Genomic DNA, 72,089 nt, shown 5'->3' with positions numbered 1-72,089 from the left:
CCCCCCTGCTTTTTCTGCAGAGGGTTGCCCCCCTGCTTTTTCTGCAGAGGGTTGCCTTCCTGCCTTGTTTGTTTTTTCCGGCAGGTGGGGCGACCCCCTGCCGTATTTTATTTTTTCAGGCAGCGGGGCGACCCCCCTGCCTCGTTTTTTTGGCAGGGGGTCACCCCCTACTTCGTTTGTTTTTTTCGGCAGAGGGTCGCCCCCCTGCCTCATTTTTTTATTCGAACAGGTGGGAGGGGGGCGACTCTGCCTCATTTTTTTTTTCGACAGGGGGGCAACAGGCTGGGTGGTGCCCGATGATCGTCGGGTTAATTAACCATGGCATCACCCCGTGTCTGCCGCTCCGGAGGACGATCACTGCCTCCGGAGACCTCGTGTTGTTGTCGTACATCGCTGGCCTACTGACTGACCGACCAAACTCGAGGGCGGTCAGGCCAAACGAAGAGGTGGTCGACGTCCGGGAGGCAAAATCCCGTCCGACTTCGATATTTATTCTGAATTTTTTTCTTTCGGTAGAGGGTGACTTCATTTTAACATAGTGTCTCTTGCAGATTTTTCAACGGATCCCGCTTGTGCCCCGCCACCCATGGTAAGTAAGTGACAAAAACAATACAAATTGGGTAAATACCCGTGGTGAGTAAGTGATGCAAGCGCATCACATGTTATTTAATTTATTGGATTCAACATTTTACTATTCACACACTCAAATGAATGTATTATGTTATGAATAGTTTGCACATGAAAATATTAAGTTATCAATGCATGCATCATAATTCTTGTGATTGTGTGACATCATATATTGCATGATAAATTTGATATTTTCTTCATCATAGCATTCCGATAATTCTCTTTTAACTGGTTAGGATACTATGCGTAACATCATATGACAAAATGATTGCAAACTGTGAATAGATGTACCGTAGGATACTTGACAATGAGTTATCGCATGAATATATGGATGATGCTGAAAGTTTTATTGAATTTGCAACGGCAAGTGTCAGTACAGTGGATCCTACAAGTCGGATTAGGTGTCCCTGCACGATTTGTAAGAACATTCGATTTGTAGAACCTCATGCCGTTAGACATCACCTATACAGGAAGAGTTTTGTGAGCGATTATCAGAATTGAACGTTTCATGGTGAAGAATTTAGAAACAATTTTGATGCACGGGTGAATGTGGTGCACAATAATCCATATATGGATTTGATATTTGATGCCGTAGAAACAGAATTGGGTTCTGCTATGGGTCCTAGTGATGTAACAACTGCAGTAGATGAAGAATCACCAAACGATGAAGCTAGTAAATTTTATGATTTACTTAGAGATGTTGATGAGCCACTTTGAAACGGTTGCGAGAGTCACACTATCTTGTCTGCAGTTCTTCAACTAATGAATTTGAAGTCCGAGTATAATTTGAGTCAATCATGTTTTGACCGTTTGTGCATGATTATGAAGAGTATGTTGCCTAAAGATGATAAATTACCATAAAATTTCTATCATGCGAAGGTTATGGTCAATGCTCTAGGTATGGGGTATAAAAAGATAGATGCTTGTCCAAATCATTGCATGTTATATTTCAAGGACCAGGAAAACAATATATCATGCCCGTCATGTAGACATCCTCGGTTTAAGCCAAAGACTAGAGACAATGGTAGCACGAGATCAAAACAAGTTTCATACAAGTCGCTTCGCTACTTTCCTATCACTTCTAGATTGCAACGATTGTATATGTCTTCAAGGGCAGCTAAACACATGAGATGGCATGCAAATAAAGTTTGACATGATGAAGACAAGACCACGCATCCTGTTGATGTGGAAGCTTGGAAGCACTTTGATTGTACTCATCAGAACTTCACAATGAAAGTGAGAAATGTTAGAATCGGTCTATATACAGATAGATTTAATCCATTTGGGGGTAGATCAACTCCATACTCATGCTGGCCAGTATTTGTAACTCCATACAACCTTCCACCAAGCTTGTGTATGAAGCATCCAAATCTTTTCTTGTCTCTATTGATCCCTGGTCCGACCTCACCTGGCCAAAATCTTGATGTATATTTAAGGTCATTGATTAATGAACTAAAAGTATTATGGGATGACGGTGTTACCACGTATGATGCCTAAAAAAAACAAAATTTTAATATGAAGGCCGATGTTCTATGGACAATCAGTGACTTCCCTCGATATGGTATGTTATCTGATTAGAGCACACATGGGAGGTTGGCATGTCCGTACTCCATGAAGGATACAAAAAATTTTAGATTGACGTATGAAAGGAAGCCTTGCTGACTTGAGTGTCATCGTCAATTTCTACCGAGTGACCATCCGTTCCAACGACAAAAGAATGTGTTTCGAGCAGGCACAACTGAAATGGAAGGTCCACCCACAAGATTATCTGGCATAAAGATTTTAAGAAGATTGCGATACTTTCCAGATGTATTAACAGATGCCCGTAGTCCGACGCCCTTCCTTGGATTTGGGAAAGATCACACTTGGAGAAAGAAATCTATTTTTGGGGAACTACCATATTGGCCGACCCTATTAATACAACATAATTTGGATGTGATGCATGTGTAGAAAAATGTGTTTGATAATGTGTTCAATACAGTAATGAATGTTAAAGGGAAAACAAAGGATAATCCGAAGACCCGTATGGATTTAAAAGTAATATGTAAAAGACCAGAATTGAAACTCAAAGAGTATAATGACAAAGTACTGAAACCAAAGGCAAAGTATGTGCTTGGACCTAATCAAATAAAGCAGGTATGTCAATGGTTGAGACAATTGAGATTTCTAGATGGATATGTCTCTAATATTGCTCGGGCTGTGAAGATTGATGATGAACAGTTATATGGGTTGAAGAGTCATGATTGTCATATCTTTATGCAACGATTGATACCCCTAACATTCCATGATATGCTAGACAAACCTATATGGGGGGTATAGTTTGAGTCAAGTGGATTTTTTCGAACATTGTGCGCACCAGAAGTCGTAGTATCTGATGTAAAGAATCTTGAGGACTCTGTCATCACTATTGTTTGTCTGCTAGAAAAGATTTTTCTGCCAACAATTTTCGATGTTATGGAATATTTGATCATACATTTGCTATATGAACTAAGGGTTGCTGGTTCTGTGCAATATCGGTGGATGTACCCATTTGAAAGGTATATGTTTACTTATATTTATCTCTTCAATGATAGATATTTCAAATTTGAAATATATATTTTTGACAGATGCATGTTTGACCTCAAAAAGAAGGTTTGTAATAAAGCAAAAATAGAAGGCTCAATTTGTGAGGCGTACACTTTAGAAGAGATTTCAAATTTCTCATCTATGTACTTTGAACCTCACATTTCAATACGTTACACATGTCCGCCTCGTAACGATGATGGAGAACAAGTAACTCTCAATATTTCAACCACTTGGGCATGCATTTGGTAGTTGCCGATCAAGACTCTTGGCAGATCGAGAGCAAGACGCAACATACATCTATATTCTTTTTAATTTCTCAGCGATCGACCTATACATCGAGTAAGTATATGTAGATGCAACATAATTTTAAATCCTTTTATGTTCTATATTTGCATATATGGTTCGGTAATATAAGTATTTGTGGTTTGCAAACGATTTGATCTGGAGTTGCGAAGAGAAATTTCACAACCCACTGATGCAGAAGTACAAAAAAAACGTGAAACTAAGTTTGTGGAGTGGTTGAAAGAGTTGGTAAAGATGCTCATATAAATTATGTACTTGTACACAACACTAAGTTACTTAATTGGTCGTGATCACAATTATTGTTTACGTTTGTGTGTAGGTCCGCCATGGTGATGTTAAAGATAAAGAAATATGTGATTTACAAAATGGTCTGACCAAAGTTATGCAATGTTACAACGAGTATATCGTAAATGGTTATCAATTCCATACAAAAGATTACAGTATAAACAAATCAATGATGAATAGTGGCGTGTGTGTCAAGGGTAGCAGTTACGGTGAAAATGAACATGATTACTATGGTGTTATAGATGAAATAATAAAGTTGACTTACTTAGGCATAAATAATAGGGTAACTTTATTCAAGTGTCATTGGTTTGATCCAACTACAACAAGAGTCGACAAAGCCTCAGGATTGTGAAGGTGAATCATAAATCATGGTTTGGAACATATGAACCATTCATATTAGCCTCGCAAGCTCAACAAGTTTATTATACTTCATATCCGAGTAAAAAAAAGTCAGATAGAAATGAATGGTGGGCAGTTTGCAAGGTGAAGTCCAAACTATACCCTGAGTATGATCAGTTACAGGAAGACAAGTTAACTGAAGAGAGTGATTACTATCAATCAGATGATATCTATGACTTCTTTTATGGTTACGATGTTGCGGATGATATGCATGCCATATCTTCATTGGTCGATGAAACATTCATAGAAGAATGTGATCCAAATGATATACCAAGTGGATGGGCAAACAATGAAGAAGAAGATGAAGAAGAAGAATATGAAAGTCAAACAAGTGATGAAAAAGAATTCTCAAGCTAGTAAGCAAAATCTTGTAATACAAACCTCTATTTGAATATATTGCAATAATTGATGTGATTGATTTGAATTATTTGAATGTATTGCAATACTTGATGTGAATGATTTGAATGTATTGCAATGATGTGAATGATTTGAATGATTTGAATGTATTGCAATACTTGATTTGAATTATTTGAATATATTAAAATGTATTGAATTGATGTGAGTGATTTGAAACAATTTGAATGTTTTGCATGACATTTTTTATTTGTTAGAATATGGTTCATGGAGCTTACAGTGGTCGTTCATTCAGTAGTAGCCAGACTCAGCCTTCGTCTTCACGGGCTCCTTTGATAGGTATATCATTTAACTAATTAGAAGCTTGATTAGTTGAAATGCGTATTCTGAGAAATTTTAACATATTTTTTTATAGATGATGTTTCGCCTGTACATGAACCACTTACACCAGTTGATCATATAAGTCAGAAGCCAACACAGAATGCAAAGTCTTCTCAGTCTGGCACAAGAAGACTCATTCGAATAGTGTATATCGATAATCGATCGTAAGTATTTCATTTTTACTTATTCTATATCTTATAAATATTGTATATTGATATTTACTGTGTACCAATTTATATGCAGCATGAGGTTTGAGCCACAAGAAGTAGTACGCAATATTAAGAATTCACTACTTCAACATCTACCAGGATCGTTCGCTTAATGAAAAGAGTATCCAAAAGAGGTGATAGAGAGATTGTGTTCCTCATTCACGGTATATAGTTGTTCATCATAGTTAATGTGTTTCATATTTATTTTTTTGTTATAGTCATGTCTACTAACTTTCTGAAAATATATATAGGCTTCAAATTGCTTTGCGACTACGACAGAGGAACATGATGCAAGGAATGTGTGGCAGAAGGTGGCTACCAATCGATTTGCAGACAAGCTGCACAATATGAAGACTGTAACAAAAAAAGCATCTGGCAGAATAGATGATCCACTACAGTGGAAGGTCATGGCCTTATTACTATCAGGAGAGATTATTGGCAGAGAATGTGCAACAAGTGGGCGGGGGATGCATTTTGAAACCGCTCAGCAAAAGCTGCACAAAATCGAGCGAAAATACCCAAAGCTCATCTACACACAGGTGGATTTAGGACTTTTGGGAGCCACCTGAAGAAAATGGTAACTCATCAATATATATAATGTCAATTTTATAAGTATTGTTACAAACTTGTTAACTAAATCTTTTATCATTTTACTTCACAGGAAGCAGAAAAAGGAGGCATTGTGCCATACAAGGATGTATTTGTTGAAACACATAAACGTAAGACCACGAGAGAGTTCGTATTAGAGAAGGCGAGAACAACAATGGTATGCATTTATTGTATTAATAATATTGTAATATAAAAGTTATCATAAACATTATAATTCTTAATTATTAATGCATACTGTAAACATTATTTTGTAGGAGGCATATGAGCAACAGATGGTAGAGCGATATGGCGATGACTCTACTCAGCATCCATCTTTGATTATGTAGCATGGGTGACTGCAACAAGTGAATCAAAAAAGGGTCGTGTGTTCGGGTTTGGGAGTAATATGAACACCTCACCAGTCGTTACTTCCTCCAGTCACGGCTCACAGACTTCTCCCATCAACATCAGCTCCAAGCATCTTATTTTTTCCGGTGATGATGTACGCCAGATCGTTAAGGACACAATGCGTGACTACTTCCATGAAACAATTGCCGACATTCTCTGGGACGAGTTCAACAGTTTTTTGCAGAATAGGGGAGCTTCAATTGCAGGTGCCTCTCAGGTATGAAAGTTTTATGTGATATATTGTATGTCGTTAGATTTCATATAACTTTGATTGCCTTAACTTAGGTGCATTGAATATAATTTATTTCAGTATATTTTGTTTATCAATACTGACCTTTTACATAATATTTCAGTATAATATTTATACTGCCTTAGAACACATATGAGCATGATATAATCACATGTACAGTTTTTTGCCTGCCTTAGAACACATATGAGCATGATAGAATCACATATAAAGTTTTTTGACTGCCTTAGAGCACATCTGAGCATGATATAATCACATTTACAGTTTTTTGCCGGCCTTAGAACACATATGAGCATGATAGAATCACATATACAGTTTTTTGACTGCCTTAGAGCACCTATGAGCATGGTCGAATCACATATAAAGTTTTTCTGATTGCCTTAAAACACGTATGAGCATGATATAATCACATGTATAGTTTTTTGTCTGCCTTAGAACACATATGAGCATGATAGAATCACATATAAAGTTTCTTGACTGCCTTACAACACATATGAGCATGATATAATCACATATACAGTTTTTTGTCTGCCTTAGAACACATATGAGCATGATAGAATCACATATAAAGTTTTTTTACTGCCTTAGAACACATATATAAGCATGACAAAATCACATATACAAATTTTTTACTGCCTTAGAGCACATATGAGCATGGTAGAATCACATATAAAGTTTTTTTACTGCCTTTAGAACACATATGAGCATGATTAAATCACATATAAAGTTTTTTTACTGCCTTAGAACATATATGAGCATGATAGAATCACATATACATTTTTTTGACTGCCTTAGAGTACATATGAGCATGATTAAGTCACATATAAGTTTTTTTTATTGCCTTAAGAACATATATGAGCATGATAGAATCACATATACAATTTTTTTACTGTCTTAGAACACATATGAGCATGATAAAATCACATATACATTTTTTTTACTGCCTTAGAATACATATAAGCATAATAGAATCACATATAGAGTGTAATTTATTTCAGTATATTTTGTTTATCAATACTGACCTTTCTTTTCTTGTGTAGGTTGTTGGTGATAATCAGCGTAGTGGAGCTGAAGGGACAGATCAAGACAATGAACAAGAGGACACACAAAATCTTGGCGATGATTAGATTCATGTGCTGAATTTGTTCTACCTTCTTTTTGTTTCAAAAATGTAAATGTTGAATTGTAAATAATTAGAACTTTCGAATTTTACAGTGGATTGATTAATTGTTTTAATTTTCTTTTATATGTATTTTGATGTGTATTTTGTTTTTTATTCATAGGAAATATAAATTGTACAGGAAATATAAATTATATCACGAGAATATTTTTCTCGATATTTAATTTTCAAATATTTTTTTTAAATTTTTTCCTTTTTAGCGACGGATATATCTGTCGCTAATTACTATTAGCGCTGAATGTAGCGACAAATTAGCGACGACTATACATCCGTCGAAAAACCAAAGTCGTCGTTTTGTAACGACGGCCTAGCGACAGATGTTGACATTCATTATTCTGTCGCAACTTAGCGATGAAACTAGCGACAAATACAGTCTGTCGCTACTTAGCGATGGAATGGGTGACAGATATATTTCGTCGCTAATTAGCGTCAAAAAATTCGCGATGAAAGTTATCCATCTCTAATCCGACACTAATTCATCGCTAAGCTATTTAGCGATAGATTAGCGACGGATTTAGTTCATCGCTAATCCATAGGTTTCTTGTGGTGATTCTGTACCATATAGTAAAACGGGCCTAATAGTCATCCTATAAAACTTTTCTTTCAACCGCAATGACATTCTACGATCGCACAACACTCCAGTTGCACTTTTTCATTTCATCCACCCAACCTTTATCCTATGATTTACATCTCCATCAATTTCTCCATACTTTTGAATGATAGATCCTAAATATTTGAAACAATCACCCACCGATATTTCTTGCTCACCAAGCTTCACTACACTCCCATCACTACTTCGTTGCTTACTAAACCGACATTCCATATATTCTGTCTTACTCTTACTCAACTTAAAACCTCTTGCTTCTAATGTTTGTCTTCATAATTCTAATTTAGCATTAACCCCAGCTCTAGACTCATCAATCAAAACAATATCATCAGCAAACAACATACACCACGACACATTTTCTTGAATTGATCTCGTAAGCTCATCCATCACTATAGCAAATAGGAAAGAGCTTAAAGTAGATCCTTGATGTAACCCAATCGTTATAGAAAAATTGGTTGTCACCCCTCCACAAGTGCGAACATTGGTTACTACTCCTCCATACATATCCTTAATTATACTAATGTACTTGAGAGAAACACCTTTCTTCATCATTGTCCACCAGAGAACGTCCCTCGGTACTCTATCGTATGCCTTCTCCAAATCAATAAAATTCATATGCAAAACTTTGTTCCTCTCTATATTTTTCTCTCAATAAGTTGTCTAAGAAGATGTATAACTTCTATAGTTTATCTTCCAGGCATAAAACCAAATTGATTCTCCGATATCATGACAACCTTCCTCAACCTAGACTCAATCACCCTCTCCCAAAGTTTCATAGTATGACTCATGAGTTTTATACCACGATAGTTTGCGCAATCTTGTATATCACCCTTATTCTTATATAGAGGCACCAAAGTACTCTTCCTCTACTCATTAGGCATCTTATTTGTCCACCAAATCTTGTTAAAAATTTTTGTCAACCATTCTAAACCTTTCTCTTCCAAGCATTTCCAAGCCTCGTTAGGTATACCATCTGGGCCAACTGTCCTTCTTGATTTCATTTTCTTCAAAGCCTCTACAGTTTCTTTCTTTTGAATCCTGCGCATGAAGTCATGATTCATCTCATGAAAAGGAATAGACAAGTCTCCAAGATCCTAAGCATGACTTTCATTAAATAGCTTATCAAAATAATCTTTCTATCTCTCCTTAATCTCCCCATCTTTGATTAAAACCCTTTGTGTTTCATCTTTGATACATCTAACCATACTCAGATCCCTCGATTTCCTATCTCTCATCTTTGCAAGCTTATAAATATCCTTCTTGCCCTCTTTGGTATTCAACTTGTCATAAACCTCCTTATATACCTTATTTCTCGCGTTTCGAAATACTTTTTTAGCTTCCTTCTTTGCTATCATATACTTCTCCAAATTCTTATTATCACGACTCTTACTTAAATTTCTATAACACTCTCTTTTAACCTTAATAGTTAATTGGACATCCTCGTTCTACCATGATGGGGATATCAAATTAGGTATTAAGGTTCAACTCACCCTGTGAGTAAATATATAATAACTTATGGATCTTTTTTTATCTAAGTTTTATGTTAAGAAAACAAACCTGTGTTCAGCTGACCCAAAAGTCTCCAACCTAAATCCAAGATCCAATGCCGCTACAAAGTCTCATATGATGAATCCTAATGAGACAGATTCTCATGGTAGGAGGTCTCCTCGTATGGAGACTCTTGACTAGAAGACGTTACCCTCAAGTGGGATGCTCAGTCATACTCCTCTCAATCAAGGAAATCAATTTTGTATGGACTCCTATGAGCTTATGAATTGTAGAGGTTGGAAGAGACCTAATCAAATAAGCAAACTCTCTCCTGTATGTGGTTATCCACCTCCCTCTTTGCGTAAAGTAGATGGAGTGAGAGTTTTCTGATGAACGTAGCTCACGATTGACCAAACCAGGTAAAACGTGTTCTTCTGTGTATGTGCTTTTTCAAAATCATGTGGTTTGAATCTTTAGCAAAGTCAAGCTCCTGCGAAGTTGTGATTGTGGTGTGATCTACCAATCAGTTGATATGGCATCAAATTCAGTAAGCTCGTTTTCCCTGAGTCCCAACCTTGTAATTCAATAAAACACGTTTTCCTCTCCAGTGACCTTCGGAAAGCAAATCTGCCGGCAACCAAAAGAACCAATGGGTAACGTATGTCCAGAAATCAAAAGAGAACGCACAGGAGAGACGTGTCGCTTGGCTGGAAATGAAGAACGAAGCTCAACGCAGCTGTTACAGGCGCTACAGTGCAGCTGTAACAGTTAGAACACTGTGATCAAATGGGCCACTTGGCATAGGGCTGACGGAGAAACTGAAAGATGTCCCATGGAGAGCCTGGGTGTTCTGGAATGTCGGAATGGCAAGGATTCTGCTGCTGAGACTTCGTCGGAGGTCTCCGGAAGACAACGGAAAATGTCTCAAAACAGTCCTGAAAATCAGAATTCTACAACTATACCTGAGGCTTGAGTTCGATTGACACGTGAAGTATCCCAATCGACGATCAGAGACCACAGATGGAAAGGTCTCATCGTCTAGATCGCCAAAAGGTACTTAGATCGACTGGACTCTGCCGGAGATGGCCGGAATCCTATCCGAAACAGTAAAACGCTACTTATGGCTGGAAATACAGATTTGCTAACTAAAGCTTGGCACAATGAATTGTTGGAGCACCGAAAGTGTTAGCGCAAATACTTGACAAGATAGAATTTGAGAAGGAAATATAATAAAACAAATGAGGACTTATTTTGCAAAATAATTAACTTAACGGGTTTTTTGAGGAGAGGAAGGAGGCTACCCTGAAGGAAACTTTACTTCAATTTTAATTTCATTTTCATACATCAAACATTAGCATCTTCTCTAGATGGGGTGGAGTTCAAAAGACCAAATGCTTAGAAATTTAGAATTTCTACTTACAAAGCATTTTTACAATCTTCAAGATTTTGGAGAAGCTCAAAGGACGTCCTTATCACTTTTGGGTTGGATTTATATCTTAAATTTTGTGATCAAACCCGAATTACAATTTACTATTTTAACATTCCTTTTAATTTGAAATTCTCAATGAAGTCATGAACTTTTCAAATTTGTCTAATGATAGTGACTTGGTAAATATATCCGCTACTTGATCTTTGTTGGGGATGAACTCTTGCAAGATCTCTCCATTTTCAACCAATTCTCTATTGTAGTGATGACGAATTTCAATATGTTGTGATCGTTCATGAAATACCGGATTTTTGGTCATGACAATGATACATTTGTTATCACAGTAGATAATAGTTGAGCCTTTTTGCTTTTGTTGAGGATATGAAAGAATTCTTCTTAGCCAAATTGCTTCACATGCTGCAGTAGTAGCTGCAATGTACTCTGCTTCAGTAGATGATAAGTATTTTGCTTTTTGGAAGACCATGAAATCACTTTTATTTTCAAGCAAAACACATAACCTGAAATATTTTTTTCATCATCAATGGAACCTGCCCAATCACTGTCAGTAAAACCAAGTAAATTAAAATTATTTTCTATAATATATTTAATTCACAACTTTTTTGTGCCTCGAAGATACTTCAAAACCCTTTTTGTTGCTGCAAGATGAAGTTTACTTGGCTCATTCATAAATCTGGAGTTGATACTTACTGCATTTACAATATCAGGCTTGGTGTTTATGAGATAAATCAAAGATCCCACTAAGTTGTGATACATTGATGCATCAACCTTTTTTGCCCCATCATTTTTATGGAGATTTTCATTTACTGCCATTTGAGTATTGACTTGCAATTTGACATGTTAAACCTTTTTAATAAGTCTTCAACATAATTTTCTTGAGAAATAAAAATTTCCCCATTTACTCGTTTGACCTGAATTCTCAAAAAATATTTCATAATACTGAGATCAGACATTTCATATTCCTTCATCATAGCTTCTTTGAATTCTTCAACCATCATTGGATTTGTTCCAACATATATCAAGTCATCAACATACAGACAGACAACCAAAAAATTTCTTTCACCTTCTTTCTTTACGTATAAAGATGTCTCGCTTGGACTCTTTTAAAACCCATTTTGTATAAAATAGTTATCAATTTTCATACTTCAAGCTTGGGAAGCTTGCTTTAAACAATACAAAGCCTTCTTTAACTTTACACTTTTCCTTTTTCTAACTTCCTTTTAAAACCAAGAGGATGTTTTATATAAACTTCCTCTTTAAGATCTTTATTTAAAAATGATGATTTGACATCAAGTTGGTAGACAAGAATTTTAAATTTTGCTGACCACAGGAGCAAAGGTTTCATTAAAGTCTACTTCATATTTTTTAGAATAACCTTTTGCAACTAACCGAGCTTTGTGCTTTTGAATTGAGCCATCTTCATTGAATTTTGTTTTGTAAATCCACTTTTGACCAATAGTATCTTTATTTGGTGGTCTTTCTACCAATTTTCATGTATGGTTTTTCTTTATTGCAGAGATTTCTTCATTCATGGCAGTTTTTCAAATCTCATTTTGTAGAGCTTCTTTAAATTTTTGTGGTTCACAAGAAAATAGTGTCAAATTACATTCTTTATAAATTTTAGAGAGCTTTCTCATTTTTTTAATTAGGAGGATCATCTGATTCAGTGTATGAGTTCTCCATGCTTGTCATGACTTCATTTTGCTTTTTACCATCATGATCTTTTGAAGATTGTTCTGCTAATTCTGAGTCTCAACTCCATTCACATGTTTCATAAAAAATTATGTCTCTTGAAACCACAAAGTAATGAGATTTTGAATTGAAAAGACAAAAAGCTTTAGAAGTATTACTATAACCAATAAAAATATATTTTCCCCTTTTTCATCAAACTTTTTCCTGTCTTGACATATAATTTTTGCATATGCAATACAATCAAAGACTTCGAAATAATTTCCTTTGGTTTGTGTCATAAGGGGTCTTGTTAATAAGGGACTTTGTAGGCGACCTGACTAAGATGTGCACTACAGTATTGATAGCTTCAACCCAAAAAGTACTTGGAAGGTTTTTTCTTTTTAACATGCTTCTTGCCATCTCAACAATTGTTCTATTACACCGTTCAACAACTCTATTTTGTTGTGGCATTTTTGCAGTTGTCAACTTCCTTTTAATGGTATGCTCCTTAAAGTAGTCCCAAAATTCATTTGATGTGAAGGCTTTTAATTTGAATCCACTTTTATTTTCTGCTTTTGTCTTCACAACAATGACTCATTTGCCTTCAACTGCTTGAGAATTTTCATCTCCTAGTGTTACTTTTGACCGAAAGCTTTCATACAACTTAGTAAAACAATTCTCATTGTTGGTCATATGATTGTTGCACCCACTGTCTAGATACCAAATATCAGGTGACTCTTGATGAGCATTCAAGCATGAAAAGAATAAATGATTATTTTGTTCATTATTTTTTGAAAATTTTGCTTCATTTTTTTGACCAACAATCTTTTTTAGAATGATTTGAAATTTTGTATTTGGTGTATTTGAATCTGCAATCTTTTGATTTGTGCTCAAAATTTTTGCACACATAGCTATATGACTCAGATTTATCACTTTGTTTGTTATATCTTGAATTGAAATTATTTTTTTCTTGTCATCGACCTCTTGTTGGTCTTTGATTCTTGTCATCTCTTCCATATTGCATTTTTTGAAAGTCTTTTTCTTCTTCAACATTTAGCTCAAATTGGAATGCCTGTTCCAAATTATTTGACTTGAACCTGGATATCTGATTTTCATGTGCTTCTAAAGAACCCATTAATTCATGCAATGAAAATACATATATATCTTTTTATTCTTCAATTGCAGCAACTACATAATCATATTTAGATGGTAAGCTTCGTAAAAGTTTTTCAATAAATTTTTTATCTTCAATCTTGTCTTCATAACTTCTAATTTGATTTATTATTTCAGCAACTCGAGAAAAGAATTTTTGCATGTTTTCACTATCCTTCATCAATAATGTATCAACTCTCTCCAAAGAGTTTGAAGTTTGATTGATATGATTTTCTCATAACCTTGAAATTCTTTTTTTAAGAGGTCTCATGCTTCTTTTGATTTGAAAGCATTCATGATAGGAGGAAAGAATGATTTACTTACTCCTTGTTGGATGAAGAGAAGTGTTTTGGCGTCCTTTTTTTGCATTCTTTGAACTCCTTTTGTTTTGCAGGATTCCATGAAGACAATGTTGCATCATCATCTGGTTCTTCACATCCTTCAACAACGAACTCCCAAAGATCTTGAGATATGAACAAGGTTTTCATTTGAAGACACCAAAATTCATAGCTTTCACCATCAAATATTGGTACTTGCTTTTGCGAAAAGTTGAAGCTGGAGTTGGTGGAGCCTGTTGCCATAGCTCTGACACCACACTTGTTAGAGTAGCGGAAGTGTTGAGGGCAAATACTTGAGAAGATAAAATTTGAGAAGGAAATATGATAAAACAAGTGACGACTTTATTTTGAAAAATAATGAACTTAATAGTTTTTTTGAGGAGAGGAAGAAGGAGGTTACGGTGAAGAAAACTTCACTTCATTTTTAATTTCATTTTCATACATGAGACATTAGCATCTAGCCCTTTATATAGGCTCTACAATGCATTTTTACAATCTTCAAGATTTTGGGGAAGCTCAAAGGATGTTTTATCCATGTTTAAATGGACAACTAAACTTATCACCTTCCTTATCACCTTTGGGTTGGATTTGGATCTTAAATTTTGTGATCCACCCGAATTACAAATTATTATTTTAACATGAATGACATCGCTAATAGGAAGTAGTTTGAAGCTTAAATGGAAGAAAGGGGGAACGACTATGGAAGACCTGAGCTACAGGAGGAAGGAATGATTTAGAAGATCCACTGGTGAAACTAGGTAGAATTGAAGGATATTTTTTTTCTCGTCTTTTTGCTATTAGCTTGATGCCTTTTTGGGGACCATGTTATTATCCGTTTTTGTTAGTTGTTAGGTACTCGACACATTTATATATTTAGGTTTCTCCTAACGTGCACCTACTTGATGCAGCCGGTGTGTGCGAGAGAGAGAGAGAGAGGCGCGCCTCTGCTCACAAGTGCATCTAGCCATCGGTGAGATAGGGCCAGGCAGACGGTAAAAGACGAACCTACCTGGGAGTATGCCACCTATTTTGAACATATCTGATACCATCACCTGGATCAACTATCAAGAATCAACTTCCCAACATCATATGGGCCAAACACCATTACCACATCCCATGCCACCTGAAGAAGCTTTTTCCAATCGATACCATGTAAAGTTTACAACACTTTCACCCAAATTCCACCACAAGCCCACAAGGATGGACGTACTGCCATAAGTCAGCAACACTATACAACAGGTTGCCTTCTTGGAAGTTCCAATAGTTCATTAAGGGCATGACTTGAACTGTACAACAGGTTGCCAGCCTTCTTGGAACTGTACAACAGGTTACCATATAAGACCATGACTTGAACTGTTATTTCTTCTACTCTCCCGCGTTGGTCAATACCGGACTCCTTTCTCCATCACGGATCCTTGCAGCTGAAAAGAGGTTTTCATGAAAATAGGACTACTTTTCCTCTCAAGAAAAGAGACAAAAAAATAAAGACAACAAATTGCTGCAGCTCACGTACACTTACAGAATATCTTAGGGTATGATCGAATCATCATCCCCCGCCGGAAATGGGACGAAATGAATGTGCTGACGGTGATTAACAAACATTGGATGCGGTCGACGCTCCTTAAAAAGGTATTAAACCCTCCCCTTGTTACAAAAAGAACAGGACGCCAAAAACACGTTAAAAAAATGGAGGGTAGGGGTCCTCTCTCTCTCTCTCTCTCTGCAGCCAGGGGGTCACCCAAGCCAAAGTCACCGACATCGGGGATGAGGCCGTCATCAAGGCAATGCAAGGCTGGCAAGGCAATGCGAGGCCGCCATTTAGGCAATGCAAGGCCACCAGGGGTGAGGCCGCTAGCGAGGTTCCTCTTTTCTTTCATCATCTTTTCTTCTTTCTTCTTTTGAATCAAATATATTTTTAAGGCATATTTAGGTATTCATATGTCTAGGTTTTTTTAGATTAGGGTTTTTTGTTTGATTTTATTGATTAGAGTTCTCTTCTAAGTCCATTGAATAGGTTTCTTCTTCTACATTCTTCCCCCATCAAACAATGGACATTTGTTGGACTCGAAACAAAAAGAACGAAAGGAACAAAACCAATGTTGTGTTCCGTTCTGTTTGTTCATTTCATACAATCCTGGACAAGCCATCAAACAACCCTTTAGGTTCCTGTTACAGTTTCATCCAAAGGAAGCATTTTTCCCACTTTGGAGGGAAAGTGCTTCCCATGAGGTTGGTATGAACACATTTTGACAGGAAAGCTGCTCTCCGCATTTATTGTGGTCCCAATACATTTCTCATGGACATGTTTGTTTCTCCTTTCTAAGAAAGATGCTCTATTTGGTATGAAAGATGGCCCGTTTCATAAGAAAGACATGAAACAACTGCCCGCCACAGGATTTCCGAGGACTGCCGGTATATACCATCTAGATGACATAAATACCTTTCCAGAAAAAAAGAGCTCAACTCCGTCCAGTCATCTACTAGGATCGACCACATCACTAGCCTATCAGCCAAGCATAATCACAAATCCTGAGGCTTTCTTAACCAAGGAGAATCCTGTTAGATAAGTTGTAACCAATGAGAAAATGTCCATATTCTCATGGACTTGTTTGTTTCGCCTTTCTAAGAAAGATGCTCTATTTCGTAGGTAAGAGAGCCCCTTTAACAAGAAAGACATGGTACAAACGCCCACAGCAGGATTTCCGAGGACCGACTATATATAGCATCTATATGACATAAATACCTTTCCAGAAAAAAAAGCTCAACTCCATCCAGTTGTCATCTGCAGGAACTGAAACAAGGATCGACCACGTCATTAGCCTATTATCCAAACATAACAGCTAAATGAGGTAAATCCAGAGCAACAAACATAATCACAAATCCTGAGATTTTGTTAGCCAGTGACAAAATCCTGTTTGATAAGTTGTAGCCAATGAGAAACATGTCCACATTTCTCGTGGACATGTTCGTTTCCCTTTCTAAGAAAGATGCGCTATTTCGTATGAAAGAGCTCCTTTCATAAGAAAGACATGGAACAAATGCCCACAGCAGGATTTCTGACTGATTGAGAAAATCCTGTTTGATAAGTTGTAGGCTTTTTTGTTTTTATTGAGAACATGTGGAAAATCTTGACACAAACAATTAAAACAATCAAGTAAATAATAATATATGAAAAATTGTAAAATATTAAACACTGAAAAACCATAAAAGATTAATTCAAAAATCTCACAAAATATTAGGATTTTCAAAATCTCTATAATTTGAGACATTAGAGCTGATCAAAGCAAGACAAACATCAAACAGAGTCGTCCAAATGTAGGTCCGTTTATGAATACAAAGTTATTGTACAGTCTATCAAATTATGAACTCAAGGTTATCCCCAACTAATGTGCTTCTAAAACCTGAGGCTGCGATACACCTATAACGAATTCAACTTTCGTGATTTTATCATAATTACAAAAAACAAATCATACATGACCCAGAACATCTTGTTAGTTCATGGGGCAATCATCAATTGTAACATTATATTAGATGATAACGCTACCAAGTTAACAAAAGATTGCATCAAATGCTTGAAATTTATAACAATTAGCGAAGAAAAGCATCATAGCATGAGTTCTGAACATGAACGTGCATATTAACAAAAGGTAGCACTCTCAAGAATAGGGGTCAATTAATTTCACCATCTTCTCCAAGTTCCCCATCCTCAAGCTCCTCATAGGCACCATTCCTACGTGATCCATCTCGATCTCGCTTATGCCTCTTGTGCCTGCTCTCACTATCCGAGTCTGTTTCATACACATGCTGCTAAAATGCAACAATCAGCATGACAAATGAAGCATACGAGTTCATAATAATAGCAATCAGGAAGTGTATGCACCTTTCTTGATGACTTCTTCCGATCACCAGAATGCCTCCTGGATTTTCTGGATTCCCCATTTTCCTCCTTATCAGAAGTCACATCATCAGTTGCACTTTGGTGTCGCTTTCGGTGTCTTCTGTCCTTCTCCTTCTTCCTATCCTCTTTTTGACTGTAGTTGGTCATATCACCACTTTCACCTTCAATCTCATCTCTTCTAGGTCGTTCTTTTACCTTCTCCTTTTCACGTTCTCTCTCTTTTTCTTTTCTATCCTTCTCCTTCCTCTTCTCTTTCTCCTTCTCTTTCTCTTCCTTCTCTTTCTTCTTTGCCTGCATATACAATTTATAGAAGGCATATAACAAAAAGATGAGATATTCTATGCACATACACGCAAATTCTTTACATGGGAATTCTACAATTAATGGTGCAGCCAGTGTCCACTAGGCAAACGCTTTCTTCATTTGACTTAGGCAAATAACTAACAAAACATCTTAGCATAATATTTCAAAACTAGGCAGCCAACTCAGTCGTAGTGATACGGGGTAATCAATGATACAACTCAAGACCCAATCAACACAGACTTCTAGAATCAGAAAATAATTAACTTTAGGTCATATCAACTAAGAACAAGTCAGTTGCAAGTTTTGATCTAAAATTTTCCCCAAATCATGCTTCATTTTCGGTCAATCAAAAATCCACCAGATCGACACAAGACCATTGGCCTCAGTCACATTAAGCAGTCTTATATTGTGTTTGGTTTCCACCAAGAGGAAGAATAGTTGAACAGTAAAGAATGATACCTTTTCTTCTTCTCGTTTCCGCTCTTTCTCTTTAGCCTTTTCTAACAAATGAGCTACATATTCCTCAAAAATCTCCCTTCTGAAACTATCATCATTAATGGCCCTGCGCATAAGAAAATCCCAAAATTGATACAAAAAAGAGAAACATAACAAGTTCTGAAATTTTTATATTTACAATTATAATACCTGAACTGTTGGCTATCTTCCAAGAGTGACTTACACTCCTCCCATTTAGATGATGCTGTTATTTCCTTTTGAAGAGAAAACAACCAAGCTATGTATTAAACCACAAGCACCAAATATCCAGCGTATTGCCTAAAGATATCCATAGGTTGACCACTACACACCCTATAGGTTAGTTACACATTTGCAGCCACTTTTAAATTCACTTTTTAGTTGTTTTACCTTAACAGAATACAACAGATCAGTGAAGTCATCAGCTAATTTTTGCCGCTTCCGGGCTTCTTTCTCGTCTTTCTCCTTCAGTCTTTCCATCAACTCATCAAATACAATCTGCAAATATTACAGAAAGTATTTTAATCCAAAACCTTGACATGGTTAGGAACAGAAATGGATTCAACAATCATCGCACTAAACAAAAGTACAGAACCTGATTGAACAAATATCAGAAAAATTTAAATTCATGGATCATTTGTCAAAAAATTAGTAGGGTCCTCATCATACTGCACAAATAATGACCTTGTTTACAGACAGGTCTTGTGTCTGTGTTCAGTCAAGCACTTGCCCACACTCTGAATAAGCAAAGCGGGTTGCTCAACTTGCACAGAGGGAGGACTCGTGAAAGTTGAGAGAGCACTGCTGAGCAATCAGAAGAAACCTGTGTCCCAAGACTATACAGGGAAAACAAAAACAAAAAAGAGGACACGTCCATAATCAAAAGGTTTTATTGTGCACACGGGATGCTCAACTTACACAGGGAGGACTCGTGAAAGTTGGGAGAGCACTGACTATACAGGGAAAAGAAAAACAAAAAAGGACAAGTCCATAATCAAAAGGTTTTATTGTGCAGATATAGTGACAAAGAGCTAAAAGCAACGAGTATTTTGATAAAAAAACATCCAGATAATTCTGTGCTCATGTGATTAATGAATTGAAGCACTCCTCTCTCACATAGCTCAACAGATGTGGGAACAATTAAAACGAAAAAGAGGTAAGGCAGGCCAAAGGATGAAGCCCACCTAACTGGTCAATTTCTTGAAGTATCTAAATAGATGAGACAACAGTTAATGGAAATTTTAAAAAAAAATTTGCAAAACAGATGGTATGATGATAATGATGTTTAGAAAAATGTACAAAATGAGGATGACGTACTGCAGTTATATCCAAAAGTGATAAACTGAGACCAACAGGGAACTGTGACTATCAACTTTTTATTTTTATGGTAATTTTCAATCAGCAGCCAAGTCTGTACAATAATTTAAAAATGAACCTATATTTCAGAAAAATTAGAAAATGCACTTAAGTATTTGTAATGGTTAAGAAACAAGGTTAGATCCCATCAAATTTCGCAAATTCTAAATTATGCCCTTCAAAATTCTATCAAAACCATTTTTCTCTCAATCAATATTTGACGCTAAAGAAGAACAGAGAAAAAGGATGAGACACTCAAAGAGAAATCTTCGTTAATTCTAAAATGGGAGGTTACAACACTATATGAGAGACGTGCCCACTAGTACATTAAAAAAGGTTTGACTCAACAACTAACTAAAGTAAGAGCACAAGAATACCCCTATAAATAATGATATATACAAATACAAAGGGGTAGAACAACAAAAAGAGGAAAACACATATTACATCCTATGGTGCCCGGACACTCCATTTTGCCCTCCATACCCATGTCGACATGTGTAGCCCCATGTCGACTCGCATTGACACCTGGACACACCATTGTACCCTATGTACATACAAGTTTGTATTTAATTTAAAATGTATAATTATATTTTCAGTTTATAACTTTATATTTTCAGTATATAATATATATGTTAGACATAGCATATATATTTAGATTATATTCAGTTATCTTGAATTTATTTTGTATTTATGTGATATTTAATATATATATATATATAGCAGTGTCCCCGTACCCACATTTTTTTGAATTTCTGTGTTGTACCCTCTATACCCTCACCCGTACCCAGGTGACATAGACTACATCTCAACACTCCCCCTCCAACTTGAGATGATGACAAGGGAATCATTCCAAGTTTAGAGAGAAATGTTCTAAAGTGTAATGGAGAACGACTTTTTGAGAACACATTGGCAATTTTCTCTTTAGACCCCACATGCAAAAGAGAGATGGTTCCATTTTCATAATTACGCCTTGTAAAGTGACAATCAATCTCTTATAACCTCAAGATTCTTGGCAATGTGAGTTGCACTCATATTATCACAATATAAAGGGGCCTCTCTCATGTTAGAATGCGTTGTATTCTTTATTCACTTTCATGAGATGTGTACAAAGGTAATTTTGCAATTATTTATATTGTAACCCCTTATTATCATGAGGTACAATATTGTAATCTTTCTTTCTTGTGTTTTAATCAAGATTTTGAGTCCAAAAAACGGGAGCGAGAAGCGATACGGGAAGCAGAAGCAAGGCACTCCTAAAAATTTAGGAAGTGAGAAACGTGAAATGAATTTCAATCATACTGGGAATTGTATCAAAAGCAACTGAGAATCCGAAAGCGAAAAAGGAATCGAAGGGAAAATCCCCCTAAAAATAGGCAACAACTGTCTCATCTCTGATTCACCAACCACATCAGGGATTGAAAACCCTCCCCCGCGAGGAGAATCAGAGATGGTGAGGGCCCTCGTACTACGACTAGGTCTAAGCTATAAATGTTGATTGAGTTGTCGTTCCTTAACCTAAAGGTTAATGAGCTACTATTGTTGTTGGTATGGAGAAATAAAAGACCAATCTGATAGAGGTGGAGGTTATAGGGTGTATAGTTCTCTTCGACCTCCTTCTGGGAAAAGTGAGAGATGGCTACGACAATAGCTGCTAGCACACTGACCAAGTGGCATCCGTCCGGTCACCGGTGCTCCTCGAGATTTGGTTCACACTTAAAGAAGGTGGGAGTGCGGACGTTTATCGACTCCGAGCAGTACGGGCCTTCGTCTTACAAAAGATAGCTCCGCGAGACTTCTCTACGGTTGTTCGGTCGGCAGCATCTGCACTGGAACCTCTTCTTCTCGTACCACCCAATCAAGTTTTCTTCCCAAACTACTTCATTAACTGGACTTCGACTAACAATTCTTTTCGGATTTGCATAAGAAAAAATGTAAATATAATTCTATTTTTCCTAATTAACCAAAATATTAAATTTATGTTATCATTGACAAATTAAAGCATGATAAATAACAAACACTATAATCTATCAATCTCAAAACTTAATCATATAAGCAACCATTTAACAACATAAATCCTATTACAAACATTTACTACAACAAAACTCAAAAGGCTCAAAACTCAAAAGTTTATTGTCTCGGCATCGAGGCAGGTCATATCATTAGAATGAGTAATAGGTGGTGAAAATGGCCAGCCAAAACAGGTACGCTTCTTGAATTTATAGTGTGTTGTAATGAACACTTGTCTGAATGGTCTTGAAGCATTGTTCCCTTGTGGCATATAGCAAGTGGTGGCTTTCATGGGCTCATATTGATTTAATTTGACCAATATTACAAAGCTTGTTGTCTGGAAAATCTCAGCAAGGGGAAATCTGGTGATAAATTTAAAATATTTGTTTTCTGAAATTTTTGGCATGTATTATCAATTAAAATATAAATACATAAATATGAATAAAAATAAGAAGATAACATATAAAATTATTTTTGTCACATTGAAATGCAATATTCTAAAATTAGATATTTGAAACTGAAGTATTTTTATGCGGATTATATCTGATTTTGTAAAAATCATGATAAAATCAGGATATTTTCAAAATATCACCAATACCTGTTGCGTAGATTTTTCCCATAAGTGGGTTTCTGCTTCACGTTGGCTTACTCTGTAAACAAATGGTTTTGGTTACCATCCTAATGTTCACATTGATGTTACTTGAATTATTTGTTTGAAGGTGACACAGGATCAGGAGGCAACTGAGACCTAGGAGACTTTGCATTTTATCTATTATCTTTTTTTTCTAACTGCATTATAATTAAACACTATCCTTTTTTTGCCTGTTTTCTTTTCTGTTTACAACAGAAAATGAATCCAAGAGAGAAACAGAGAGCAAAACAAAGCAGGAAAAATGGGCAAAATAATTAAAAACAGACAATTTTTTAAATTAACAATTTGGTTTGCAATTTAAAGTGCCTACAACAAATGCATTGTTTGTATGTTTTATTTCTTTTTGTTTACAAACAATTAAGTAATTAACCCTAAGCACATTTTCCTATTATTTGTTCCTTTCCTGCAGAAAATTAAACCAGCAGAAAACAAAATGCAAAAGCAGTAAAACATAAAAGAAAAGAAAAAAAAGCAAAGCAAGACATCAAGGGAGAAAAAGCAGAACTGAAAAACAAAAAGAAGTGCAGCAGAAGAAGAAGAAAAAGTGCAGGGTAGGGGAGAAAAGAAGAAGTTGTGCAGGGCAGGGAAGAAAAGAAGAATAAGAAGATGTGCAGGGCAGGGAAGAAAATAAGTATTGCGCAAGAGAGAATAAGAGAGATGGAGAAAAAAAACCTTGTGAGAAAATCAATACACAAATGTTGCCAGAATGATGCTGGAAAATGGCAGGAAAGTTGTTGGAGTTTCGCATAAACCCTAGGGTGGCTCTCTAGTCTCTCCCAATTCCTCTCAGATCGAAAGAGCCAGCCCCAAATCCACGCTCCTTGGCTTTTTACAGGATTAAAATTTTATAACAAAAGACCCTTTTGTCCTTTAAAAAGTGTTTTTAACTTTAGCTCTGTTCCTTTGTTTTTGTCAAAGTGAAAATTTAACAAGGACAAAAATAGAAAAACTAAACCCATAGGGAAGCAATCGTGTTTTCCAATATAAGGGAACGTGACTTCCAAAATAGGGAAATTTACGAGGATCCTACCAGATATCGGAGTATAGTAGGCATGCTTCAATATCTCACTTTTACGAGTCCTATTATAGTTTATGTAGTAAATCAGGTCACCAAATGTATGCATGAACCACAGATGTTCAGGTATTTGAAGGGAACGATTGGAGATGGGTTGGTATATATACAAAGGTCTCAAAATGAAGATGTGCATTTTCTTATGGCATTTTTTTAATGCAGATTGGGCAGAGGATCCTAATGAGAAAATCAGATTTAGGTTATTGTGTAAATGTTGGCAGAAGTATAGTATCCTAGAGCAACATAAAACAAAAGGTTGTAGTTAGATCTAGCATAGAAGTTGAATATAGATCTATGCAGCTATATCAGAAGTGACATGAATTTATCATTGGTTGAGTGAAATCAAAGAAAGAATTTTGAGACCAGTTTTATACTGTGATAACCAAAGTGCAATCAAGTTTTCATTGAATCCAATATAGAATGGAAGGGGTGAAGCACATTGAAATAGACAAAAACTAGAGGATCTTGAACCAGAGGCGTGGTTTGTTCATTGTTGGGACCGAAGACCAAGTTGCTGATATTTTAACTAAAGGTCTCGCCAAGCAATGATACTAGTTCTTAAAATCCAAGTTGTCCATGGTCATAAACCATATACAACTTGAGGGAGGTTGTTTGAATAGCTAAATTCTTTATTCACTTTTCTGAGAAGTGAACAGAGGTACTTTTGTAATTATTTATATTGTTTGTAACCCCTTATTATCATGAGGGGTAATATTGTAATCTTTCTTGTGTTTTCATATAAATAGTGAGAATCTGAGGGGACGACTCATAATGGGTATCATCCTATTTTCAGCCCCAAATATTCCCCTTCATCTTTCTTTATCTCGTTCGATTAATCTTTGGGAACAACTACAACGATACCACAAATCTAAGACCATCTAATCCATATAAGTTCTGTTGTGACTTGAGTCATAGCTTTGTATTCTGCCTTGGCTGTCGACAGAGCCACTCCTTGTTGTTTCTAGCTCTTCCATGAAATCAGTAAGCATCCAAGAAACACACAGAACCCAGATGTATATAGCCTATCGTGAGTGAGGTCCTACTTCACATGAGGTGGATGAAGAGAAAAACATCCCATACTGCATAGTATCTCTGATATACCTTATTATTTTGAGCACTGTAGCAGGAGGTATTGATCTTGGTGAGCTAATAAATTGGCTAACTGCATCAACAAGCCTCTATTTTGTCACTAATTCAGATGCATATTTATGTTGGACTAGATAAATTCCTCTTCTTGACTATGCTACCTCAAGACCCAAGAAGTGCATTAGAGTCTCTAAATCCTTATCACATGTAATAATCATTTCATCCACATACAAAAAGGAGAATACATTTTCCTTGACTTGATGACGACATAAACACGGTCAGATCATGATAACTCTGCTCATGACCCAGTGACTTGACTGTTGAACTGAAGTTCTCAAACCATGCACTTGAAGCTCGTATGAAGCTGTATAATGCTCTCTTCAATTTGCATACTCTTCCTTAAGGATCGGAATAACCTTGCGAAAGCACCATGCAAACTTCTTCATCTAAATCTCTATTCAAGAGAAATTTTCACGTTCAACTGCTACAAACTCCAAGACTTAAGAGCCGCCACAGTAAGTAAAATTCTAATGAGTATGTGCCATGTTAAGATATGTTATATATATATATATATATATATATATATATATATATATATATATATATATATAAAGATTGTAAACCAAAATACCCATCAAGGATATTTTGGTACTTTCACTGTAATAGGTGTCGGACCAATAGGGGCTCACAACTCTTTCATTTTGTCTTCTATTTCTATTTGTTTTTTGTTTTTTGTCTTTTTCATTTAATTGCTTTTTGGGTGATTGGGAGCAGCTCCAATATGACTGTTGGAGCTGCTCCCAATGGTTAGAATTCTAACCGTTGGGAGCATCCCAACAGTCACATTGGGCTGCCCCAACAGCCCTCTCTTGCTCAAAAAATTGGACTTGAAGGCCTTGTATTTTTAACACACTCTCTTGAGTGAATATATGCAATATTAATTTGTTAGACCCTTGTGTGGGTGATTCAATCAAGCATTCCACTTGATTGAAAGAGTGCTCTTGCATGTGTATCGGATTCAATCCACTTCATTACATGGTATTAAAGCTTTGGTGTTCCAAAGGAAGTTTGTTAGAAAGAAGGTCATGATCAAAAGGAGGATCTTGAACTTGGGAAAATTCCGATTGTTGTAACGATAAGCGGACCATCTCCAAAAAGTCCTTGTATCACTTTCTTCTTCTTTCTTCCACTCTTTCTCATCTCCTCTTGTGTTTTATTTCCGCTTGTTGTAAATGAAGAATGAAAGGGAAGTAATTGTATTCATTCCCATACGCCTAAATGACACCAATTATGTGACGTGGGCATCCATAGTAAAACATAAGATATGGAAAAAAGGGCTTTGGGGGATGGTTGAGGGTACCGACAAGCAGCCTAAGCTCATCCTTACAAAGTTGAAAAATGAAAAAGAAATTGCGCTTCAAGGAGAGAAAAATGGCTAAAGCCGTTTCCGAATATGAGAAAGATGGAAAGAATGGAAGATGGGTTATTCCAAAATCATTGGATGACTCATCAACAGTGTGGACATTCACAAATGTTCCAATTTGGCCAAGTTTAAGTTCGCTAGTGATGCTTGAAAATATCTTAAAGACATGTATAGTCTTAAGGATATTGCGCATATAATGTAATGTCCAAAATAAAGTGAGGACTATGACTTAAGGGAAGATGAGTATAAGAGAATACTACAATGCTCTCTCTCTCCTTTGGGATGAATTGACTCTTCTTGAGCCAAAGTGGCATTGCCCACAAGATGTTGAGCTCCGCGAAAATCAAATCAAAGCGGAGCATTTTTATCAATTCATAAATGAGCTTAGGCCCGAATTTGAAAGAACTAAGTCCGCTTTACTTCATAGAGGAGGTGTTCCTTCCATAGTTGAGACTCTTAAAGAATTGACTATGGAAGAGAATAGATTGAAAAGGCCATCCACTTCTAAGGATGAAGAATCCGTGCTTGCTATGTCAAAGCTCGAAAACCATACGAAGAGTTATAAACCACCTCATTTTGTAAGAAATGAGAATGGAAGAAACCCCAATAACTATAAAAAATGGGTGATCATGAGTCAAAGAAAGGTAAAAAAATTATTTGCTACCATTGTTATAAACCGAGACACATTAAACCTTTTTGTTCCAAAAGAAAGAAGGAGGATTATAAGGAAGATAAAAAAGTGGCTTCGGTGGAAAAAGTGAAGTAGACGACTCCAAATGTATTGGTTCGGTCTTCTTAGCTTAATTGATGGAGGCTTTGCAACCTATGTTCAAAGCCCAGTTTTCCTCGTATTTGGGGGCGGTCGTATCGACAAGTGACAACCATGGTAAGACCTTTTGGATCTTAGATTTCGGTGCTTCATTTCATATGACCCCTAATGAGTCTATATTGTCCGAATGTAATTTTAATTCAAATGATTCTTGTGTTTCCACTACCGATGACACCACTTTAAAAATCAAAAGTTTTGGTATTTATAAAAAAACACCTATATTTCACATACCAAATATTAGAGTACCAAAATTAAATTTAAACCTCCTATCGGTTTCTCAAATTGAGGACTATGGTTGCAAAATAGTTTTCTCATCTAATGGTTGTCTAATACAGGATCTCCAGTCCGGGAAGCCGATTGGGTAAGGCCATAGAAGAGGAGACCTCTATGTTATAGACAATCTTAAATTGCCAAAGCAATATTTTTGTAGAAAAGAAAGATGTAGGAATTTGACACAAAGGACTAGAACATCCTAGTGTGACCAAATTACAATTATTTTCATTTCTTTCAAATTGTAAAAAAGAAAATTTTGTACGTGAAGATTGCATTCTTGGCAAAATGAAGTCTTTACCTTTTGGAACAAGACATCTTATAACTAAAAATCTATTTGAACTTGTGCATTCGGATGTATGGGGACCTACACCCGTCCTATCTAAAGGAGGTGTTTCTTATTATGTTGTGTTTGTGGACGATTATAGCAGACACTCCTGGATATTCTTTTTAAAACACAAATCTGAAGTATTTGATTGTTTTAAAAAAATTTATAGTTATATACAAAATCAATTTAAAACCAATATCCAAATTTTTAGAACTGATTCTGGGGGAGAATTTATGTCAAAAGAATTTAAAAATTATCTTGGCTCAAATGGAATTGTACATTAAAAATCATGTCCCTATACCCCTCAACAAAATGATCTTGCTGAAAGAAAGCATAGACACATTATTGAAACCACTAGAACTCTTCTAGTGTTTGGAAATGTTCAAAAAAAAATTGGGTTGAAGTTGCCCTTACGGCAGTCTACTTTATTAATAGAATGCCTTCAAAAAATATTGAAAACATTTCTCCTATTGAAAAACTTTGTAAAATGTCTCTCGATTACAAAAGATAGAGAGTTTTCGAGAGCAAATGTTTTGTTCTTACCAATAAAAATGATAAACTCTCTCCTAAAGTCATTCCTTGTGTGTTTTTGGGCTATGTCGAAAATAAAAAAGGATATGGGTGTTATGACATTAAAAGAAACAAGTTACATGTTTCTAGAAATGTTACGTTTCTTGAAAATGAAAGAGGGTTTACCAAAAAGAATATCCAAGAAAGTTATGATTATTCGTTCCTCTATGACCTTGTCAATGACAAAAGTAAATATATTCATGAGAGTCAAAACATTCATGAGGCAAATGAGAATATGAGTAAGAGTCTTAACAATGTAGACCTACCTCACGATAATTTACAAACATATACTTGTCGTACTGAAGATCACCCACAAAGTGCTTTAGAAAGATATTCTTAATGCCAAGAAGAAGAAGATTCTAACCTTAGAAAATCCATAAGAATTTCGAAAGCTCCTAATAGATTCGTATCATATGATTCCTTTGAACTTAAGTTTAGATCTTGCCTAATGGTCATTCACTCGTATTTTGAACCTCAATCATATCATGAGGCTAAACACCGACATGAATGGATTAAGGCTATGAATAACGAGTTGGAAGCATTAGAAAAGGCAAAAACTTGGGAGATCCAAACATTACTTAAATGAAGAAAAACTATAAGATGTTGATGGGTTTACAAAGTAAAAACCAAGTACGACGGAACATTAGAAAAATATAAGGCTAGGTTAGTAGCCAAGGGATACAGTCAAGAATATGAGATTGACTATGATAAGACATTTGCCTCAGTTGCTCGCATGACTACTGTTAGAACTCTCATTGTTATAGCATCAATTAGGAAATGACTCATATTTCAAATGGACGTTAAGAATGCCTTTTTAAATGACAACCTAGATGAAGAAGTATACATGGATCCTCCTCCTGGTTTGCCTTTAGCACATGAAAAAACTCTCCGATTATGTAAAGCTTTGTATGGCCTAATGTAAGCTCCAAAAGCTTGGTATGATAGGTTTAGTGATGTGATTACTCAACTTCATTTTAAATCTTGTTTTACTGATATTGTATTGTTTATTAAGTCTTCTAATGCAAGAATGGTGATTCTGCTACTGTATGTAGATGATATGATAATCACCGGAGATGATAAGCAGGGAGTTAACCATATCAAAGATGTGCTTAAAGCCAACTTTGATATGACAGATCTTGGTTTTTTATGATATTTTCTTTGAATAGAAGTTGCTTACTCAAACCGTGGTTACTTTTTGTCACAGACTAAATATGCGGCAAAGATCATTGAAACATCAGGACTCTCGGACGAGAAATTGATTGGCACTCCGACAGTCATAAATGCCAAAATGAAGATAGATGATGGAGATCCCTTGCAAGATCCAACACCCTACAGACAGATGATTGGGGCGTTGTCTTATCTCTCTATTACTCGCCCTAATATATCTCATGCTATTCATTCTGCTAGTCAATTTCAACATGCTCCCACTACAGTACATATGAGTGTTGTAATGAGAATTGTTAGATATATTAAAAAATCTATTAACCTTGGCTTGTTTTTATCATCATCTTCCTCATTAGAAGTCATTGCATATTCTGACTCTAATTGGGGAGGGGGTGTCAATGATAGACGTTCAACCACCGATTTATGTGTTTTTGTAGGTGATTCTCTGATCTCATGACGATGCAAAAAGCAGCAGAAGGTGTCATTGTCTTCGACTGAAGCTGAGTATCGGGCCATGGCAACCACTACGTCCGAATTAGTTTGGTTGAGACAACTTCTTGAAGACTTGGGGGTTCATACTGCAGAACCTTCGAAATTATGTTGTGACAACAAGAGCGTTGTTTACATTGCAAGCAATCATACATTTCATGAGAGAACGAAGCACATTGAGATGGATTGACACTACGTTCGTGAAGAGTTCTTGCGAAAGACCATCACATTACCTTATGTTCCATCAGAATACCAACTCGCGGACTTCTTCACCAAAGCGCTACCATCACCCAAATTTCACTTCCTACTTGGCAAACTCTCGGTGGTTGTACCATGAGTTTGAGGGGAGGTGTTAAGATACGTTATAATATGCATATACATGTATGTATATTTATGTTTAAAGATTGTAAACCGAAATACCCATCAAGGGTATTCTGGTACTTTCACTGTAATAGGCATCAACCCAATAGGAGTTGACAACTCTTTTATTTTGTCTTTTATTTCTATTTCTTTTTTTTTCATTTTATTGCCTTTTGAGTCATTGGGAGCAGCTCCAATATGACTGTTGGAGCTGCTCCCAACGGTTAGAATTTTAACCGCTGGGAGCACCCCATAAGTCACATTGGGCTGCCCCAACAGCCCTCTCTTGCTTTATTAATTGGCCTTGAAGGCGTTGTATTTTTAACACACTCTCTTGAGTGAATATATGCAATATTAATTTGTTAGACCCTTGTGTGGGTGATTCAAGCAAGCATTCCACTTAATTGAAAGAGTGCTCTTGCATGTGTATCGGATTCAATCCACTTCATTACATGCCGCAGGTGCAAGTGTTTCAGCATAGTATATCCCATATTGTTGACTATACCCTTGACTATGGGTGGCAAAACCTGACACGACCCGCGAATCCGACCCGCGAACCCGACCCGTGAACCCGACCCGCCAACCCACCTCTTAGGCGGGTTCGGGTTGGGCTTAAGCCAACCAGTTTAATAAATGGGTCGACCCACCTAACCCGTTTATTAAACGGGTCGGGTTGGGGCCAACACGCCAACCTGGCTGACCCGTTTAATAAACGGGTTAGGCAGGCGGGTCAACCCGTCGACCCGACCCGCAAACCTGAGAACCCATTTACCCAACCCAACCCATTTATTAAATGAGTTGGCGGGTCGTGTCGGGTTACCCGTTTATTAAACAGACCGGGGTCGTGTTTGCCACAGCCGACCCGTTTAATAAACGGGTCGGGTTCGGGTTGAGGTATGCTGACCCGCCAACCCGACACGATTGCCACCCCTACCCTTGACTACCAATTTGATTGTGTATCATTCGATCGTACCAATTGCCTTAGTCTTGAATTTGTAGACCCATATGCACCCTACTACATTCTTCTCAAGTGGTAGTTTCACAAGCTTCCAAGTTTGCGTTCTTTCAAAGGCACTTAACACTTCAGCCATTGCCTTTTGTCGTTCTTCAAACTGCCTCGGCATAAGAATTAAGCTCAACATAGAAACGGATTGAGGCAAAAAATACATAAAGATTTAGAGAGAATGACTGATATGATACAAATCGAGTGGGAGGAACAAAAACATGAGTTACGAAAAATAAGGGGAAAATGAGGGGTAGCTTGAACAACATCCTCAAAATCAACAGGAAGGGAAACAAAATTGGCCGCTAAGGGTTTAATCTCTTACTACTCAATTCTTTCTAAAAAGGGTATAGTCACAACTCCTTGCCTCCTTTCATAAGTTTGTTCAAATCTATCAAATGGCACTTAATTACCACTGAATATTAGTAACCTCGCCTTTTCTTTCGTGTCAAGGTAAGACATCAGAAGAGATATACCTTTCTCACTTTCTCTTTCACCACCATTCTGCTCAAAATATGAAATATGCTCTAACAACTCTACATGCTTGGAAGTCTAAATTTTCTTACGAACAGGATCATAACATTTATATCCCTTTTGTCCATCAGAAAATCTCAAAAAACAACAATTCACAACATAAGGAGAGAGCTTATATCGATACTTCTCAGGCAACAATACAAAACATGTACAACAGAAAATCTTCAACATATTATAATTGGGTGCTACACCATAAAACTTTTTATAAGGAGATATACCTCTTAACACACCTTATAGCATGCAGTTAATATGATAAATTGTCATACAAGTAGCATCCAACCAATGAACTATCGGCACATGACTTGCAAACAAAGAGTCCTAGTGGTTTCCAGGATATGTATATTTTTTCTTTTTGCAACACCATTTTGCTTAGGTGTGTAAGGACATGACTTTTGAAGCAAGAGGTTTTCAAACATGCGCTAGTTGTTTCTAGTATATGTCCATTCTTCGTTTTTGCAACACCATTTTTCTCAAGTGCATAAGGCCATGACTTTTGAAGAGCAATACCTCTTTTCTGCAAGAAGTTTTCAAACATATGACTAATATATTCTCTTACAATTTTGTTTGGTAAATTGGAAAGCAGAAATGGGATTCGTAGCAAGGGATGACATGACGAACTTGAGAGAGATATAAATTACTCACTGGACAACAAAAAGGAGCAGCATACCTTATCTTTAAAATGGGCCTAAAAGAGCCATATGCAGTGAGAATAGAACTACTACAGGAAAGACAATTGGCTAGAATATGGCATGATGGCCCTGAATTTATTAGGCAATTAAAAGAACTATTAAAACTAACTACAAAAGTAGTACCAGAAGAATGAGCAGAGGAGTGGATACAACAACTAAGGTCTGCTGGACCTCCTGCCAAATACACTTAAGAGCCTGTGTTGTTCACCTGACAAGGTCTGAGAGATGCCACTCACGATAGAAGGTGACTGAGCACTACCAACTGCCTGCACTCCCTTGGGTTTCACATCCTCTTTATTGGAGGAGGCTACAAAATCTCCTGCTTTCTTCTTCTTGAGAGCTGGCCATGTATTCTTCATGTGCCCACGCTCCTTGAAGTAGTGACATCCGATTGAGCGCATATCTCCTCTCAAACATCCAGACCTGCTACCACTTCTACCTCCTGCCCTGTCACCTTGCAGATTAACAATGGCGAGAGCAGTCTCATCAGCGAGTCGAATATGAAGAGACTTGTTCTTGGTTTCCTCTTCCATCAACTCACCTAGAGTCCACTTAGTACGTAGAGCAATCAATAGATCTATGACCTGATGCTGCTCTTTAGCTTCAGCTTCAAGCTTTTTACATTTCACACATTTCTAGCATTTTGCACACTTCACATTAGGAAGCATGGGAGTGAGAGCATCCCAAAGTTACTGAAATTTTGCAAAGTCCTGAATTGATTCACCCTCTTGTCTCAAGGTTTTGAGATCTTGAGACAATTGATACCTCCTTGTTCATAAGACCAATTAGATCGATCATATACCTACTTCAAGTATTCTCAACATCGTGCTCCCTCAAATTTCACTATATTTAGAGATATATTTTGTTCTACTAAGCTCAACAACCATGATTTTACCTTATCCCATTTTTCAAATGCAGTTTGATAACCCTCGTCATCGTTCTGGTTTTCTTTTAGACCCATCCAAGTATCCACCATATCCAAGCCCTTTCACCACTGTTCTCACATATTATGCTCAATACAAGTAATTACACCCATCTAATTTGATGGGAATAATATGAATAGTCTTTCTTCTCCATACTCTCCACAAGCCCCTAATACAATATTAAGATGCCCTGTACAAAATTAACAGCAGCAAAACAAGAACACCACTTCCACTTTAAAACACAAGAAAGTGCAACTAAGCAATAATATGCTTCAGCACACTACACTACACTTCAGAACACTCCAAGAAACACACCCATCAAGGCATCAATATCAAGAAGATGAAGAACAGCTGCTATATCAATCAGATATGCTGTGCATAGACATGTAACAGAGCCAGCAATGTCTCAAGAACTACTACAGCATATTCAGCCAGTTGCTACCATATGTTTAAAAGCAAGAGAGTGAGAGTTTGTTGTTCACACCCAGCACAAACCAGTGAGCAATCAGATAAAGGAAAACACTGTCGTTCACACCCAATATGAACCAGAGAACAATCTGACCAAAACCACACAAAAATAAGGAAGTCGATGCCACTAATAGGCAATATTTACCTTACCTTCAAATGGGAACCCTCCAAAATGATGACAAATCTTGCCAAATATATCAAAAACTCTCACCAGACACTTGCATAACATTCTTATATAAAAACAACCTCCACACATCAATTTGCAGACATCAAAACCTATCTATCAAATCAGATTGAATGGAAGAAACAAAACTGGTCACACTTTACCACTATTTCCAGAAATTTTAAGAAAATTCATAACAAATCAGAAACTGCTCCAATCAACCCGATTCTTGATTCACAGATATCAAGAACTGTTAAACCCCCACACCAATTAACCCAAATCCCACCAACTAAATTGACCTTGCTGATGTCAGCACTTTCGAGAGTAGGCAACAATGCAGATTCCAACGAGTACCTGAATGAAGCTTTCTCTATATCCAGTCTACGTCCTCAATCCTCTTTGGAAGGGAGATATGGCTCCGATACCATATCAGCCATTAAAGAAGAAGCACAAGAGAGACAAGGATGAGAAGCAGTCAAAGAGAGAAATTCGTTAATTCTAAAATTAGAGGTTACAACGTTATATATGAGGGGTGTGCCTCTATTACACTAAAAGACAAAAAGGTTTGACTCAACAACTAAAGAGTACAAGAATACCCCTATAAATAATCATATATATAAATACAAAAGGGTAGCACAACAAAAAGGGTAAAACACATACATCTCAACAAACTTGACCTTCCTTCCTCTCCAAGTAGTAGTTTGCTGTTGCCATGGGGATGATGATGACCAGCCTAGAAAGCAAAAGGTTCCACGATGTACCAGGGGTGACGAATGTAGAAATCAAGGAGAGAGGATATCAATATAAAATTACGAAAGAGAGTTTAAGACCCAAACGACCTGTAAGTCAGGACCCCCCCCCCCTCCCTTTCTTCCTCCTGCATTCCCCAGCAACCAACCGTTCCAGCGAAAAATTCGCTCTCCAGTGGCAAGCTCCGGCGAAGGTATGCTTTTCCTCCACCTCTACTATTCCCATTTCTGTCTTTCTCTCTCCCAACCGAGTTCAAGTCAAGTCTCTCTCTCTCTCTCTCTCTCTCTCTCTCTCTCTCTCTCTCTCTCTCTCTCTCTCTCTCTCTCTCTCTCACACACACACACACACACACCTGGAAACGGAGTTTTTGACTTTTTTCCATGTAGGCTGACCCTTGAATTAGGGATTCCAACTAAAGAAAGATAGTTTGATGAATTTTCTTTGTATTGCAGAAGTATTGTGTTGATTTTGGGGATGTGTGCAGATTTTGTGTTGGCTGACCCTTTTGGGGTTAGGGTTTGGTAATTTCAACTTAATCATGCTTAGGTTTAGAGGTTTTTTGTTTAAATTATTAATTTGATGTGCATATGCATGTATTCATTTGCACAGTGTGGACAAGGACATGCGTGTAACTACCAGTGCTGTGTCAGCAGTGTCTAGACTGTCCAGCTTGAACAAGCAAAGAAACACACCATAACATTACAAAAACATATGGCTACCAAAAATGTGCTTGAAGGCCATGGGCAGTTAGAATAAGCCATGTTTGCAAACACAAACACCATATACACTTTGCATTGACAAACTCAGCCCCCAAACAGATGCAAGACGTTGGTGTATATTGATGTTTAAAATCACTATGCACAAATAAGCACTGAACCTTTGATGGGTGACATTGATAAGAAAATAGGCAATTTCTAATTTTCTATTATCTTTTCATGATGCTAAGAATGGAGTTGGATGAAACTCCGTAAACCAACAGGATCGATTGAAAAAATCAACAATGTTGATCATGCCTAACTCCTAATGCAATCTTGGTGTACAAATATGGAATATAAGATCAGCACGTTAGACAGTTAAATGGAGGCGAAAATAATGTCCAAGCAGTACGATGAAAAGTAGGTATGACATTTTCTTGTAACTACTGATTTGTTATCTGGACTGCAAGATTTTGGTGCAAAGAGGAAATCGAAGAATTAGAGCAATGAATATAAGTATTATGTACAATATCCAACATGATCAACAAATCAACTTTAGAATACAGTGTCAATCATTCGTAGGGTGGCCACTGAGAAAACAAACAAAAAAAAACTTCAAGCATTAGTTTGTACAACCCAGCAGAGATGGTGCCATCAAACAACAAAATTTATGCACCTAGATTTTTTGACTTTTCTGTCAGTATAACAGCGTCTAGAAGCCACTTGTTCTGGTCTTAGCTATGTCACATGACAGTCCATTTTTCCTCTGTACCCGTGCCGACATGTGTGTCCCCGTGTCGACACACGTCGACACTTGGACATGCCATTTTACTCTCTGTACATACAAGTTTGTATTCAATTTATAATTTATAGTTATATTTTCAGTTTATAACTTTATATTTTCAGTACATAATGTATATTTTAGATATAGCATATATATTTTAGATTATTTTGTATTTATGAGATATTTAAAATATATGTATAGTTGTGTGCCCGTACCCACATTTTTTGGAATTGTTGTGCCGTACCCTCCGTACCCATACCCATACCCATACCCATACCCACACCCACACCCAGGTGACATAGTGTCTTAGTGTTCATTTTCTGACATGCTTACAAAAATTTGTTAAAAACACAAAAATTGCTAGACAACCCTTTTATCCAAGCCACATATGAATATCTACATGAATCCGGAAAAAGAAAGCCAATAATAAATATAGTTATATAAATGTAAACTACTTTCACCTTTAAGTTATTCTCTGATATCGGCGAAAGTTTTCCATCTTGCAAAATAGCATCGTTGAAGCTTTCAAATGTCCAAGTTGATGTCATGGTAAACTGTTCAGAAACCCAGTTAGAAAATGATATTATTAACAGAATATTATCACTGAAAATAACAAGATGACTCACCTTTCCCATCTTCAATGCATCTTTGATCCGCATCTTGTCTTCATGAAACTGCAGTAAAATAAAGACATACTTCAATGATAAAACAAAATAACAGGACGATGCAGCATTTGATAGATCATACCATAGTCACAGATATCGCCGATATTTTGAAAATATCGCAATATTAAAGCTGTAAAATGGGAAAACGATATTAAAGGTAAAATATCATGATATTTTCAAAATATCAGAAATTTATATATATCACGATATTATAGTTATCGCAACCCAGCAGCAGTTCGTTTTTTAAAACTGTTACTGTAAGGGCATTTGGGGATTTTTTTTAAAAAAGGGGGATACATGTGAAAGAGGAAGGGAAGGAAGGAAAGGAGGGCGTGACTTCTTGGCTGCCCTGCAACAGGGGAAGAAAGAAGAAAGTAAGAGAAGGGAAGGAAGAAAAGAAAGAAGGAAGGAAGGAAAGAAAGAAAGGGGAAGAAAAGAAGAAAAAAAAGGGAAACGGGGGCAAGATAGTTTGCATTATGAACTACACTGACCTCTGTGTTCCACATCATCCAGCAAAAATATCCTGCCTTTAAATACCTTTACAAAGTTCTAATGTGTAACATGCTCAACCAGTTCATTTTTTAGTGTAAAAGTTCTTTTTGTGCTAAAAACAAATAAATGCATGCAAAACAAAGGTTTTAAAACTCGCCGAGTCAACTCGGTGACTCGGCTCGGCTCGGCCCTCCAGCGAGTCAACCCGGCAAGGCAAACTCGGTTTGCCAAGACTCGGGCCTGACACGGGCGAGTGCTGGGCCTTAGATCATACTGAAGAAAAAAAAACTTCTAGTGCATATGAAATTGTTTTTATCTAGTTGTGCATCAAAATTGTCACTAGATTACACAAGGACCTTAAGAGAAGTCTATCACTATGATTTGACCACAGCAATCCAATTCATCTTACTATAAGAAATATTTTGAAAGTAAAAATTAAGGAAATATCAGTCTTATCCATCACACGCTCAACTATGTGCTTTCATCCTTGACTTTGCAATTCTACGTATGTGTATTTTCTGTTAACCTGTGACTTGTAGGTTCCATTAAAGACAATGCAACAGTAAAATTTTAACAACACATAACATAGATGTGCATTCCTAACACATTTGACAACACATCCAAAATTCCAAATCATTTCATCTTACCATAACAAATTCAATGAAGGAGAACATAGAAATTGCAGATCAATTGTAATAGAAAGCTTCTCTGAAATAAATGATGAACATAAAGGTAACAGGGGTGACAACCAATTTTCCTATAACACTTGGGTTATATCAAGGATCTGCTTTAAGCCCTTTCTATTTGCTATAGTGATGGATGAGCTTACGAGATCAATTCAAGAAAATGTGTCGTGGAGTATGTTGTTTGTTGATGATATTGTTTTGATTGATGAGTCTAGAGCTGGGGTTAATGCTAAGTGAGAATTATGGAGACGGACATTGGAAGCAAGAAGTTTTAAGTTGAGTAAGAGTAAGACTGAATATATGGAATGTCGGTTTAGTAAGCAACGAAGTAGTGATGGGATTGTAGTGAAGCTTGGTGAGCAAGAAACACAGGTGGATGATTGTTTAAAATATTTGGGATCTATCATTCAAAAGTATGGAGAAATTGATGGAGATGTAAATCATAAGATAAAGGTTGGGTGGATGAAATGGAAAAGTGCAACTGGAGTGTTGTGCCATTGCGGTTGAAGGGAAAGTTTTATAGGACGACTATTAGGCCCGCTTTACTATATGGTATGGAATGTTGGGCTGCCAAGAGACATCATATTCAAAAAGTGAGTGTAGTTGAGATGCGTATGCTTAGATGGATGTGTGGAAATACAATAAAAGATAAGATTCGGAACGAGGAGATACGTAAGAAGGTAAGTGTTGCACCCATTGAAAATAAGATGAGAGAGAATCGTTTACGGTGGTTTGGACATATTCGGCGAAGGCCTAATGATGCTCCAGTTAGAAGGATGGAGAAATGGGAAAATATATTAGTTAAAAGAGGTCGGGGTAGGCCTAGGAAGACTTGGATGGAGATGATAGGAAAGGATATGAATGCTTTGAACCTCACCGAGGACATGCATTGGATAGAAATGATTGGAGGAGAAGGATTCATGTGGAAGACCCAGAATGATTTTCTTTTTTTGGTTCATATTGCCGACCCAAATTGTTTTGAGATGAAGGCGAAGTTGTTGTTGTTGTATAAAGGTAACAGGAGAAAAGAAATAGATGGTTACAACAGCACGAGAAAAAGAACAGATTTAGAAGGAGAAGGGATCAAATAGTTCTGAGAATTTCTCATGTTCCTTTACAAGAATGATCATTATGACTAGATCCAAGAAAAACAGATTCACCAACCAAATTAAAACCTCAAATCACAAGGATGAAGCAACTATTTATCATTTCTCAACTATTTATCTTCTAGTGCATATTTATATATTGTTTTTCTTTTAAAATCAAAAGTTAACAAACCCAGTCCGAGTCACCGAGTTGACCCGCCGAGTCACGAGTCAATAAAGAACGAGTTGAGTCCCAAATCACGGGTTTTAAAACCTTGTGCAAAAAAAATAAATTTTCATGCTTCTGCAACTACCCCACATAATTTTGATTTTCCTTCATGCCAACAAGTAACAAACTAAAGAAATTATCAGAACACAGCATCCAAATTCTAACATTCTGGCCATCATTTAGCATGTTGTGATTCAACCAGGCCATGATCCCCACACTTCTAATCTGCCTCCATCCAAATAATGAAATACTTGCAGACGAAAACAAATTATGAAAAAGCTCTCTTAGCAATAAATGATATTTTATAATCCCTTCTTACCTTGCATCCAGCCGTCACATATCATGTACACCTATTTTCTAATTCCTCGTACTTGCCAGCAATTCTCAGACCTCTTTATTTCCTGATGCACAAGCTGCCTCAACTCATAGTGGGTTTTCATCTACCACCTAACCAAAACGTTGCAACCTTAAATTGCAAAATAATACATCATCAAATGGACTACTCGATTGAGAAACCAAAATTTAAAATACTCACAGTATGTACCTCAAACTTGTTCATGTAATATTTTGCTTGACAGATTATCTTGCCTTTGCCTATTGTTTTCCCTACTGTTCTATCTTTTCTTGCCTTTTTCATGTGCTAAAATTTGCCTTTTCTGCATTAAATGGAATTGATATATATTGACTGCCGCTGTCAATCATGTCATTTTGCATGAGCATTAGGCCTACCAGTACAACCATCTGCATTTTGTAGACCAAGGCCAACTCTCATCATCATCATCACATCAAAAATATTATATCACCCCTCGCAATAATCATTAGTAAGTCTTCTAACATCCATCACAAAATATCATCTGGACTCATGAAACCACTGCCCATAGCAACATCATCGGACATTCTACCCTTGCTTCTATTATTACAAATGTTTAACTTAGTCCGGCACATAATCAATTTTTACCAATTTCTACATCAACCTTCAAACTTGCAGCACCAGACAACAAGTTTCATGTTTCTCTATTTTTTCCTTTACTGATAAAAACAGAGAACTAAGAAGATATTCCAAAAATTAAAAATTGTTCTAAAAAGATTCAGGTAGTAAATAATTAGAAACTCTAGCATCACTACATGATCCGACAATAATTTCTGGAATGAGATCTTCAAAAGAAAAGTTAAAACCCCCCAAAACAATTGAATGTGAATAGAATACGTGTCAGGAATTCTCTGACATCTCAAAAATGGATTTTTCACAGAATAGCCAGCAGGGGAAGCGGAAGCGGAAGCGAGAAGAAAGGCACTTAACACCTCCATACTCGTTCTTTCTGATGTTTTTCAAGAGCGGCTGCTAATAGGTCACCAATTTCAGTACAAAACATCCAAATTACACAATCAATAGCCCATAACCACAACCAAAAAACATCTATAATGAAAGGCATGCTTGGAGTAAGGGGTCGCAACAACAGTGACAAACGATTTTATCAGCAAACTCTTGTTTTTCAAAAACTTGCGAGACATTGAAAAAAATTCATAAATCTCAGGTTTTTTTTCGGTAAAATCTTGGACATAAAAAAATTAATTTAAAAATATAAAAATATTTTTTATAAGAAAATATTAATAAAAAATATTTAAAAATAAAAATACACAGTTTTTTCATGATAAATAGCCATTCAAAACGTAGATATCGCATTTAAATCATGGTATTTATGTTTTTTTCATAAATCTAGCGATATTTTGAAAATCTCACGAGAAATTGCAGTTGTAAACTTTCAGGCAATTTCTCACGATATTTGTCACTATGGTCGCAACACAATCACCTTTTCAGCATCTAGATAGTACCCATAAAAGGCTAGGTCAAGCAAAAGCACCTCCATTACACAAGCCGTGTTGACAAGATGGAGCATGAAAATAATATCAGCAACAGTAGACCTGAATTGCATGCATGATAGATGACAACAGAGACAGAGAAAAGGGTAAAGAAAAAAGACACCATTGCTGCCAACAGAAAGATTTTCTATACAAATTTCTCATGCAATATATGCCAGTGTATTTGGGATTAGAGGCATCAATCCTGTTAATGGCACAAGAGGAACGAGAGAGAAGATGGAGAGAGAGAGAGAACAAAGTAAGGCACAATGAAACCCTACTTCATTAAGTTAGAATAAAATGAGGGTTACAACAATGAAAAGGGGGTGTCGACTCCCATAGAGCCCACTACAAGACAAATTACAAAAGTAAAGTAGTAGGGTACATGCTAATTTACAGTAATACCCCTATACTAGAATAATATGTACAAAAAGAAAACAAAAGGGGTATTACACACAGCTGCACTAAGCCATTTCCTCAACAAACACTACAATATCAATATGAGTTAATGTTAAAGTACAGTATATTCTTAATTGCCACCAAAGTACATCTAATAAAGCAGCAGTTGAGTTGGAACTTTCTTTTACTAAGACAAATATGCATTCTATGCTCACTGGTAATGAGAGGACAAATGCCACAGCAAGTTTGATAGAATTAAACAATCACCTGTTTTTCAAGATCCTCTGCAACATCTTCAAATAAATCCTTTGGTGTTGATCCTGAGGTATTTGACGCAACTGCCAAGTATGCAGGTAAATCTTTAACCTGCAAAACCAACACTAGGTAAGCAGCACAAATAAATACATTAAGAAGCCAGAGAGAGAAACATATAGCATATCCTATGACTTATTACTGAAATAAGCACATGAAATCATGAATAATGTACCTGCATACAATAGTCCCGCCAATGAGTTTTGACATTTAAAATTCCAGCAGATACATGTTCTTCCATTAACTTACGGAATTCATCACGATTCTTGCGCTCCGCTCGTCTGACTTGCTCCTGTGGCATTAACAAGGATTTGTCAAAATGTTCCTTGAAAAGATGGGCCAGAAACAGGACCTATGCAACACAGACTCTTGTAAAAGGTTAACGCACACACCCACGTTCATGCAGGTGCAATACTTGGACACGGCTTCTGCAGTGTCAGGTGTGGTCAACCACACCAGGGTCCATTTCTATTTAAAACTGGACTCAGTTATAAACCTAACCAAGCCCAGTTTTATCTATAATATATACATAAATACTTATAAGTGCACCCACACATACGGGTGTCAACGGAACGGGTTTGGTTCGAACCCAGGTGGAACCAGACCTGGCCCCGATTTTCGGGTATGGTATCAGGTCCGGACCGGAGTCTAATTGTACCCACCATAAGAGAAACCATAACCGGACCCGATAATTACGACATGAACCAGACCCGGGCCATACCCGGTAAAATAATATTTTTTTATCATTTTTACATTGAAAAAATGCAGGTCTTAATCGGAACTCGGGTCGGGCCCGGGTCTGGTATAAAATTTCACAAACTATACCCGGCTCCATGTATTAATCGGACCTTCAGGTCTTAAACGGGTCTTCTTATTTATCACCAAACCCGGACCCTATAAGGTTTGGTACAGGTCGAATCTGGGTAAACCCAATCCGTTGACACCCCTACACACACACACGATATCTATCTATCTATATATATATATATATCTGCACCCCCGCACCCAAGTTTTTTTAAACTATCATGTCGCACCCGCACTTGTGACAGAAAGGCACTCAACATATCATAATTACATAATTGAAAACAACATCAGCATCGACACCTTTTGCAATTTCCTCTGCTCTTCTTCTTCCTTTTCCAAGTTCCTTATATACTCCTGCAGCAAGATGGAAGAAGCCAAACTTAATTAAAAAAACAGACAATTAACTAATACAAACTAATACCACCGGAAAAAACTTTTAGTCCATCATTTCATTCCTGACATTTTGCATAAAATTAAAACAAATAAAAGACGACATTACCTGAAAAACTTCCAGGCGATCAATTTTTTCAAGTCGTGAACATCTCTCATCATCTTCAAGACGATCTTGAACTTTTCGCCATTGACTATTTGCCTTTAGAGGTGATATATAATCATCAATCAGCAATCTCAAATACCAAAAGTTATCAATGGAAGTTCTTTCGTGACAATATGGAGGAGTTTTCATTACCTTTATAAATTCACAAGATTCTAAAAATGTTCTGTATTCCATGATGTTCCTCCTATGCTCCTCAAGAGCCTTAGCACGTTCCTGCTTCCAGAAAGAAAATTAATGAACCACAACAAACAACGAGAACTGTTTTTTCTTTGATATTTAAGAGCCACTAAGCAACTTTAACTATTTTAGCAAAGAAAACAATATTTTGTGAACCCATGATTGACATTCATAAATGCTCATTGAATTGGTAAAAATGGATATATTAAAAAAATCAGGCAGGTACAGTTTAAAAAATTTAAACAAAAACGATTTCTATCACAAAAATAGATCATTCATAGTTTTAGGATCATTTTGTACACACTTTCAAATCAGCAACTTCATTTACATTGATATTAAGAATCACCTTATGCAGGTTGTCAGCAACAAAGATACCCTCCAACAGGATTAATCAGAAAAACATCAGGGCACCCACCAGTTGAAAAGTTAATTGGACATATTTAGTTGAACAGCTGGCCTCCTTGACATTATAATGTAGCAGAAGACATGTAAAAGAGCGAGAAACATCAACAGAACAGAGACACGACTCAATTAGGAAGTTGCAAGAGACACAACTCAATTAGCATTTTCATCCAGGAGCATGTACCACCAAGCAGAATTAAGCCACCTCGCAAGCATGTCCATTTATGTACTTTAGGAGCAATTTGTCTTGCCAATAGAACCGCACAGAAATCCTCAATAAGTGGGAAAATGCCTTGTAATGCACCAAAATTTGTGGTATGGGCAACAAAAGGACAAAAAATTCCAAACGAATTACATGGTTTGCCTCACAAAGGATGTAGCAGCTTGTCATCACCATACCTTTAGAGTCTGTAGTAAGTTTGCAATTGCGAGAAATATGATACTGGTGAAATGGGTTGATGCAACAATGTGGGATAAGATTTGCTAGCAATTATAAACAGCTGTAGATGACCCAAAACAGTTCAATAGCGGCTATACATAATCAAGACTTCCCAAGCAACCATATCTGAACTAACATCAGGGAGCTAATCCTGCTTCAACAAAATCAAAGGTCCATCTATCTTCGGAACACTATTTTAGTCCCAGATAATAAGCCCTATGGTCATAAAGAATTTCATGTGAAATATGTAAGGTTCAACATTATAAGAATGAAAGGAAGCATGGACAATGAGCCAGAGACATGCAACCAACAACTGAGTTATGGTAAATAGAATAACCTCAAAAATGCTGAGAGTTTGGGCTTCCGGTTCTGTTCCGACTCAATTGGGTGTAACAGAAGAAGTTATGGAACAAATAGATACATACATGATGAACTGCAAAACATTTCATTGCAAGATACAAACTTGTTTTGGACCTGAAAGGCCAGAAATTTCTGTTCCTCTAACCATAATTAATCTAAAAAACAACACCACCAATAACTATGCACAATTCACTAACTTAATTAGCCCAAGGCCACAGTTCAGTAGGATCTATGTTGATGAGCAAACCAGATAATCACCGTGAAAAGGAATAATAACCTAAGTGCAATGTCTCAGACAAATATAAACATAAGTAAACCACTAGAGATGCATTCAAGAATCAACAAGTGCAGCTTGTCCAACACAGGCAACTGAATGAGTGGTTATTAAAGCGTAAACTTCAGGCCTGTTCATTGGTTAAATAAGACAGTTAGGATACAAAACGAGCATGACACAAAAAAGAAAAGGTTCACATATAAATAGTGTAAGAGCTCAACCTTCTTCGCGAGTTCAATAATATGACCCTCATAAAGATCTTCACGCTCTCTAGCACGTTCAACAGCATGAAACCTTTCATCGTCCTCAAACATGGTGACAGCTTTACTGATACATAGACATGCCAAATTAGTCTAAACACAAAAGAAGATCCACAAATATACAATTATGGCAACACATTAACTGAAACATATTTTACTGTAAGCATAAGTGCACATGATCCTCTAATCAACATCATCCAAATATGCACCTAATGGAGGAGCCCAATCCAAACAAGGAAGGTAACTAAAACTAAGTTTACTTAGCAATTTACACAGGTAAAAAACAAGAAAAAGAATTAAAAAGAAAGCTTGCAACAGACAGGAAACATGATTTCAATAATTTGACTCAGCTGCAAAAAACAAAGTATTATGACCAAGTTGCCAGTTAAAGTTAGACAAAAATAAACCTATCCAAAAAGAAACAAAACCAAAAGTAGAAACATATTTATAAGATCAAAGGAAAAGGAGAACCTCCATCGAGTGGTTGAAGTAAGCTCCTTGCATTCCTGCATAAGAGAAAAAGGACAGAAAGAAACATATATATGAAACTATAGCAAATGAGATACAGACAGCATGGGTGAAAAAAGAGAAAAGAAAAGGGCAATGGAACTCTAAAGTAAATAAACTCACTTCTAGCATTTTTACAAAATCCTCCTTAGCTTTTTTCTGCATGACGCGTTTTTCCTCAGCTTCGTGCTTTTTTCTTTGGCCCAGGTACTATACCATCAAGAGCACAACATACTCAAAGAAGAATATAATAAAACCTTGACAGGATCGACATGGTTGTGTTGGTGTTGTATAAATAGAAAAACCATGAGAACTGAGATGGCAGGCTCAAACAACAAGTACGAACTAAGCATCTTTTTGCCATAAATATCAGCAAACATACCTCATTAAATGCTTGCTTCCTCTCACCAAGTGTCCTAAGAGCACCATACCTCTTGTCATTTATAATTACCCGCATGGCCTGAAGCTTGTTCTTTTTAGTTTTAAACAATCATCACAAATGAAATAAACAACCAAAAAGATGTTGAATAATACATTACCTGCTCCCAGGTCCAATCTGATTCAACATGTGCAGATTCCAGGAGCTCCTTAAATGCATTTTTTGCCTCCTGTTTTAAGGGGAAGGAGGGGGGCAACTAAATGTAAGCTCAAACTTTAAATGGTTAGAGATCCAAGCAACAAGAAGAAAATAAGAAAAATACCTGCTTAGTGGCATAAACCAATGGTTCTTCGTCAACAGCCTTCTCCTCAGGCACTGGTGTCACATTGACCTTTCCAGTAAGAGGCATTCCCCTTTTAGCTTCCTGGACAAGCAAAGTAAACATCATAATCACAATGAACCATCTAAATCCAAAATCCTTCAAACAAAAAGCCGCTGAATTCCCTTTTCACCAGATTTGAGGAGTTTAAGTTGTCGTCTCTCACATGCCAAAAAATATAAATAAACAAGCACAAGATTTGCAAGTCACAGACAGACACAGAGAGAGAAGCACTCCCTATGGCCTTTGCTCAAAGAAAAGGACATATTTTTTAAAGCTTCGTTAAGAAAAAAATGCACAAAGATAGGGGTCTTCTCAGTCCACAGAAAAATGTTTACCGATGTCTTGTGATATAATCCAATATCACAAAAAAAAAGGCAACAAAACCTTGTTAAAGCATCCTTCCAACAAAATGAAATAGCTAACATCCTTTTATAAAATTCTTAAAACAAATAGAATAAGTGAATCAAAAACATCATTAAACAAGACAGATTAACCTCTATTGTGTCTTCCAGTATCCACATGAAAAAATATGGTTTTGTCAAATGAATTGGCATGAAAACTACAAGCAGTAAACAGCAGTTAAAATAGGGCAAAAAATGCCAGATAGTAAATTTGTTGCAATTCAAAAGCAACTAGTCAAGCCTGAGCAGACAAAATATAATGATAGCATCACACCTGAACACTCGAGAGCAGTTCAATATGCTTCAGGGGACAAAAGTGAAAAAAGAAACATTGAAAATAAATGTCAAGAACTATATCTCCTAGTAGCCCCAGATAATAACAGGATCCACTAGGAAAACAAGAATGAAAAAGAGTACCTCCAAATCCTGGGACGATGTTCCGTCACTAGCTTGTGCAACATCAATGGGTATTTTCCCAAAATTATTTCTACAACAAGAAGGAAAATAAGAATTGGCAATCTTAAAAGTGAAATTCTTTAAACTCAAGGAAAGCAACATAACATTGAGAAAAGACAAAGCTAATAGTACACATACGATGATACTGCAGAAGATATGTCCATGGAAGCTGCAGTTCCAGTGGTAGCAGAAACATGGGTGACAGCAAAAACTGAAGAACTGAAATTTGGTAATCCAGGAGAAGTTGAAACCCCTACAGAAGCAGATACCAGAGCAGGAGATACTGCAGGCATTGATGGTGAATTGGATGAGAGTACTGAGAGGTTACTAATCGTTGGCATAACTAGGACAGGACTTGATGCAACTCCAAATGTTGCAACGATGGAGGATGGTGCAGCAGAACTAACAACATTAGTTGGCATCTCCGTGGTAGAAACAACAGGCGTAACCGGAGCAAATGAACTCACAGTTGGTGTCTCTGGATTCAAAGCCTGAGAAGTTACCTTATCAGCCTGTTCACGTGCAAACTGGCAGGAAATAAAAGATATTAGCATAATCAGATATCAACTAGAGCTATTAACAAATCATCCAGAAAGAAAGAATAATCAATATTTCTGCAAGCACAGGCCCGGCGCAAACGCACAAACGCAAATGGATGGATGAACCCACACCCACCCACCCTTCCCCTTTAAAAACACCACACACGCAAACGCACAGCCTGTTCATGTGCAAACTGGGAGGAAATAAAAGAGTTAACCATAATCAGATATCTACTAGAGCTATTAACAAGCCATCCAGAAAGAAAGAATAATCAAGAATTCTGCAAGAATGTGCCTGGCACACACGCACAAACGCAAATGGATGGATGAACCCACACCCACCCACCCCCTCTCAAACCACAACACATGCATGCATGCGCACACACACACACAAATCAGCTCCAGGAGAAAGTGCCATGTAATAACCTTGAGTTCATCTGGTATTGTCCATTTAGATTGTTTGGTGACCTTGTTATAATAGTACCTGAAAATTTTGCCATCGAATAACAATAGTGAAAATGAAAAACAACCATAAAACAGACGACGGAAGGAACCACAAGTCCAAAATAGCCAAGTAATCACTCACTTCCTTCCTTCTGGAGTAGTAAATTCTTTCCAGACAGTTGATGCATCAGCCCTCTGCAATATAAAGCAAAATCAATGAATTTGACAAGAAATAAACAAGAAAATGAAAAGACAAGGCAGCAACAGGATAGATCTAAGAAAATATGTTTCTGTAATTAACACCCAAAAAAATGAACTTGACTAGAATCAAAATAATTGCAATAAATTTATAGCAAAAGCAACAGATATGATAAGAAAGCAGCAAGAAAATAGAAAGACAAGGATAGCAGGAAAATATATTAAGACATAAAGAAGCAACATTAGCATTCCAACCCCTAACCATTCCAGTAGCTTCAAACCATTGATGTCACATCATCATGTAATGAATCTAGTGTTTTATCCAGTCAACACTAAACTTGCTGGCACTAGATCAGGACAGCTACAATAGTTGTCAAAGCATCAATGGCTTCTGTCATGGGGAATACCCAGAGATGACACACAATGTTTGCAAAAGCTACTGAACTTGCCAGTATAAAAGATAAAGAACATCTCCCGTGTAATAAAACATTCTTCCAAATAAAGACTCCGACTTAGTAGAAGAGCAACAACAGAACCCACAAGAGAACTCAATGCATTCACACACTGCTCAAGTTGCAGCATACTAAGAAACAATTTAAAAAAAAAAACAACAACTACACCTTCATCCCAAAACAATTGGGGTCGGCGATATGAACCAACAAAGAAAATCATTCTGGGTCTTCCACATGAATCCTTCTCCTCCAATCATTTCTATCCAATGTCATTGATGCTAGTTTATTTCCATATACAATTAAATGTTTAAATCCCATATGTAACATCTTTGCACACTCGAAACCACCAGAGGACTAGTATCAAATTTGCTGGGATCCATCCAGTTGCAAAGTAGCATAACAGACATTAATCATGTTATGCTATTGTAGGCATCAAATAATGGAAAGAACTATCAAAGACAAACTACATACTTGAAACTGGTTTTCTTCAGCAATATCATCTGTTATACAACATGATATTAGTTGAACGGCAGATCATAAAATGATAATAAGGAACACCCAAGCAACTCATTGTGGAGGAAACAGAATGAATAAACTCAAGTTCTCGAGCCAGATTTCCAAATGAGTTAAAGTAACTAAAAAAATAACAGCGTGTGCTGGTGCGAACAATTGAAAACAGGACATTTTGTGCCTATGCCTACAAGCAAAAAACAATACAGATCTAACAAATAGCTCCCAATAATCTGAGTGCACCTCTTTATGGCAGCTCAATACACCTGTTCATATCCGAGAGCAGAAAAAATAGGTTTCATATCCAATGACATTATAATATAAGAAAGAAAACCACGTGTATTCATGGGTTTCAAAAGAAACAAAATGATCCTAAACAGCTTATTTATTGTTAGGTTCATTCAATCTAGGCCCCTTTTGTAGAAAACTTGTTCTAGAGTTATTTTATTCTACACCAGTTACCGGAAACTTCTTAGATAGGTGTGAAGCCCACTTCTCGAAAACTCACTTTGGAAGCGCGATACTTCTCACTTCCAAAACTTGACGAGAATCTCGATTCTCTCACGTTTCTCCTATGCTTTCCACATGCTTCATCTATTTCTCTTACGTGTTTTCTCACTTACTTTTCATGTTTTTTATGTGTTTTCTCTTACACTTCACACTCACTTCCATGTGCTTTCTCTAAATTGAGTCATCTTTTTTAGATTTTGTTAAAAAAATTAATTCTTACACTAAAAAATTATGAAATTTAAGAATAGTCACTTTTATTTTAGTTTTTATTTGCATTCCATTTCGATTCTCATTCAATTCTTATATTGTTTTTTTTAATTTCTCGCTTCCCCGCTTCATATACATTTTAAAATGCATCGCTTCTCGCTTCCGCTTCCCGTATCATTTTCCACTTCCTAGTCTGGCAACCTTGGTCTACACTTTCCAAGCATTTTAGCCCCTCATTTTATCTTCTTCTTTCTCAGCCATAAATTAATAGTTTGAAATTTTTCACAGTTAGTTCATAACAATTACAAGCCAATAGTTTTAAATTTTTCACAGGCAGTCCATAACAATTACAAGACACTATCAAGATCTAAAAATGATGACTGCCAGTTTAGAGAAAGCAAATGAAAATGAGAGAGAAGCGTGAGAAGTAGTCTAAGAGAAGATAATAATAAGAAGAAATGAAGTGTGTGGAAAACATAAAAGAAGCGTGGGAGAATCGAGATTCTCATCAAGTTTCAGAAGCCAGGAGTATTGCGCTTCCGAAGCGAGTTTCTGGGAAGCAGGCTTTACACCTATCTAAGAAGCTTCCGGTAACTCTGGTCAAGAATATATAACCTAAATTAAGACCATGAGCCTAGAATCAAGCATTCAGAACAGCAACAACAAAACAAACAAGTCTAAGTAATCAACTCAGGGTCATGTAGACTTAGACATCAGGATATCTATGCAATATCACTCACAAAGACACTAAACAGCTGCTTTAATATTTCCTAAACATGCGTGATGCAAACTAAGATGGCCCCACATGTGCAACACCATTGAAAATTTGTGTTACAAAAATACGGGAATATAGGGGGGCATTTGACTGTTTGTCCGGGTTTGGACAGAACACCCTGTCCAGGACAGACAACACAGCATTCTTGTTCAGGACACAATGTCCAGGACATGAGCTTTTTATTTTTTTTAAAACCTGTCCCTGTCCTGTGGGATGCACAGACGCACAGAACAGCACATCCGCTGTTTGACGGGGGCATAGTCCCGTTGACGAGCAGGATGCACATTCAAACACACCCTAGATGTACATGATTCAAGGACAGGACATAAGTTCGCACGAATATTTAAAAGATACAGAAACATTTGTATAGATATTATAATAATAATAACAATAATAAAGTAATAATATATAAACTATTTTGTATTTTGCACAGAAGCTTTTGTGTTTCATATTATACTTTATGAAAGCATTTTTGTGCTACTATAATTTAATTAACATAAAGTATCTCATATTACACATCTATTAGTGCATTTTTTTTAATATTTGTTAAATGAGATGACAATGCGCAATGATCTCTCTCTCTAAAATGAAGTATGTCTGTCTTCATACATGCATGCATCTAAGCTTATGTGCAAGGATGTCTATACGTATGCATATATCTCTTTGCCTATGTCACCCGGACATGCCATTTTGACATGAGCGAAAACGCTAGTCTTTATTTTAATAATTTTTATTACTTTTCAAATTTATTTTCATAGAAAAGCTATTTTAATGTTAAAATATTCAAAATAGCTTTTTATTTAAAAATAGGTTTTCTAAGTACTGGCTATACAAGAAAAGCCATCATGACAAATGTCATTCAATGTTATGAAGGGCTGAGAAAACCATCACTCCTTTATTTCTGGTACTTGCAGGGAGCAGAACCATCATGACAAATGCCTCTGTGAAACACAAGGTATGAACATAATGACAGAAAAATGGTACTATGGACAATATATTAAACTCAAAATAAATCAAAATTCTAGTAGTTTCTAATGCTCAAAGAGGTACAGATTCATGCAGAAATGACACAGATGAGTTGCTGATGTTCAAATAAAAAGTGCACCATGCATATCTGATAACAAGAAAAAAACAAGACTTAGATTACAGCTGATGGACTAGGGGTGGTAGGACACTTATTTACAGGTTTCCTAGTGGATCCTAGATGTAAGTTTAGGGTATGTTTGACGGCACGTCCCGCGCTTCGCACAGGACAAAAAACACAAAAAGTACACATTTTTTAACAAACGTGTGATGCGGCGGACGCGGGGAAGGTCCAATATTTACTGTTATTTATGTTCTACATACCCCCCTGTTACGAAAATAACAGGACACGAGGAACGATTAAAAAAAGCATTGACGGGCACGAGGAACCATTAAAAAAAAGCATCGACAAGCGGCGGAGGGGGAGGGGTCCGTGAACTATTTCCCATTTCTTGGGTGATCTTTTGACGCGGGGATCGGAAGGATGTGTGGAGGGACGATCATCTCCGACTTCATTCAGACCAACCAGGGAAGCAGGAGGCTCACGGCGGACTAGGTGCTGAATGGAGTCCCTAGTTACTATTTTGAAGCCCATCAAGACGCCGGTGATGTCGCCGACAACGATTTTGGGGGTGATTTTTTATCATTCCTTTTATGGGTAATGTTGCTATTCGGAAAAGAGACAGAAAGTTTAAGGGAAAAGGTGATTTGCAATTTTCTTTTGATACAATTACCGGAAAAGGGGAAAAAATTTTTTTTATGGAAAGCTTTTTTGCGTTAAGTTTTTGTTTTTTCATTGTTTTGTGCTTTTGGTTCTTTCATACTTCTCCTTTGTTGTCAAGCTTAGTATTTGGAAAACAAGAGAGAAAACAGGAGAATGTGATTTCTTTGGGCCTTTGCATGGATACCCACAAAAAAAGAAGAATTGAAACTCTTTTTGTTAATTTTTTATCATTTTTTAGAGTTTCGTTTTTTTAATTTACGGGGATGTATTGTATAGTTTTTTTTGTGATTAATGTTGTTAGTGAAATAAAACAGATGAAATGTATGAAAGTTGGTGTCTTTGGGTGTTTGCATTGTTACGCACGGGGAAAGAAGGAAAAGGAAAAGTTTAGTTTTTTATTAAAATTTGTCTGTTTTGATGTCTGTTTTTTCTTTGTGATTCATAATGAAGAGGAAAAAATCTGGTGAGTTGCTTAATTGGAGTTAGATAAATCCAACAAACAATTTTGAGACTCTCACTCTCCGGCGTATAGTGACAGAAAAAATAGGACGAAATGCTTGCCTGGTTTGCCTAAAACTCAAAAGAAAAATAGTAGCAGTTTTCTTTTTTTCCTTTTTGAAATCTTAGAATTTTTCTCTTTTTAAAACATGTAAAATGGTGGATGGATCGGGTCATACGATCCAAAACAAAGTAATTTGACCCATTATCCATGACTGTTCAAGTTGTCCACACATCAACATCAAACATCGGACAGTTGGAACAGAGCATCTAAGTACGGTCCAAACAAACGTTGGACTTGGAACAGTTGTTACGGAACAAACAGAACCAATGTTTTGTTACGTATTTTTTGTTCACAGTTGTTACGGAACAAACAGAACCAATGTTTTGTTCCGTATTTTTTGTTCATTTTGTCCAACCCTGGACAAGCCATCAAACGTACCCTTAGGGGGCCAAGAGATCCTGATCCAACTACCAGGTAGCACCTTGGATCTGATTCGTCAGAATAATGAGGTGTCGAGCTCCTACTAGCCAATAAATTGCTTAATGGCTAAGAAATGGATTTAAAGAAAGCCAGAGGAGTTTGATTTAGGGTTTTAGAAAGTCTAATCACGAAAATCCATGGTTTAGGCAAGTTGGTTTGGGTTAAGACACATTTTCCATGGTGAAACAACCCCAATATGGTAGTTTTGGAAAAATTTCTTGGTTTTATCAGAACTCTTTGAATATAACTCATTTTAAAAGGAAATTTATTTATCTTTTGAAAGATTGTAAAGTTATATTCAACTTTTATTTTATGCTTAAGACCTAAAAACGTAATTTGATAGGTCAATAAAAGTAACTCAGCAAGTTACCTTGGTGATCGTTAATATAACAAGAGTATAATTATTTACTTCTAAACAAGGATTGAAAAGGGAAGTATGCACAAGGGTATGCAGTTTCTACTTCGCGATAGATGAGCAATGACACACTTCCTCATCATAATAGCCATGGGTACAGCACATTAAATGTGCACCAGAAACATGCTGTGCAGCAAGTGATTGTGACTTAATTCAGTTCAGAATGAAGGCTTGGTTATACGCACTGAGAGTTAGAACTTGGAACTTCAAGTCTCTCATGTCCACCTTTGATGCAAATTCACACTGTTCTAGAAGAAAAAGAGATCTTTCAACAGAGAAAATAGGTCAAATGGCATCACTCACCCAACTGGCTGCAGTGTGAGCACGTATTAGACTATCAGACGAACCAGCTCAGTTGATACTTGAGTGTCTAAAAGAACATTTCTATAAGAGGTTGATATTCTTGACTTTGAGTAGTGGGTAACTACAATATGGGAAGAAAAAAGAGTCCATGTGATAGAGAAGCATATGTTAAGATGGTTGTACTGAGCAACAAAAAGAGAAATGACACAATAACAATATTGGTCAGGATGGTTAAAAAGACACAAGTAGAAGGCATTTGGAAAATAGGAAAACCAATAAAGGCTTGGACAGATGGAAGGCGTTAAAGACTATAGGGAAACTAAGGTTGTAACTCTAAATAGGAAGAGACGAAGGACAAGGACTTGCAAAGCAGAACTCAAGTAGTTGCAGCAAAGCTTGATGGATGGTGGTCGGTAAATGCTTGAGCTGCTTCCTATGGTCCGGTTCACGTTGTCCTAATTGAGAACCAGACCCCAGGCAAAAACAAAGGTTTGTATCATTCATAATGACATTTTAGAGGTAGTAGTAATGCCAATGTAGAGAAGGAAAGCTCCTTTTATAAGAACACGGCTTGTCCTAATTGTGAACCAGAAGATAGGCTAAACAAAAACATGTCTCATGCAGAGTGACATTTTAAAGTTAGTGGAAATGCCAACATAGAGAAGGGAAGGATTCTTCACCTTCAACACAAGGAGTTTTCTTTTTCAAGGTGAGCAGAATCATATTACAGGTCAAAGCTGGATGTGGTGCGCTAGATACCGCACAGAATAAATTTTTCATCTGGGCTGCAAACTAACCTTTCTCTACAATTTGAAGGTTAGACAACATCAAATTTACAAATTTGATGGAAATGAAATGCGCAATGTAAAACAAGTCATCAATTCAGAAGCAGCTATAAATGGAAAGATAGAAGTGTCTCTCTTGATGCATATGCTCATGAATTGTCCATGACTCCATGACATCCAAAGATTGTAGAAAGATATATTAGTCTTCCAGATAGCATATAACATGTAAGCTTAGTGCATGATTCCCTTATAATATTTTTACCCATATGCTTGCAGATATTTAGAATCAAAATCAATAAGGAAAAAGAAAAAAACAAACAAAACCGACATGGTTCCAAACAAGAAATAATCTGCATTCCACCAGAAGTCGACTTTAAAACATAAGGTGCTGAATTGCCAAAATTGGCCTTGCAATAAGGTGACAGAATCATATGAAACTAATTTGCCCAATATGGGTTGCCGGTGGTTAAAATAAAGTGCAAATAAACTTTGGCATTTAAACTCAAAATACATGATTTTTTATGCCAAAATTAGATTGGATACTATGAAACCAGGCAGGTGAGCTAAGCAATATCAGCCAAAAGTATTAATATCTAAACACAACAGTGAAAACATACACCAAGCAAAATAAGACAAGTGTACAATTTGACCAATAGTACAACCACATATCTTCCCTCACACAGCAAAAAGCAGGTGGCTAGGAAACCATTCAGTAGAACTGCCAGCAAATCTAATATAACTCACGAATCCAGTAGCGTACAAGCAGGTTGTTGCAAGATGAAAAACAAACTCATGCCAATTCATACCTCTCATTGAAGTAGTAAATCGTGCACCTGGAAATCCTTTTTGAAGCCATCAAAATCAAGCAGATCATATTGGATAAACTCAGTGTGAAAGAAAGCTATGAGAGTAACATCTAAAATAGAAAGCTTAAAGCCTCACTGAGCAATGCAAGAGGCATATGATAATAGAAACGAATCATGAAAAATGCAAAATTCGAGGAGAAAAATACAGAATGTTATAATATCCAGCATAACATGAACATAATAACAAGAAAAAATAGCATCATCATACTAAAACTCTACAGTGAGCAAAAAAAATGCACCCACTTCAAAGCTCCACACATGCATGTGCTAGCAATATCATATACATCAGTTCACAACACTAGTTCTTGACTGATTCAGATCTAGCTATTGCTCGTCAAATATTTAAGATGAATTCAGACCGAAAAAGGGTAAAAATGTTAGAACATATAACAGACAAAAACACAACATAAGAACTTTTTTTGAAGAGAGCCACCAATTTGTATATTGCCCCTTCAAGTTAAAAGAAAAGGTGAATAGCAATGAGTGCCTGCCTTGAGAAAAGAGAAGTCCTTCCTTCATAAGCAAGCATATAGAGCAGTTGTATTTTCCTCCTGACTTTCCAAAAGATATCTACAAACCAGTGGCAGGACATGCAAAGAAACAGAGAGTCCGCATAAAACAATTTTGTGATTTTAAGTACAGACATCAATTGTAAAGAACATCAAAAGGTAACCAAATTCCACAGCCTTAAAACCAAATTCATCCGGTGATAATACAACCAATAAAGGAGAATTTTCCCAGAGTAACATAACGCGTAAACTTTTCTGATTACTCACCTCAATAGGGGTCATCAACTCTAAAGGTTTCTCCCAACTGGACTGCTTAGTCTTTTTATTGTAATAATACCTATGCACCATGAGACAAATATGAGATCCCAAAGAATGAATTAAATAGTAAACCACCTTCTAAAACTCAGACAGGAAGCAAACAGTTGGATATGGGTCCAGTCATGCTTGAACCACACTACTGGAATTTTTTTTTTAAATCAGGTTCTTATGGTAATTCATATCTCATATAATAATCAAGGATCTGGATTTACTTCCAGATTTGATGACAATAAATAAATTTGTTCACATATATGTGCTTCTCGGACCCAAATCCAACGACATTGGCCATTTATGTACCAAAATCTGACCCAGATTTTATATCTACCACCAGTTGATGGCTGAACCAGAAACAAGCAACTGCAAGTAGCATAATGTAAGCAAAAATACCTCTTTCCATCAGCAGAAGTGTGCTCTTGCCAATCTGAGGAAGACTGAATATTAGAATTAGCTTGAGCAGTTGCTGCCTGAATTCCAAATGAGAGAAAATTAGAATCACTTAGGTCAGCAAAACAAAAGCAGCAATTAGAGAAGTTTGCAATTGAAAAAAATCAAGAGAGAAATTTTCTAAAGAACAATGGCATTAACTAAAAGAGAAAATGTTGCATTCATATGTTACCGTAACAGTGGAAGATGCTACAGCCTGCTGGCCAGCTTGCAGTGATGGTGCAACAAGTGGCCCACTCTGGACCCCTGATGGCAACCATGGTTGTCCTCCTGATATAGGTGGTGTATGTATTTGTGAAACAGGCTGCTGATATTGGGACGGCATATTAATATTGCTTTGAGGCTGGCTAATAGAAGATGATGTTGCAAACTGCAAATACAATTTGCCATATATAAACAATCCTGTTACCATGAATCCTTCTAATGGTCGTAGGAATGAGGAGGGAAAAGGAAACTAAAAAACACTAAGAAACAGCAAGCCATGTCTCACAGTATAAGATGAAGATAACGGCACTCCAGGGCCTCCAAAACTGGCAGGATGAGTACTCATAGCCTGAGGAGTTTGCTGAGGCAGAGACAATCCAGCTGCAACAGGCATACTGTGTGAAGCATAGGGCCCTGGAACTCCTTGTGAAGAAGGTGCAACATGGCCTGGTTGGCCCGGCCTAGGAAGGAACTGCTGCATTGATTGTGCATACTGGTTTTGCTGTGTTTGTACAGGAGAAGGCACCATACTGTTGGGTGCTGGAATTCCTTGACCTACAGGTCTAAACTGCTGAGGTGCTGATGGAATGAACTGTTGAGTTTGTGAGGAAATGACTGGCCTAAACTGCAAAATATCATTCATGTCAAATAACGACATTGACTAGGGAAAGGCTGAATAGTGTGCGTACAAAACAATTCTGATCAAAATTATTACTTGCAAGGACATTGGTGAACCAAAATTCTGAGGTGGACCTGTTGATCCCACCATGGAAGGCCTAGGTGGCTTTCACAAACACAAATAAACATGATAAGCACCACAACCTTGTCAAGATGATAATACCAAGTCACAAGAATGGTGCGAGTTTAATATACCTGTGACGCAGATAATTGTGGGTTATGGGCCATTTCCTCAACAATATAAGCAATGAAATTTATCCCTAATGCAATCCCACTGGTTATCAGATCCACAGAAAGTGAGTTCAGTCAAAACTCGGTGAATGTATGTATATGCATGTGTATATGTATGTAGATACAAATAAATATGTAAATACAAGTATAAAAGAGGGAATCATGATTTATAATTAATTAATTAAAAGAAATTTTAATATTTCCTAGAAATTCAGGAAAGCACATTAAATAAATACTACACTTATAGCATCAAACAAATATCAAATATCTCTGTTTAAACCATTTTAGGCAGTCGTGGTTGCAATTCTTAGAACCACTCTAATAGATTTATATGTTAATTTGAGTTACTCGAAAAGAAACTGGGTGCCAACTTCCAAAAGAGCTTTAATTAACAAATTTAGACGACTCATATGAGACTTGATGGATCCATGAGATTTCATTGTCAGATCTGAAACCAGACACCTCAATCACAAATTTCAGGGGAAAAAATAATAAACAAAGGGCTTCACCAGCATCATATGATGAATTCAGCAAGAGCAGTTGAAAATTCATTGAAAGCAAGAGCACCTGCAAGATAATACACTAAAAAAAATCAGAGATATCCTATATCTCTCAGTATCCCGTTTGTAATGGTTACGATTGCAACTGCTAATAACAGCAATACTATGTCTGAAAGGTTACACGAATTCATGACTCAAAGAGAACCACAAATCGAAGGATTGAACACAAATGACCCATAAGACAATGGAGACTATGAGATTTCATTATCACCCACAAATATCAATTAGGTCTCTCTTTGACCGCTTTAAAAAAAAATAATTGTCGAATAATTGGATAAGCTCAGAATAGAAAGGTTTAGACCTCAGTCAACTGAATCTTGACAGAGTTTAAGGGTTAAACTCATGGTTTGTTTTCTCGGAACTCGGTATCAGATCGCTCGATTGCAAAACAGTGAGTCGGACAAATCGACTAGGTGATCGGACGAGTCAAGGTTTTTTTATTAAAAAAATATAACAAATTTATTAACTTTCAAAGTCACTAACACTATACGATTGAAACATTCTGAAACAACAAATTCTAAACGAACAAGTAAAGGGAAAAAAGAAAGAAAAAACAGCCAGCTGATTTCTCAGAATTTCAACCATTAAGCAGAACGATGAAACAACAGAATATGGTAACAATAAAAACAATCTAAGCGATTACAATTCGCGGAGGGCCGCAAAACGGCGGAAACGCTACACGATTACTACATGTAGACACTAAACGGATTTTCTGAAGGTATAAAAAAATGCATAGGCAAAAGGCGAGAAGCAAACTGCTTTCAAAGTAAAGCCAAATGCTAATTACCCAAATTACAAAAGCAGCGGCAGAACTGCCTCCAAATGAAGGAACAAAAAAACTAAGAGAAGGAAAGAGTTCATCATCATCGCAAAAGTAGCATAAGGAGAATGAGAAAAACAGCAAGCAACAAAGAAAGGGAAGAACGTACTGAGAAGGATCGATTGGGCAAGGAACCCTGCGATCTTCCGTCTTAGGGTTGTTATTCCGGCAAAATCTGAGAAAAAAAACAAATCATTGGGTAAATAATAAAAGGAAGAGATTTCTTCCCACAATGAGAGAGTCAGAAAGAAAGCAAGCCGCCAGGCTGCAGCTGCGAGCCTGGGGCCTGCTGGTTCATGGCTGAGAGCCTGAGAGAGAGAGAGAGAGAGAGACGGACCACAGTCGCCGTGATTGTCTGTCGCCAACGCCGGAGGAGAGGTCGTGATTCGCAGCGGCCGAGAGGCGAGATTTGAGATTTTTTTTCTTGGTTACTGGGCATATACCCGCTCCCTGGAACCGGACTCGACGGCTTAGGGTTTCAAATTGACAAAACAAAACAAAAAATGAAAATCGCTTTTGGTTTCAACTTGACGGATACGTATCGATACCGATAGTCGGCGATTTCCCGAGTTGATACGGACTAATCGACCGAGACACATATGAATCGGCCGAGTCAGCCAAAATTTAAGGTTAAATAGGGCGAGTTTGGGTGTATGCCGATTCACCTGGTATTTGAATCGGGTGTGTCCGAATCCTAGTTGACTCGTCCGAGTCACGAGTTGACTCGTCCGAGTCACGAGTTGACTCGCCGAGAAATCCAACCATTGTTAAACTTCAAACCTTTTCATTTTCTTAGTCTCAAGTAAACTAAAAGCACTGAATCAAGTTCACACCATGTAAGCATCAGTCCAAGTCATGAATCGAATCCATGTCTTAAAACTTTTTGTTATGATCTCATTCTTATTTGCTTGAAGCTGAATTGCCTTCACTATAACCTTCAAGCAGTCCATACTCAACACATCCACAAAAACAATCCTGATATCTTTCAGCTGCCATGACCATGATGCAGATCCAATTGAACCTGCATCTGCATTGAGAAAGACTGGTTCGGACCCGAAGAATTCGGACTCGTATTGTTAAAGTTTGGAACAAGCCCTAAAGGACCCGAGTCCATAGTGGCATTAGATGGAGCAAATCAAGGACCCTTAGGAGCTGCTAGATAGAATAATGGTTGAATAAAAGGGGGGTGAAAATTGGTGTTCATAAATTTGGTTAAGTCAACAAGGTAATACCTAAGTATGGGAAGGCCTTACCTATTTTTAGGAGAAGGCTTGGGAGGTATAACCTAGGAGTGTCTAACTTTAGGGTATGGTCAACAATTCTTCTTCTACTTTTAGATTTTCATTGTGAATAAATTTTTAATGTGTGTAGAGTTGTTATTACCCTTCTACACTCTATATATTATTGTTTTGTGCCTTGATGAATTAAGAAATAGAATTGAAATATTGCCTCATCTTCTCTCTCTCAAAATCGTCTCTCTTTCTCTCTCAATTCACACCCCCTCCCTCTCCCTCTCATGTTTCACTCATCTTGCAAGTTGTTGCATCAAGCTCATACCGTTCTTGGTCTGACCCATGGTACCTTGGCCCAAGCTAAGTTGAACGGTGGACTTGAGTTCCATGGTGGCCGAATCCTTGCAGCACCATTTAGTGCCCAGACAATCCCTTAGACCTCCAGACCTGTAGCAAACCCTCTAAAGAGTCTTATCTAAGTTATAATGAGTCAAATTATCCATAACCTAAGGTCAATCCACGTTTGCACCCCTTAGAATCAAACCAGTTCAAAAAAAACCCAACCCAATCTCCCTAATTTGACCCGATCTAAGCCTCAAATTTCAAACATAGGAGCTCTGACGTGTCCCCAATCAACCTTTCAAAAATCAACCTCGTACCATGTCTGACAAACCCTATTGGACCTAAAACCCAGTTTAAACCTAGTACCTTGCAACGTGTTCCCAAGCTCATGACTCCCAAACACAATGGAGTTAGGCCCTACGATTTTAACAGGACTGTTCCCTATGCGTCTAGAAGCTTGTCCTAAAAAATCATCAATTTTTGATCAACCATTTGAGAGAAAACATGCTTCTCTCTAAACCTATCAAACCCAAACAGAATTAGTCCTGAACATGACTCTGTTTGACCTACCCAACCAAACCCAGACTTATCGTGGGTCCACTAGGAACATAAGAACTCGGTATCATAGCAAACTCTTGTTGGTTCTCATGCTTCTTAAGAAGAGTACAGAAAATCCAACAGAGATGAACTCTCAGTTCATTCAAAAGTTCGTTGAAGACGCCCATGCAACTCTAGGCGATGTCGAATCACGTATGGCTGGTTTCAAAACCAACCTCCAAACCATTACCGTGCCACTACAACAACTTTAAGCAAGCATATAAACCCATCAGTTCCAGTTCACTGATGGAGGTGATAGAGCACATGAGGAAGATCATGATGAATGGGAGGATGAAGTACAGGCCTTCATTATTGGGTGACACCCGGAGGACCCGTGAGATAGATCAAGGATGCGCAATGCTTCTTTTGTTTCTCTTATGCACCAAATCAAGATTTTGTTTTCTATTTTCTCGAAAAAAGAGTTTTATGAGTGGTTATACAAAGCCAAGCAATATTTTGTAACCCAATCTATATTAATGGAAAGTAGACTAGGATGTGCGGTAGCTCACCTTGAAGTTGATGCTATTAGATGGTATTGTTGATGCAAACAACACCACATAACCCCTAGGTACGAATTTGAGTGAGAAATCTTCAACGGTTCAAACTCTCTCTCTATGTAAACCACAATGTAGAGATTAAAACCTCAAACAAAAGGGGTTGGTCCAAGAGTATCAAGCGAAATTCAAGATTTTTTACACCATATGCGATGATTGGTCCAAATTTACATTGATCAAAGAGTTTGTTAGAGGTCTTCTGGAAGACATTAAAGTCGAACTAATGGCCCTAGATATGCAAATCATTGAAAAGTGCTTTATCAGGACATGTGTGATAGAGGATCAATTGAAAAAGTCAACTCATTTCATGAGGCCAAATAGACCCCCAAATAGGTATGGACACTCCAAACTGGTTAGAGGTAGTGAACCCAAAACCAAATTGGGTACCAATATTAAAACCGAGTTCATCTAGATCCAATTGGTTGATCGTAAGAGCAATGACATTTATTCTAATTATGACGAGAAGTGGAACCTGGGTCGTTAATGTAAAACCCTAAAAATGTTGGTTACAAAAAAGGAAAGCGAACAAGAGTTAGGTGATTCAATGGATGAGACTGAGCAAGGTCATGGCATCTCTTATCATGCCTTGACCGGAGTCTCTGCCTCAAACTCTATGTGTGTTTGTGGTCATTGGCACAAGGAGAGTGTTGAGGTGTTGATCGACACAGGATCAACTCATAACTTCATGTGAAAAGATCTACAAATCATGGGTTGCCCAACCAAAGACCAAAGATGGTCTGATTTCATGGTGGGAGACGAAAGCTACCTCAAATGCTCGTACGTGTGCCCACAAGTTGAGCTGGATCTCCAAGGATCCAAGTTCGTGATGGACCTATATTTGTTGCCCATTAAGAGTGCACACATGGTCCTTGTCATGAGTTGGCTTAGAACCTTGGACATGAACCAATGGAGTTTTAGCCAAATAGAAATGAGCTTTGAAGTCGCCAGAGAAAATGTTTGTCTTAGGGGTCACACACCCAAGAGAGGTGTAGGAGGGGAATCGAAATAAGCTCTCAAAGTTTATAAAGCCTTCATTTGCATGCCTTGAGTGGAAGACATCAACAAAAGTATCTCCAATAACCCCTCTCCTAAAGGAGAAGCAATACTCAGTATTCTCTTGGTTGTGACTTGCAAAATACGAGGAGAAGTGTGTAAGGCGCAGCGTGAGAGCGAGCATATTTAAAAGATTAAGAAGGCTCTCAAAGAAAACCAAAATAGTCACTTAAATCATCATCTTAAAGGGGACCAAATGCCTTTCTCGAGTTGAATGGTCCTACAACACCTCTTACCATTCATCCATTAGGATGATCCTTTATGAAGCTTTATATAAACAAACCCCACCCAAAACCAAGGCCTATGAAGAAGGGTCTACCAAGTCGATCGAGGTTGATCAGCAATTAAGGCAAAGAGGTGTAGTCTTGCAAGAATTAAAGAAGATTTTAGCTAAGGCAAAAAAACGGATAAAGCAAAATTATGACAAGCATCGAAAGGACCAGGAGTTCTAACCGGGAGATTGGGTATGGCTTAAGCGAAGATCCAAACGGCAATCTCAAATCGAGGGGAGCAACTACAAGCTTTCTCTGCACTACCATGGGTCATACCAAGTGGTAGAGCACATCAAATTGGTGGCCTACAAACTCTGGCTACCTCCCACTGCCCAGGTCCACCGTTGTATTAAACGGGTTGGGTTCGTGTTAGGGGTATGCCAACCCGACTGACCCGTTTAATAAATGGGTTAGACGGGTGGGTCAACCCGTTTACCCGAACCCGACCTGTCAACCCGTTTACCGACCCGACCCGCCCGCCAACCTGTTTACTCGTACCCGACCTACAACCTGCCCGCCAACCCGTTTACCTGAACCCAACCCACCAACCCGCCAATCCGTTTGCCCGACCCGACCCATTTATTAAACGGGTTAACCATGTTGTGTCGGGTTACCCATTTAATAAATGGATCGGGTTCGTGTTTGCCACAGCCGACCCGTTTAATAAACTGGTCGGGTTCATGTTGAGGTATGCTGACCCGCCAACCCGACCCTATTGCCACCCCTACTTATAAGTAAACAATAATATATATGGTCTACTATAGCTCCGACGTTCAGAAATATTGAAGGTCAAATGTTTGGTAAGAGAAATGCATTATGTAATGACGAAAAAACAACTTAATACATCCTTTTTTATCTGAAGCTAACTTACAAGGACCATACTGATTGAAGCATTTGAAACAATTTCCCCAGTAAACTAAAACCTTTATCCATACTAGTTCAAAAAAATCCATAATCACACGCTCGACAGTATAAGAGCCAAGCCTAGCCAGTTCCAGCTTGGCTTGACATGCTCGACGCTTGCTCAATATCGTCTCGAGTTCATCTCAGGATTGAACGACCAAAGCTTGGCTAGCGCTTGAGTGTGGATTGTTAGAAAACAATCAAGATCAGACTTTGCTTAAATCAAGCTCGAGAAGAGTGTCACTGTTTGGGAGAAATGGTAAGGCTTCACATGACAAAGAAAACATGAAAGTAGAGTTGTACGAGGGAAAGAGAAAAAGATGGAGACAATAATGGGGGTGAGGGCAAGAACAAACCCTCGCCACTGGATCACCGCACTGGAAAGGATAAGAAGCATCAGGTGAAGATCACTGTCAAGGGCACTGATATGAGGGAGGGCATGCATAAGGATGCCATGAATCATGCCCTAATTGCATTACAAGAAAAGAGGATGTGGGAGAAGAAAGAGACAATACTGAAGTCCGAGGAGCGGAAGAAGAAGATGAAGAAAGAGAGGAAGTGATGCTTACTTTGCTGATCACTACTAACGATCACATGTCGATTCTGGTAAAAAATTGCCTATCATCCTCACAAGAGAGTAGCCAAACAAAAATTTTCCCTCACGAAGAAACCTTATGAAGGAGGAAGGAGAATAGAGAGAGTGTTTTTGTTCAAAACTCATTTACCTTTGACAAGACGGATAAAAATAGGGATTAAAACGGGTCGAACCCAGACACAGACCTTGAATCTAACTAGATTCGACCTTTGGATGCAAAAATCCCATAAATGAGATTAATCATGAATAATTCGAGGTTCAGCTCTCCTTATTTGCATAGCCAAACACTAGAAAACTGTCTATCCTTACAAAGAAGTGAAAGTCAGCCAGGTGGAATGATAGTTTATACTTTATAGTACCCTACAATTAAAGTAAGTTAATCATAAACATACAAGAAAAAAAATGCAGCTAAGTTTTTCAGTACCCTGTAATTGTTGATGTAAGTTAGCAATACAAGACACTTCCTTTTGTTGGATCAAGGATGATTAAAAAAAATAGAAATTTCTGTCAAATTGGCAAAAGTGGCAACACATTTTGTAATGTTGATCTATATTTCATTCGTGACTTCTCAAGTAGCATTTTGTATTACATTCGTTGTAGACTTTACCACAATAGTACCAACTAGATCAATCCAATCCATAGTGCAAACTCATGGCTCGGTGTCGGATTGCCTAACCCTCAACTCGCGAGTCAGCGGGTCGACTCGGTAAATCGGACCAGTTAGGACTATACATTTTCTAGTGTCGAGATATGGTAAAAATCAGAACTCATTGTTAATATTTATAATTTAAAAACATATCACTTTTTATAACAAGTATTCTTTTATGGGAATTATGCATTAAAATCACAAAATGCATGAAAAAAACACATAAGAGGCATGTTGATCATTGTCATGAATCAGTGACCCAATTGGGGTCCGATTCAAGTTGACTCGTGCGATTCTTGAGTCGACTCATCAGGTTTGCCAACTATGATCTGATCCTCAAAAGAATTAGATAAAAGTGAATCAATGAGATCGATAACATTAATGAGGAAATCTAATGAATAAGCCCTTGTATAAGCTTTAGCCATCTCATTAGTAAATGGCTATAATAAATGATAAGCAGTAACTTCGTTACTATCACAACAATGCCAATCACCCATCGTTCACACTCCTTATTTGAAGAAAAACAATTCCCCTGAGTTTGAAACAACATGGCAATTTTTTCTTTCTTGCATGGTTTTGGAGGTCATTTCTATAATTTCATACATGATGTGTTAGTGTCTTTGTAGTCTTCTTTTCCTAGATATTAATTTAAATCTTTGTTTGTGAGTATTTATGCTTCACCACCTCCATGCATCATGGGTGCTATGATGCCTCGACTCAACACTTGTGACAACATTGAGGTGAAATGTTCCATCAAGAGGATAATATCACTTATAGGTTGTAATAGTCATAATTTGTGCTAAAAATGGAGTATTGAAGTGGGTTATGTTGGGTTGGGTGGAGAGAAAGAGAGAAAGAGAGAGAGAGAGAGAGACTGTGGTGGTTAAGGCTATGTTTGGGAGCCTTGAAATGGACGCAAAAAATGATGACGTTAAAAATGCCTAAATCTATGCTCTTTTACAAAATATCATGGTATAAAAACGTATAATGTCACGATATTTATTAAATAATGGGAGATATTGAGTCAAAATCACGGATTTTTAAATTTAGCATCTCATTATACTTTTTTGCACTGTATATAAGCCAACTTCCTTGCTGCGGTCAATCATCCCGTAGAGGATGAAGACCTAGTCTAAATAACCTTGAATGATCTTCCTCTTGAGTATGAAAGCTTTGTCAGACACTATATTCTTTCCGTGATATCTATGATTTGCTTGTCAACCAAGAGAAACATGTACTCTTAAATCACTCTAAGCCCCTTGAAACGTCTGAAACCCAGCAAACGACCTTCACTACCTCCAGAGGATGAGGCCGTGGCCGCAGTTCTTATCGTGGTCACGATAGAAGACAAGGTAGAAATTTTTCTCCAAATCCGTCCTCCACCAATCCTGTACCTCAGAGTCCAGCAACCCGTGGAGTTGTTGTCAGTATTGCAACAAACGTAGCCATACCGATAAAAATTGCTGGGATATTCCTAAAGCCTTCTATGCTATGTCACTTCAGTAAGCCACCAATGACTACTGGTATCCTAACACAGGTGCTACAAATCATCTATCCATAGATGATCAACAATTCTCCAATAAATCACCATACCATGGTAGTAAGCAAATTATGGTTGGCAATGGTAAGATGCATCCCATCTCTTCCATTGGTAATCTTACTCTAACATCTCGTGGTTCTTCTTTTGATTTAAAGAATGTTCTTCATGTTTCTGCTATCATGAAGAATCTGTTAACTGTGAGCCAGTTTACTAAAGACAATAATTGCATCTTTAAATTTACGCCTATGATTTTTTTGTCAAGGACCGGTAGACAAGCAAGATTCGTCTTAGGGGACCGAAATCCAGCGTGAGACTCTACCTAATTAAATCAGATAGTTGCATGCAGGTGACAGCTTATGCACACAAAGTAGCTTCTTTTGACACATGGCATCAACGTCTTGGACACGCCAACAAGAAAACTATTTCTTTTTTAAATTCCAGTAATGTTATTTATGTTAATAAAAATAATTCCACAAAAGTTTGTACGAGTTGCCTTGTCAGTAAAGCTCACAAACTTTCTTTTGGACGATCTTTGTCTTCTCCTCTTGAACTTCTTTATGCTGATGTGTGGGGGCCTGTCCTAGTACCTTCGCATGATGGTTTTCGATTTTATTTTCTAATTATTGATGATTTTACTTGGTTCTCTTGGTTGTTTCCTTTATATGCTAAGTCTCAAGTGTTTGAAATTTTCAAGACTTTCAAAAGTGTTACTGAAAAGCAACTCCAACGGCCTATTCGCTATTTTCAAACTGACAATGGTAAAGAGTTTACTAGTCATGAGTTTGACAACTTTCTACAGGAACATGGCATATTGCATCGGTTTTTGTGCCTACGCACACCAGAACAAAATGGGCTTATTGAGTGCAAACATTAACATATTGTTGAAATAGGGCTCAGTCTTTTGCATACCTCTTCTCTATCATATTCTTTTTGGGTTGATGTTTTTCACACTGCCACTTACATCATTAACCGTCTCCCAACCCTTGTCCTAAATCGCAAGACCCCATATGAACTTTTTTTTCCACAAACCTTCTGATTACAGTCATCTTCGTGTCTTCGGTGCTCGTTGCTATCCACTTTTAACACCTTATCGCACCTCCAAATTTTAGTTCAAAACCTCATCGTGCGTTCTTCTTGGCTTTACCTTCCGCCACAAGGGATATATGTGCTATGATCCCTCTCACAATCACATCTATATATCTTGTCATGTCCATTTTGATGAGTCCCTTACTGGTATTGAACCACAATCTGCTTCTTCCTCTCCTCCTTTTTCTGACTGGAGCCTCACTAACTGTGTCCTTCTTCCTCCCCCTCCTATTCTCCTCTCTCAACCAATGCCCCCCTCCCCCCAGAATGATTTGGCATGTCCGATTTATCCCATTTCCAGTGCTCCTCCCACTCCGGTCCCTGTTCCAGACCCACCTGTCTCCTCATCTTCAATACCCACATATGTTGTCAGTTGGTTGATTGATCACACTCATCCCATGGTCACTCGTTCTATGACAAACTCCCTTAAGCCTCATGCTTTCCTCTCGACTCGTTATCCCATCTCCCTTGAGTGCTTTAGCACTGTCCTCCTGCCAACTGAACCAACCTCCTTCAAGCAAGCCAATCTTGATCCCAAGTGGCGCACAACCATGACTGATGAATTCAATGCTCTTAAACTTAATCACGCCTGACATCTTGTCCCTCCTCTTCCACATTATAATGTTATTGACTCCAAGTGGGTGTTTCGAGTTAAATGACATGCTGATGGTTTTGTTGCTCGCTATAAAGCTTGCCTCATTGCTAAGGGGTTTCATCAAGAAGAGGACGTCGATTACTTTGAGACTTTCAGCCTTATAGTAAAGCCTACTACTATTCGTGTTGTTCTTGTGCTTGTCGTCTCTTCAGACTGGCGGATTCATTAGTTGGATTTTAATAATGCTTTTCTTAATGGTCTCCTCTCTAAGGATGTTTATATGACACAACCTCCTCGTTTTTGTTGATCCTTCTTGCCCTCAGTATGTCTGCAAACTTGACAAGGCTCTGTATGGCCTCAAATAGGCTCCACGTGCATGGTACCAGCACCTCAGTTCTTATCTGTTGTCCCACAATTGTCGTATCTCGCTCTCAAATGCTTCATTATTTATTTTCCAAGACCATGGCCTGGTTATCTATTTACTTGTTTATGTTGATGGCATTATCTATTTTCGTATCTCGCTCTCAGATGCTTTGTTATTTATTTTTCAAGACTGTGGCATGGTTATCTATTTACTTGTTTATGTTGATGGCATTATTATTACTGACAGTTCTTCTCTTGCTATTCAAGAATTAATTAAGTGCCTTAGCATTGCCTTCTCCATCAAAAATCTTGGGCGGCTAAATTATTTTTTGGGCATTGAAGTTATTTATGTCCCCTCTGGGCTCTTTCTCAACAAGCGCACATGTGCTCTTACGTTACTCCAACGTGCCTTTATGGCTGGTGCCAAGCCCATCACCATGCCATTAAGCTCCACCTCTCGACTATCTAAGGATGATGCTACTCCCTTTCATGATTCTACTTTATATCGTAGCATTGTTGGCAGACTCCAATATCTTACATTTACCTGGCCCGATATTGCGTTTGCAGTAAATAAGGTATGTCAGTTTATGCATCAACCTACTGTTACACATTGGTCTGCTGTCAAACACATCCTTCACTATGTCAAGGCAACCATTCATCATAGCCCATTTCTCGCATGGTCCTCTTCTCAACATCACAATGCCTTTTCTGATGCTGACTGGGGGGAGTCTTGATGATCGTAATTCTATTAGCGGTTTTGCAGTTTTTCTTGGCTCAAATTTAGTCTTCTGGTCCTCCAGCAAGCAAAGAACTGTTACCCAGTCCAATACTAAATACGAATACAAGTCCTTAGCCTATGCTGCTGCTGGTCTTCTTTGGCTCAAATCTCTTCTATCTGAACATGGACTTGTTCCTTCCTCTGCACCTATTCTCTGGTGTGATAATCTGGGAGCATTATATCTTGTTGCTAATCCTGTTTTCCATGCACACACCAAACATGTGAAAATTGATTTTCACCTTATACGTGACCATGTACAAAAAGGACATCTTCAGGTGCAGTTTGTTAACTTCGCCGATCAGCTTGCTGAGGGCCTCACCAAGCCTCTACCAGTCTCACGTTTTACTGTTATCCATAACAAGCTCAACGTTGTTGGCCCCACGTTGAGCTTGCAGGGGCACGATAAGGTTACCGAAAACATAAGAAATATGCATGTGATTGATAAGGATAAAGTCAGAGTTAACGTAGAGTCAGTTCAGTCTAGAACATTGATTTTCAATGATAACAAAAGCCTGAATTCGTTGAAAGACAACGATGCTCTGGAAGCCAGTAGCAGTTCTAAGAAGATTGAACTAGGCATAACGTGAAGAGTCCACGATCATCAGCTCTATCGCTTCTGATAAACGATAGAGCTCAATTTTAATAAAAACGATAGTCTTTATCATTTATCTGTATTGTGTTTTATTGTATTTGGTAATCTCATTGATGTAACATTTTTTGCATATATATATATATATATATATATATATATATATATATAACACTCGGTTTCTCTATGAAAAACGTACAGGAAAAATCAAGTTTTCTCAAGTGTCTATATTCCTTTCAGATTTTCCCGAATGGAGCTAAAGCTGGCCTAACAAACACCATTCCACTTTGGATAAGACTCCCAGGTAGAATTCTAAATTTTTTAAAGTTGTGAATTACCTCAATGGATCTCTTTGTGATGTGGATATTCACACTCGCACCATGCAAACACATATCCTTTGTGAGAATTTGCATGCAGGTTCCTCTCAACTTTGCCCTCAGCATTTCATTGAAGTGTTTGATTGAGTTGGGGCATAAATTTTCTCAAGAGGTCATCTATGAAGGCAGGGTTCATTGTTGTTATTATTGTGGATCTGATGACTTGCAGATCTCGATCCTCTTCCTCGCATGTCATTGCACCTACAGTTGACACTGACTCAGATGTTGATCTAGTGAGCAAAGTATCCTCTGAAAGCACCTATTACAACACTAGATTCTCGTTCCTTTGTGTGAACCTTTACCAAGTCCAACTCCCCATTTTCTATCATATTTTGAATCTTATAATACCTCATATCAGTGTGCTTCGACCTACCATGACTTGCCAGATTTTTTGTCAAGTAAATCACAC

At 37.3% G+C, this 72,089-nt stretch overlaps 1 protein-coding gene across 5 annotated transcripts; it reads right to left on the bottom strand.

Annotated features, from left to right (window-relative positions):
- Positions 1–17,778: 17,778 nt before the first annotated feature.
- Positions 17,779–60,669, bottom strand: LOC149823128 (pre-mRNA-processing protein 40A-like). 5 transcript variants are annotated; one of them, XM_090018655.1, is made up of 31 exons: positions 60,496–60,634; positions 60,268–60,333; positions 59,288–59,345; positions 58,743–58,821; positions 58,585–58,653; positions 58,156–58,494; positions 57,838–58,035; positions 57,609–57,685; positions 57,171–57,240; positions 48,787–48,839; positions 48,627–48,684; positions 47,800–48,188; positions 47,623–47,692; positions 46,745–46,846; positions 46,583–46,651; positions 46,426–46,503; positions 46,167–46,253; positions 46,008–46,042; positions 45,498–45,603; positions 43,757–43,837; positions 43,568–43,660; positions 43,369–43,422; positions 42,440–42,556; positions 42,220–42,318; positions 37,163–37,210; positions 36,998–37,090; positions 19,312–19,419; positions 19,093–19,157; positions 18,907–19,009; positions 18,127–18,435; positions 17,779–18,053 (listed from the first exon to the last, which is right to left on the bottom strand). In XM_090018655.1, the coding sequence occupies exons 4-31, from the start codon at positions 58,773–58,775 to the stop codon at positions 17,916–17,918; spliced, it is 3,141 nt and encodes a 1,046-aa protein (XP_089874781.1). In that variant the 5' UTR covers positions 58,776–58,821; positions 59,288–59,345; positions 60,268–60,333; positions 60,496–60,634; the 3' UTR covers positions 17,779–17,915. The 5 variants fall into 5 exon arrangements, with proteins under 5 accessions (XP_089874781.1, XP_089874780.1, XP_089874782.1 ...); XM_090018654.1 differs by lacking the exon at positions 59,288–59,345 and having other exon boundaries at positions 60,496–60,669; XM_090018656.1 differs by lacking the exon at positions 59,288–59,345 and having other exon boundaries at positions 17,779–18,050; positions 60,496–60,669.
- Positions 60,670–72,089: the final 11,420 nt, after the last annotated feature.

This window comes from Nuphar pumila, chromosome 10 (assembly GCF_984573655.1).
Source record: "Nuphar pumila chromosome 10, dmNupPumi1.hap1.1, whole genome shotgun sequence".
NCBI lineage: Eukaryota > Viridiplantae > Streptophyta > Magnoliopsida > Nymphaeales > Nymphaeaceae > Nuphar > Nuphar pumila.
This window is presented reverse-complemented; position numbering and strand designations above follow the sequence as displayed.

What these genes read in the sequence shown, in the direction of transcription:
- LOC149823128 (XM_090018654.1), bottom strand. Translation starts at nt 58,775, where the DNA reads ATGGCCCATAACCCACAATTATCTGCGTCACAG. An exon ending in ATATCTTCTGCAGTATCATC is followed by an intron (nt 47,693 to 47,799) that starts GTATGTGTACTA and finishes TTCTTGTTGTAG; the next exon opens with AAATAATTTTGGGAAAATAC. An exon ending in CATCGTCCCAGGATTTGGAG is followed by an intron (nt 46,847 to 47,622) that starts GTACTCTTTTTC and finishes TTGCTTGTCCAG; the next exon opens with GAAGCTAAAAGGGGAATGCC.